The sequence below is a fragment of the Phaseolus vulgaris genome, chromosome 8 (assembly GCF_000499845.2).
Source record: "Phaseolus vulgaris cultivar G19833 chromosome 8, P. vulgaris v2.0, whole genome shotgun sequence".
Lineage (NCBI taxonomy): Eukaryota > Viridiplantae > Streptophyta > Magnoliopsida > Fabales > Fabaceae > Phaseolus > Phaseolus vulgaris.
Window position 1 is genome coordinate 29,471,411 of NC_023752.2, and position 72,089 is coordinate 29,543,499.

Genomic DNA, 72,089 nt, shown 5'->3' on the forward strand with positions numbered 1-72,089 from the left:
TTAATTAATAATACCCTTAAAAGTTTGCATTAAACTTCAGAACATATAAATATTAAAATAAAATTTAAATAATTATCATACTTAATAATACTAAGTAAAATTAATTTAATAATGTTGTTAATAGTAATAATAATAATAATAATTATTATTATTATTATAATAATCATTCCTAAATAGCTTGATAGGTAGTTTTATTAAAGGTTACAAAATATTCCATTTACTCGTCATTCATTTACAAGTAACTTCATCTATTATAAAAAAATAATTGATATCAAATTCATCATAGATGATCACTAAAAATAAATTATTAGATAGAGATTAATTTTAAAAATCAAAAATATTTTTTTATAATTAATTAGATATTAATTTAAAAATTATTTATTAATAATAGAAATTATTTTAGATATTATTATTTTTTAAGCCTCTTCATTTAGTTAACATATGACTAATTATTTTTTATTTCTAAAATTAGTTTTCTTATTTTTCTGTAGTGGATCAATAATTTTTCTATTATTTTTCAAAACTCAATACATCATTTTACCAATACTTTATGAATAGAATGTAATGTAATCAATTTTTTAAAATTAAATATTTCTTAACTTTATTATTTTTAAAATATAAAATTATATTTTTTTAAATTTTATTTTTATAGATGGGTTGGAAATCTATTCGTGAATTATCTGTGTAAGGATAATTTAGTTGAATTTCATGAAATGGATAAGGATTGATAAGATTTTTAATGGATCAAAATGAATTAAATATTTTATCTAGTCCATTATAATTTAAAATAAAATTTATTTGATTTATCCAGAGTTTTCACTACTGATTTATAATTATGGGATATGAAGGCAAATTTAAAAAGTCATTTATATATACTTTATATTTAAGAAGATGTAAATAAAGAAAAATATTTTAATTAGTAATTCATAAACAATTCAATTGCAATTAAACACAAGCATACAAAAATCATATAAATCACAGATGAATTTATGCATTAAAGGATACTCAACAAATGGATATCAATTGATATCTTTCGAAAACTCATATTAATTATGTGTTATTAGATACTAACATTTAATTCAATTCAAGACATGTAAGGATTGAGAAAATTAGTCTTAGAGTAGAAGTGGTAAAATTAAAATGACACCTGAATATTTTATTATTAAATTTAAAAGAGCATATAAATAGAAATTTTGTTATTCAGGTTTCATTTTAAAAAGAATCACCATCTCTCTAGAAAGTTCTTTTTCCTTTCTTCTCCCTTCTCTCTAAGATTTTGACTTCCTCGCTCATCAGTTCGACGCTCAGAGTCCACCATCAGACTCCTGGCAGTGAATACTACAAGACTACCCGATCAAAATCTCTGATAGAGTAAGTTCATTTTTGCTCTTCTCTTTAAGTTAAATTTTGAACTTGTTAGGTTGTTTTGTCCTTGCTATGCATGTGACCATTTTAGCTTCAGGGTTAATCTCTGTTAGCTCAGGGTAGTGATATAGTTAGATTTTTTATTAGGACTATGTGATGCGGGTTAAGTTACCTTTGAGTTCTTGGTGGTTTTGGAGCTCTTAGTGAATATCTACTAAATTTTAGGTAAGGGAAGTTAGCCTTAATTTCTAATAGAACAATAGGCTAGAAGATCTGAATGTGAGGGTGACGTGGTCACCAGTCTCAAACTTTCTTCCAGGATTGTTTGTTTTAAGTATATTAAAAATTGATTGAGATTTGAATGTAAAATTTGATATATGGTTGTTGTTATACAATTATAATGTTGTTAAATATTGGTTGTTTGATGTTGATTTAGAGTAATTTCAGCTATAGCAGAGACTTGGTTATTTTGGGTGCTCTCTTGTGTCATTTAGATCAAACTAAACTATTTTTGTTTAATCCAAACTTACTGGGTGCTTTCTAGTGTCATTTAGATCAAACTACACTTTTGTTCAATCCAAATTTACTAGGTACTCTCTGGTGTCATTTAGATCAAACTAAACTATTTTCGTTCAATCCAAATTTACTGGGTGCTCTCTGGTGTCATTTAGATCAAACTAAACTATTTTCATTCAATCCAAATTTAATGGGTACTCTCTGATGTAATTTAGATCAAACTAAACTATTTTCGTTCAATCCAAATTTACTAGGTACTCTCTGGTGTAATTTAGATCAAACTTAACTATTTTCGTTCAATCCAAATTTATTGGGTGCTCTCTGGTGTCATTTAGATCAAACTAAACTATTTTTGTTCAATCCAAATTTACTAGGTGCTCTCTGGTGTCATTTAGATCAAACTAAACTATTTTCATTCAATCCAATTTTCTGGGTGCTCTCTTGTGTAATTTCGATCAATCCAAAAGTACTGGATGCACTTTGGTGTCATTTAGCTCACACTAATTTATTTTCGATCAATCCAGTTATGTATACACATATAGACATTACTATTATTATTATTATTTTTAGCATAGTTTATTTTGGATTATTATTGTTAAATAACTTTTTGGATATATTTGGATTGTTAGAAAGTTTAAATTATATGTTATGATTGAATGGTGTATTGATGTGTTAAATGAAGTTTGCAATGATGTGAAAGTAAGATCAAGACATAGTATTTTCAAGAAAGGAAATACTGTGTTGAGATTGTTATTAGGGTGTATTGATCTGTCAGGCCCGTAATGAGACATCCTGACTCTACTGATATAATGGAATCACATAGATGAAGTTATTCAGTTGGTGAGAGTCAATGGAGGTTCATATGACTTTGTCTGGGGTTTGAAATATAATATGGTCTTTCAGGTCATATGAATTTACCCTCTAATACGAGATGATGAGATATTGAGATGTTTATGCGCATGGTTGTGTGGATTCACAGTGAGTAGTATGACAGGTGCAAGTCTCAAGATTCTAATTTCAATACACAAGTCTTCCAGAAGTAGAGTCAAGTGTCTATATCATATGAGTCAGTGGAAGTCTGACATGTGAACGATGAATATTGAATTTTAATAGACACTTAATGATGTGAAAATTTGTATGAGGCTTGACAATTTATGTTTATTAATTTCAAATTGAGATTTTATAGAATTTTGTTTTATATAGCTAGCTTACCCTGTTATTTGTTTGTGTTGTTTCTTTATCTGTGATGATCGTGTATTTACACGGGAGCAAATGATGTTATAGGTGATAGAGCTCCTTAGTAAGAAGCTGGATGAGGAAAATATTTTATTTCCTTTTGAACATTTGTTTTAATGTTTTTGTAAATATTTAAAGTCTTATGAAGCGATATGTGTTTTGAAACATTTTAAGAAAGAATTGTGGATATTTTTTTTGTATTATGTTTATATATTCATTTTAATATTTTATATAAATTATATTTATTTTTTTAGATGTGGGAAAATATAGGGATGTTACAAGACATACATTAACAAATGAACCAAAGAGTAATGGATCTAGATAAGTCCATTACAACCCAAGTCACACATATCCACATGTCACAGTGTAAAAGATCTCCCTCAACTTCTCACCACTTGATACCTTAGTTTACGTGACTTATACTATCAATGAAGCAAAGATATATTTGTTATAGCATAGGTGTATTTCGTAACATCCCTATTTTATTACATCTAATAACCATAATCTATATGTAATATCAAAATAAATATATAAACATATACAAATACATACATATATATATACACAACTCTTTCATGCAATATTTCAAAATATATCCCCCTTCGTAGGGATTTTAAATATTTACATAAGATTAAAACAAAATATTCAAAATAAAAAAAAAAACATTTCCATCCTTCAGTGGCTCATTGAGGAACTCTATCACCTGTATTATCATCTGCTCTCGTGTAAATACACGATCATCACAGATTAAAGAAAATCAAACACAATGCAAACAACAGGGTAAGCTAGCCATTTTTAAAACTTCTAATATAAATATAACTTTAATTATCAACATAAAGCCATCAATTCTAATACATTTTCATAAAGTCATCAAATGTTTATCATAAATCATAATTAATCTTTCTCATATTAGACTTCTACTAACTCACAACACATAGACACTTGACTCTACATCTAGAAGACTCGTGTATTGAAATTAGCATATTGAGACATGCACCTGTCATACTACTCAATATGAATCCACACAGTCATGCACATAATCATCTCATAATCTCATATGACAGGATAAATTCATGTGACCTAAAAGACCAAATTATATTCAAACCGCAAAAAAAGTCATATGAACCTCATTCGACTCTCACCAACTGAATAATTTCAACTATGGCATTTCATTATATCAATAAAGCCATGATCGTCTCATTAACGGGATACTTACAAATCAATACACCTTAATAACAATCTCAATAGGTATTTCCTTTCCTTATGTTTTAATCACACTTCACCTCATTGCATACTTCAATTAATACATCAATACAACATTCAATTACATTATATTTTAAACTTTCTAAACAATCCAAATATATCTCAAAATTTACTTAAACACATAACTAAGGTCCTTTAATCAAAATTTTAAATAAACTTTATAATTTTCACTTAAAAACAATAAGCAATAATAAACTAGGCTTTCAAAAGCAAAAATAAAAATTTTAAGTTTTTTTTTTAAAAAAACTTGTTTGAGCGAAAAAAATTTGCTTGAACGAAAATGAACCAGCGAGCACTCCAAAATTTCCCAATTTTCGATTGAACGAAATCCCATCTTGTTTTAGTGAAAATGGACCATAAAGTATCTCAGAAATTACCCTACTTTTGCTTGAATGAGATCCCATCTCGTTTGAGAGAAAATGGACCCGAGAGCACCTCATATTTCATTCAAATTGTTCTTTTTATCAAATATAATAATCAAAGTAACAAATTCCCTGCTAGAGTTGGATAATTACTCTAAATCAAAATCAAACAACAAATACTTTGCAACGTTATACAACAAATACTTTACAACGTTATCCTTTAAGTGATTCATCAAACTATTTAAATACATTCATTTAATTATTCAAATAAAAATATATATTTAATTTTATAACCTCTGCCATATTGATACGACCCAAGTCCACAAGAAGATGACCAAGGATGCCAACTATGAAGGGCATCTCGACAATCAAGGGAAGACCTCATCAGTAGGAGGAATGGACTAGGACCAGAGCACTTAAAGTTCTTCCTGCTAGTCTTTTTAATATTTAGAAAAATGTTGTAAATAAGTTGGGCTCACATGAGGAGTCCAAATAGTAGAATAAGCAGGAGTAGGTTCATATAGCATAATTAGGAGTTAAAGACATAAGAATGGGCCCACAAGAAGTCCATTAGGGTAGAAAGGAAACCCTAGTTTTTAGAATGTGTGGGATGGTGCGATTTTGAACAAAGTCAGGACCTAAAACCACACCACTTCTTCCTTTCCCATTCTACCCTCTTTTCTTCTTTTCCAAGGCTCCTAAATCTATAAATAGAAAGACCTATCTCATGTATTCACAAGTTGAATGAAGAGTAAAGTTACTATACAAAAATTGTGTTAGAGTGTGTGAGCATTGTCTCCCTAAACCTATGTCTTATTTTGTAAGAAATTGAGAGCTCTCAAGTGGAGGCATTCACATTTATCTTAGAGCAAATCACCAATACAAGTGTCGTGTTTCATCTTCTCAATTTCATCTCCTAAGTTTCCTTATCTTTCATCTTTTACTTCCATTATCATTCCATGATATTCATCAACATGTTCTTATTTGGTTTCCTTTAATTCCATTCGATCATTTTCAATGTTTTTGCTCTCCTAGTGTTTGTTAAATTTTCGCACCATATTTGTCATCATTCTCACCATTGAATTGTGTTTTCCCTTTTGGCCTTATGGAAATGAACCTTCACATCTACTTAACACTTCTTAAGTTAATGTCCAGTGGGAATTTGATGACTTTTTACGGCAAGTGCACCGCTTTATTAGAAGTAATAATTGTCCCTAAGGACGGATATCGATCACAGAAGGAACAGTGAATTATCAAGTACTATAATCTCTAAATATAGAACAAAACAATTAAAAGTGTATTGAAAGTGGTTGTGTTGGCAATGATCAATAAGAAAACAAACAAAGAATTAGTTGTTTCAATTGGAAAAATAGGGATTAGGTTTCATCTCTCTCACTCTCATGTATTTTGATTAGCATGTCAATATTAAGTTCTTTGATTGAAATTGATGCCCGTATAAAAATCATCTATATCGATTTCTCGCATATAAAATCCTCAAGAATGTCCCCTAACTATCAATCCCTCGCATAATTATAAGAACAACTTAGAACGAAGCTCAGACGTTTAATAGCAATTAACATTTCAAGTCTATTCCTAGCACTCAAATATGTTAAGTATTGTTGTTTAGGTCCGAACCCTAAAAATACCTCCCGGTCAGATTTAAGATTCTCAATTTGTCACGGAAAATTAAAAGTAAAACAAAAATACCAATAATCAATCAAGAATTGAATATTAATGTATAAAATATCACCTCAATACATAATAGTTTGAGCAGATTACTCCCAATCCCAAATGGTAGAATTAGCCATGCATACTTCTATCACCTTCCATTCTCCCAATTGGGTTACAATTCACTCTAAGGTGTTTTCCTCTCAATCTGGCACACTACAGTTGAGCCTCTAGCCCTCTATTTATCCTAGTTTTCTAGGGTTAGGTTGCTTCCTATGTCACGCTAATGGGCTAAATGATAAAACATAAAAAAGGCCCAATCTTTCTTTGCATCTTTTTCCATTCTAGGACCTTCTATCTTTATATTTTTAGCTCAAATCATTCATCTTAAATCCAAATCTCCAATCTTCCTTAGAAATCTGCAATTAACACCAAATTTGGGAATAAAATACTCTTATTCAAATAAAGATCATAAAAATATAAAAAGGTATAAATTCATAAATTAGGGATTATTTTATATGTAAATTAGCAATAAATCCTCATAAGGGCCTATATTTTAATATGAAATATTACTGAAATTAGGCACTTATCAGAATTTTCCTTAGGCTTTTCACTCTTAATTGCTTAATAATCTCAATCTTAAATCTAAAGTGTCACCTAAATGATCAATCCTAAAATCAACTCACATCAAGTGGTATCAGAGCTTAGGTTCTTATGCTTAATTAGCTTGAGTTGATTCGACACTTTACAATTTCTTTACATTCTAGCACCTTTATTTATGGTCTTTAAATTCAAGTACCTTTACTTTCTGGTCTTTAAATTCAAGTACCTTTACTTTCTTGTCTTTAAATTGAAGTACCTTTACATTCTTGTCTTTATTTTCTTGCATTTTATTTTCCAGCCCTTTAATTCTTGCAAAAAAAAATTCGGCCATTTTTATATTCATTGCATTTCTTCGTTTTGAATATTTTTTTGTTATGTCTTTTATTGATCTTGCCTTTTACTTTGAGTCTTATGTTCATTAGTGTTCTAGGTGTCCTTTTTTGCTTCTACTTACTTGCTTTTAATTGTGAATTTTGCAAAGTAATTAGAAACTTTTTTTTAGTAGAAGTAGATTTAAAGTTCCAAACACATGATTTCAAGTGATCAATTATATTGAATCCAACCAAATTTTTTTGTGGAAATTGAAAGTTCTTGACATGTGCATGATTCAACCTATGTTCATTCTTTGCCATAAGTCACATTAGTATAAAAAAAAAACAACAACCAAAACTGACGTTAAAACAAAACAACAAAGCAATTTCAAAGGCATTTTTGGTTATCATTTCTCAACGAAAATCATTTTCCAAAACATAGATTCAACTGGTTTGGCAAATTGTTTTAACATTTGTGGAATTTTTTATCCTTTTTTGCTTTAGCATTTTTCTAATAACAAAAGTTTCATAGTTAAAAGTTTAGTGAGTTTCTTAGAGTCTTCTTTTGTGCTTTTTCTTGCTTGTCATCTTTTTCAAAGTTTTGTCATATTTCTTACTTCCAAGGTTTAGCCTTTTCTTGTTTTAAGCTTTTCTTGTTTGTCTTTTCTTCTTTCCTAAAGTTTTGTGGTGAATTACCTAGAGAAAGTGTTGAGGTTTTGACCTATTTCACTTGAGAGTGTTCATACCACAAGAAAGACTTTGGTTAAGGGAATAAAATTTTTCTTTGAGTGGTTGAGTACTTTATTTCATTTTGCCACAAGCTTTCTCTTATTTCTAACTTCTTTTATTTAATTTGTTTGTTCCTTGTGTTTCTTGTTTGTTATGGCTCATATTTCAAGTGGTGCATCTTCCAAACTGCAATCCTATCACAAAGCCCACCTTTTGGAAAAACTTGTGGAGGTCAAGAAACGAGTTGTCAACAAAGACGAGAAACTAAGCCAACTTGTACAGAGATTGCAAAGACTAGAAGAAGCTCATGTGAGTCAACATCAAGAAGAAGAGGAGGAAAGGATATTGACCAAATTTGATGCACGGCACCATCAACACCAACCACAATCTTGTTTTGATTTTGTAAAATTACCTATTTTAGTGGGTCCAATGACCCTTCTTTGTATTTAGATTGGGAAGCTAAGGTTGAACATCTCTTTAATGTGTATAAGATCACCGAGGACCAAAAGGTTAGGTTAGCTTCCCTAGTGTTTTTCTAGACTATGTCAACCAATGGTGGCAACAAACTGTAATGGACATTGGGCTAAACAAGAGGCCAATTGTGGTCTCTTGGTATGATTTGAAAGTATGTATGTGTGTGCGGTTTGTTCCTCCTCCTTATAGGAAGGAACTCTTGTTGAAGCTCCAACGGCTTCATCAAGGACATAGGACGGTAGATGAATACTTTAAAGACTTAGAAACAACTTTGACTAAACTTAATATGCATGATAATGAATAATCAAAGATAGCTAGGTTTATAAGTGCTTTAAGGAGAGAAATTCAAGATATTGTAGAATTATATGAGTACTCTTCTTTCAAGAAAGTAGTTCGCCTAGCCATCAAGGTAGAATCACAATTTTTGAAGAAAACAACTTTCCAAAATACTCATAATGATGGTTTATACACATCTTCAAGGAAGGATGCAAACAAAAAATTTCCACAAACTTCTCCTTCCAATTTTTCAAAAGAAACCACTTCTCACCAAAACGTTTCTAAACACAATCCTCCTACCTCTACCCCTAAGTCACCCACCAAAACTTCAAGCACCAAATGTTTTAAATGTTTAAGTTTTGGGCACATAGTTGCACATTGTCCAAATAAAAGAACCATAATGTTACAAGCGGTAAATCAAGACCACAATCAAACAAAAACCAAAAGTGACAATGAAAGAAAAAAAGAAGGACAAGATAAAACGGGTCTCATCCTTTCACCTCAAAGGTCATTTCTTCATTTTCTTTTTCATTCCCAACTAATTCTAAATATTTGACATCTTTGATAAAGAAGTTTAGGGATATCTTCAAAAACCTTCCAAAGGTTCTATCCTTCTAAGAGGATTTTCACAAGCACATCATCCCTTCCCTAAACATTCTCTACAAACATGGTCTGTATCTAGAATTCACCCATGTGAACTTCCCAAGCTTCTTGAACATAAGTTTCTTGTTGTGTCTTTAGTCATTTGTGGGTTTGTATCATGCTCCCCAGGTGCGAAAGAATCCGTCCTCAAATTTAGTAGTTATGCAAATAACATAGTAAGTTTGTTTACATGAGTTGGATATGGTAGGTGGGAAGCAAACTTATGTTCATTAAGCGTAGGGAGATAACATGTTTGAATTCTAGCTATAGGACATGATTGGAAAGAAGATTTGGGGATGAAATGATTTTTGAAAAATTATCTTAGAAAGTTCACATGATAACCTTTAGGAGGTTTTGGAATATCATCCATAAACTTCTTAATCAAATATGTCAAGTATTTAGAATGTTTAGGTAATGAAAAAGACAAGGAAAAAAAATCCTTTTAGGTGAAGGGATGAGATCCATGTTATCTTGTCCTTCTTTTTCTCTTTCATTGTCATTTTTTGTTTTGGTTTTAATGTGGTCTTGTTTTACCTTTTGAAACATTATGGTTCTTTTATGTGGGAAATTGGCAGCTATATGCCCAAAACTTAAACATTTAAAACATTTTGTTCTTGATGTTTTGGTGGGTGACTTAGGTGTAGAGGTAGAAGGATTAGGTTGAGAAACTTTGTGATGAGAAGTGGTTTCTTTTGAAAAATTGGAAGGAGAAGTTTGTGTAGAAAGTTTGTTTGTATGCTTCCATGAAGATTTGTAGAAGCCATCATTATGAATATTTTTAAAAGGTGTTTTCAAAAGTTATAATTCCACCTTGATGGCTAGGTGAACCACTTTCTTTAAAGAAGAGTACTCATATAATTTCATAATATCTTGAATTTCTCTCCTCAAACCACTTACAAACCTAGCTATCTTTGACTCTTCATTATCATGCATATTCATTTTAGTCAAAGTGGTTTCTAAGTTTTTAAAATATTCATCTACCATCCTAGGTCCTTGATGAAGCCGTTGGAGTTTCAACAAGTGTTCCTTCCTATAAGGAGGAGGAACAAATCGCGCGCGCATACATGCTTTCAAATCATACCAAGAGACCATGATTGGCCTCTTGTTTAGCCCAATATCCATTACAGTTCGTTGCCACCCTTGGTTGACATAGTCTAAAAAAACTAGGGAAGCTAACCTAACCTTTTGGTCCTCGGTGACCTTATACACATGAAAAAGATGTTCAACCTTAGCTTCCCATTCTAAATACAAAGAAGGGTCATTGGACCCATTAAAACTAGGTAATTTTACAAAAGCAAAACAAGATTGTGGTTGGTGTTGATGGTGTCGTGCATCAAATTTCGTCAATCTCCTTTCCTCCACTTCTTCTTGATTTTGCCTCGCATGAGCTTCTTCTAGTCTTTACAATCTTTTTGCAAGTTGGCTTAGTTTCTCGTCTTTGTGGACAAGTCGCTTCTTGACCTCCACAAGTTCTCCCAAAATGTGGGCTTTGTTATAGGCTTGCGATTTTGAAGATTCACCTAAAGATAATTGACTCGTAATTTTGTTGCACAAATTAACAAACAAAGAGTGAAAAGAAGTAGGAAAAAATTTAAAGCTTGCGGCAATTTGAATAAAAGCACTCAACTACTAAAAGAAAATTTTCTTCCCTTAACCAAGGTCTATCTTGTGGTTTGAAAAAATCTCAAGTGAATAATGCCAAAGCCTCAACACTTGCTCAAGGTAATTCACCACAAAACTTGAGGAAAGAAAGAAAAGTCAAACAAGAAAAACTTTAAACTATAAAATGTTGAATCAAGTGTGTTCAAGCTTTGAAGAATACAATTCTTAAGCGCTTGATGGAAGGTTGGAGGTGCTTGATGTTGCTGAGGTGCTTTAGAATAGGATTTGGGGTAGATTATATTTGTAATCCACTCTTTGTTGAATCTAAAGCTTAAGTGTTTTCAAATCTATTAAGTTTAAAGTGTTTTTCAAAGCTAAGTGAAAAACAACTTGTTGTTTTGTCGAAACAACTGATTGTTTTATACTTAAGTGTTTTTGAAAACTGTTTTGGATGGTTAACTTGCTGTCAAACCAAAACAACCGACTGATTCGCTATTTCAACCGATTGTTTGTTTGGAATCCTAACAGAAACATATTTTTTTGTTAAAAGAGTTTTAATTGATTTCATAACTGAATACGCTCCTGCTTTAAATGCTTTGACCAAGATTTGAATACTATAAATATTTTGTTAATTTTTTATAACATACAACAAGAAAGAAAAACAAATTTGAGTTTTTCAAAGAGTTTTCAAGCATTTGGTTTACACTTGAGCTTTGGTTATTCAAGAGAGAAGTGAAATAGGATTACTTTGTATTGATTTTAGTTGATTCTGTAACAGTGTAATTCGTTCTGTAATTTGTGTACATTCTGGTGTTGTAAAGCCAAGAAGGGTTGTGTGCTTTTGAGGTTGTCAAGATCAACATTCTTGGTGAGTGTGTGTTGAGCCAAAGGAAGTGTGTGTCCTGAGGGGATCAAGGTCACTTCTTTGGTGGTGTGTGTATGTAATCTGGATTTGATTACCTAGTGGATTCCCCAGTGGTTTCTGGGAAACTGGATGTAGCTCTTGGGTTAAGAGTGAACCAGTATAAACTGTTTGTGCTTTTCTCTCTTCCTTAAACTCTTTAATTTCAGTTGTTATTTTTACTAGTATAAACAACCGATTGTTTTTTTGGTTCTTTTCTGTTTTGAGCTTTGTTCTTGGCAAACTGAATTCCTAAATCTGGTTTCTTGCAAAGAATTTCATTCTATCTTAAAAAGTTTGTGAAAACCCCCTTTAAACCATTCACCCAGTCTAGTTTAAAGCCATACATTCTAACAATTGGTATTAGAGCTTGGTACTTGAAAAATACTCAAGTTTGATCCTAAAACCTTTTTTCAAATGGCTAAAAAACTACCTTTTGGAGAGGGTGCATCAATCAACAGACCACCTCTTTTCTGTGGTTTGAATTACCAATTCTAAAAAGTTAGGATGAAAATCTTTGTTGAATCTCTTGACAAGGGAATTTGGGATGCAATTGAAAATGGTCCATTTATTCCAAAAATTGAAAAAGATGGATCTTCCATTGAAAAACCTTGGTCTCAATGAACTGATTCTGAAAACAAGAAGGCCAAATTTGATTGTATTGCTAAGAACATCATAACATCTGCCTTGAATTTGGATGAATTTTTCAGGATTTCTCAATACTCTTCGGCCAAGGAGATGTGGGATACTTTGGAGGTGACTCATGAAGGAACCAATGATGTGAAGAGAGCTAGAAAGCATACTCTAATTCAGGAATATGAAATGTTTAGAATGCTTAAAGGTGAGTCAATCGCTGAAGTACAAAAAAGGTTCACCCATATCATCAACCACCTTATGAGCCTTGGGAAAACCTTGGATAAAGAACAGCTAAATATCAAGATCCTCAAGTGTCTTGATAGATCATGGCAACCAAAGATGACAACAATTTCTGAGTCAAAAGATTTGACATCCTTCACAACGGCTTCTTTATTTGGTAAGCTTAGAGAACATGAGTTAGAAATGAATCGACTCAATGTTCAAGAGAGTGAAGACAAGCATGTGAGAAGCATTGCCTTGAAAGCTGTCAAGCACAAAAGTAAGCAAGAATCAAGTGATGAAAGTGAAGAAGAAAACCTTAGTTTGTTGTCCAAGAAGTTTAGTACATTTTTTAAGAGAAATCGCAAAAAAAGAAGCCAACAAAGAAAGGTATGGCAACAAGAAAACTAGTGATTTCAATTCTAACAACTATACTTGCTTTAGTTGTGGTGAACAAGGGAACATTAAAGCATATTGCCCAAACAAAGAAAGCAATGAAAAGAAATCAAGCCACAAGGAGAAAAAGGGAAAGTCAAGAAGAGCATACATAGCTTGGGATGAGAATGAAGTTTCCTCATCAAGCTCATCATCAAGTGAAGAAGAAAAAGTAAACATATGCTTGATTGCAGAAGGAGATGATGAGTCATGTAGCTCAAGTGATGTAAGTTCATGTGCTTCCTTAAATGCTGAAAATTATAGTAAATTGCTTGAAGCTTTTCAAGAAACACAAGAAGAAGCTAACTGATTGGTTCTCTCAAACAACCGTTTGAAAGGGCTTAACAACTGGCTTGAAAAGAGGGTTAAGACACTTGAAGAAAAGCTGGAAAAATCAAAAATTGATTTTGAAAATCTGGAAAATCATTGCAAGAACTCTTCTCATATGTGTGACTCTCTTGTTTGTAAAAATAGTGAAAATCTTGAAAAGAAAGTGCATTATCTTATTAGTACTGTGGATAAGCTTTAAAAAGGAAAATCCAACTTTGAGAATGTCTTGGCATCTCAAAATTGTGTTTTTAGAAGAGCTAGATTAGGTTTTAATCCACAAAACAAGCAAGATAATTTTTCAAAGAAATTTTCAAAACTGCCAGTAAAACAACCGATTGTTAAGTCGAAACAATTGGTTGTTACATGCTTTTATTGCATGAAGAGTGGTCATTCTGTCAGATTCTGCAAAATAAGAAAATATTTTGTTCCCAGAGGCTTTATGAAATGGATTCCCAAAGGTTGTTAGGTTTCAAATGATAAAAATAAATCAAATGGACCCACATTTGAAAGGGGACCAAACCTTGTTGCTTGAATTCATTTTTAAGCAGGGAATCTAGAAGAACATGAGGCTATGAGTCATCTGATCAGGTTCTTGGAAGGAAAAGATTAAAATTGGAACTGAATCAATGTTATGAACCAGTCCAAGTCTTTTCAAAAGTCAAAAGAAGCTTCTTGATCACAAACAAATGACTCATTGAAGGGACTTCATAAAAGGATAAGACCTTCCTTAATTATGCCCTTGATTTTAATTACTATCTCATATTTAAATTCTCTTTCTTTGAGTATTTACATTTGTTTTTGAATCCTTCTCAGTCAATATTTGAAAAATCTCTATTTGTCTACTTGTTGCAGAAAAACAACCGATTGTTTCCTCTCTGGCAACACTGTGAAAGAATTGATTTAATTTCTTTTTGCTTTTTGTGTGTTGCAGATTTCAATTATGAAAAGATCCTGAATCAATAAAGTTGTATTGAAAGTCTGATTATGTTCTGGAGGAAGTTACAACATGTCATAAAGGAATATATTCCATAATCTTGAAAATTCAAGAGCCTTTATGACTATTTAAAGATCACATGTGATGACCATGTGGTTTTTTGCTTTTTCTGACGTTATATGTGCAGGTCTTGGTCAAGTCTTTTCTCTTTGAAGACTGAAACCCACTCACATCAATTGATTACAGTAAGGTTCAGCATTTCTATAAATTCTGGTGCAGTTGTTTTCTCTCACAAAAACAATCAATTGAGCCATCTTTTGCAACATCTCTCACTCTCTTTGTGTGAGACCCTTTGCCTCTTTTTCTGTTATCATGGAGTCCAATCCTCCTACATCAAAGAGGATCAAAACAAACGATGTGAGGTCTGAAGGATGGTTTTCAGGGGATAATGAGCTTATTGAGAGATATCATTTTGAAACAAGCACAAAGGTGATCAACAACCCAAAAGTTGTCTCCTTTGATTGGCTGAAAAGTCAAAAGCTTGAAAATGTGAGAAAGCTTTTCAAAGATCAGTTATTGAGAAGATTCTTGGAGATGAAGGGAAACATATACCCTGATTTAATTCGGGTATTCTACACCAACCTTAAGTTTGAAGGAAACAACCTTATTTCTCATGTGAAAGGTGTAGACATGGAGATTACCCATGATGTGTGGGCTGTAGTAATGGGTTTAAAGTATGCTGGTCTAAGGATTAACAAAGGGAAGCTTGGAATAGTGGAAGATTTCAACAAAGTCCAATACTACAAGAGTTGCTTGAAGAATCAACAAGCCCAAGTGAGAACTTGCTCTGTTGGAGGCTTGAAGTTAGATGAAAGGGTGTTTGCTTTTATTGTTACTTGGATTCTAACTCCAAGGGAGAGCAACCATTATGTCTTAACAGAAGAAGATCTTATATACATCTATTGCATCATGAAGAAGATCAAGATCAACTAGATTCATATCATCAAAGAACATATGCAAAAGTCAATGAGGTTAAGTGACTACCACTATCCCTATTCATATCATCAAATTCTTGCTCTATTTTGAAGTGAATCTTGAATATGATACCTCTGAGTTGGTTAAATCAACACAAGAAATGAATAATGGTTCTCTAAGCAAGATGGGATTCACCAAAATAAGTGGAAGATGGGTGAGCAAAGATGGTGATCATGGTGGTTCATCAAGTGCTGCAGTTGCTGATTTTGATGAAGAAGATCAAGCTGCTGATATGGATATCCACAATGAAGAGCATCATGCAACTAACTTTGAAGCTGGAACAAGTGCAGGACATCAAGGAGATGAAATTCCTTCTATGTCTTCTTTTGAAATATACATGGTGAATAGGCTTGATGACTTTGCTGAAAATCAAAGAAATCTCCATGATCTTTGTGTGACCAATTTCCATAGGATTGACAAAAGATTCCAGAGCATGGATACTCGCTTTATGACCCTGGATGACCAGATTGAAGCTGTTCATAACCAAATCTTTGAACTTCAGTAAAGCAAGGATGATTGAAGAAAAACAACCGGTTGAATACTCGAAACAACCGATTGTTTTTGCTCTATATCAGTTTAAGTGCCTTTGCTTTTAAATTCTGTTTTAATTGGAACAATTTATGGTTTATCTCTTCTTATAGTCTATTTATGAAGACAAATAGGGGGAGATTTTTATGATGTGTTGTCTTTATTTCTACAAACTCTCTTTTAGTTTAAGTGATTACTGTTCTGCTGCTTTACTGCTGATTTGCTGTTATTTCTGCTAAGTTTTGATTGTTGTTTTGGTTAAAGCAAAACATAAGTTTTGTTTTACTGCTCTAACATAGATATTGTACAGCCTAAACTTGGTTTTGCAGGAACTGCTTCAGATTCAATCAAGTCCAACACAAGCAACCAGGGATTTGTCTTCATCAAATAGGGGGAGATTGTTGAATCAGGTGTGTTCAAGCTTTGAAGAATCCAAATCCTAAGTGTTTGATGGAAGGCCGAAGGTGTTTGATGTTGCTGAGGTGCTTTATAATAGGATTTGGCGTAGATTATATTTGTAATCCACTTTTTGTTGAATCTAAAGCTTAAGTGTTTTTAAATCTTTTCAGTTTAAAGTGTTTTTCAAAACTAAGTGAAAAACAACTTGTTGTTTTGTCGAAACAACCGATTGTTTTATACTTAGGTGTTTTTGAAAAAGTTTGAAAATTGTTTTGGATGGTTGACTTGCTGTCAAACCAAAACAACCGATTGATTCGCTATTTCAACCGATTGTTTGTTTGGAATCCTAACAAAAACAGTTTTGTTTGTTAAAAGAGCTTTAATTGATTTCATAACTGAAATACGCTCCTGCTTTAAATGCTTTGACCAAGATTTGAATACTATAAATAGTTTGTTAATGTTTTATAACATACTGTTCCTCCCGGTTGACCAGATTGTGGTTGGTGCGTAGTTGCGACTCGCGTATCAAAGACTCCCTCGTTCTTGATTCCAGATCTTCACCCTACACCGCCGTGAGTACCTGAAACAGAGAAGAACAAAGGGCGCCCTAGCGGCCGTTTGCACTCCGACGCTCAAGTCAGTAGGCAGAAAACACTATGCACCTCCGTATCGGAACACCACAATTGTGGTGCTCTAAAGGCGCGTAACTGTATTCTAACAAACTTCTCTCTGATGCTCAAATCACTCGTGCGTACAGTGTGTAAGCTCACAAATGACTCAAGTGTGTGTAAAAATGTCAGAACGTACCTCACTAAGCTTTCAGGAAAACTTATATACCTTGGGTTTCAGTGTTACTGCCACGTGTCACTTATGACTTAAGCACAATTCCACGTGGAAGGCCTCACAACGCTGTAACCCAACTTAGGGAAATCCCAGCGCGTAAGTCTTCCCTCTTCGAAGTGCATCCGACGCAGGGGATGACTACCTGGGTGCCAACTCATGCGCCTCAGCCTCTAGCCACTCACCCTGGGAGTATCTCAGCCTTCCTCTCGTACCATGCACGTAGATTATCCATGGGACGTGGCCCTCTCCCGGGTCGTGTCCCTCCCAGGGGTCTCCAAAGGTGGCGTGGGTACTTCGCGAGTCAGGTCACTCCCTGCTGGTACTGGAAATATGGCCTTGAAGCCACCTTTCTATTCTCTTTATTACTGTTTTGAGGTACCGGGGCCCGAGGCCTCACGCCCGTACCGTGGCCTCTTACCATGTCGCCCCCTCCACGGTCTTCCCTACCCGTGGGTATCGGAGGTGGCGCCATCTGAGCCAAAGCACGCTCTTAGGACAATGAGTCACGCCTTTAAGGTGGGAGACGCTTAAACATGGCGACGCCCACACCTATCGACGCCCACACCTGGCGACACTGACTTTCCTCCTTGAAGCCCCTTGGTGGGTCCCACCGAATGTTTGACTTTGGTCAACGCCCGAGGACGGGTCGGTACACATACAACAAGAAAGAAAAACATATTTGAGTTTTTCAAAGAGTTTTCAAGCATTTGAGTTTTCACTTGAGCTTTGGTTATTCAAGAGAGAAGTGGAATAGGATTACTCTGTATTGATTTCAGTTGATTCTGTAACAGTGTAATTCGTTCTGTAATTTGTGTACATTTTGGTGTTGTAAAGCCAAGAAGGGTTGTGTGCTCTTGAGGTTGTCAAGATCAACATTCTTGGTGAGTGTGTGCTGAGCCAAAGGAAGTGTGTGTCTTGAGGGGATCAAGGTCACTTCTTTGGTGGTGTGTGTATGTAATCTGGATTTGATTACCTAGTGGATTCCCCAGTGGTTTCTGGGAAACTGGATGTAGCTCTTGGGTTAAAAGTGAACCAGTATAAACTGTTTGTACTTTTCTCTCTTCCTTAAACTCTTTAATTTTAGTTGTTATTTTTACTGGTATAAACAACCCATTGTTTCTGCGAAACAACCGATTGTTTTTGCGAAACAACCGATTGTTTTTCTGGTGCTTTTCTGTTTTGAGCTTTGTTCTTGGCAAACTGAATTCGTAAATCTGGTTTCTTGCAAATAATTTAATTCTATCTTAAAAAGTTTGCAAAAACCCCCTTTAAACCATTCACCCCCCTCTAGTTTAAATCCATACATTCTAACAGAAAAGGCTAAATCAAATTGGAATTAAGAGATATGACATAAGTTTGAAAAAGTTGACAAGCAAGAAAAAGCACAAATGAAGACTCTAAGAAACTCCCTAAACTTTTAACTATGAAACTTTTCTTTTTAGAAAAAATGCTAAAGCAAAAGGATAAAAATTACACAAAGTTGAAAACAATTTGCCAAACAATTTGAATCCATATTTTGGAAAAATAGTTTTTTACAAAGTGATAGCTAAAGGTGCTTTTGGAAAATGTGCTTTGTTGTTTTATGTTTTGACGTTACTATTTTTCTTGTTTTTTTTTATATATACTAATGTGACATATGGAAAAGAATGAACATAGTTTGCATCATGCAAATTTTCAAGAACTTTCAATTTTCACAAAAAGTTTGGTTGGATTCAATATAATTGAACAATTGAAATCATGTGTTTGGAACTTTAAATCTACTTCTACTAAAACAAGTTTCAAATTAATTTGTAAACTTCACAATTAAAAGCAAGTAAGAAGAATCAAAACAAGGACACCTAGAACACTAATGAACATTATGATGAGTTTATTAGTGTCAAAGTTCAAGAGGGGGGGTGAATTGAGCTTTTAAAAATTTCAATTAGATTAAGTCTTTTCTCAAAACAGAGCAAAAGAATCGATTTATTTTGGAATGAACATATTTATTTTTCTGCTTACTTCATCAAGACTATATTTCAGTTATTTGATTTCCAGGTATTAAGAGTATTTAACAGTGATCAAAGTATCACATTGATATGCACAGATGAAAAACAGATAGTTGAATCAAGAGACAATTTATGAATGTCGAACCACACACTTGAATGAACCGTGCCAATTGATATACTTGGTTTTTACAAAACAATGTACTTAAATTATATCAAAATTAGTCACCCATATTTCAACAAGATATTTAGATTGCTTTTCCAAAAATCAAGAACAGTAAGAACATACCCAGAATGAACAACATCAATTTTAATTGAACAGCTTTTTTTTGTTAGATCAACACATGAAACAGTAAATGAGTGCAGAAATTAAGGGAGATTGCACACCACAAGATTATACTGGTTCACTCAAATGAGTTGCATCCATTCTCACCTTTCTCAAGGTGAAATCCACTAAAACATAGTACAAAACAATTATACAATCTAATGTTCTTGAACCCTACAAGAACATGGCATACCTAGCTTAAAAACACTATTTCAGCACACCCAACACTTCAAGAAACACTATCAAGAAGTGTCTTACAACCACAATTACAAAGAATAGAATGATGAAATTGAATACACTTCGAAGGAGAATACAGAATGCAAAAAAGATCAGTAGAACAACTTGCAAAACCAGTGAAAACACCTCCAACCAAACTTAGGACTCACAAGAACAAGCACACATTTTTCTTTTGAAAAACTCTTCTAAGAACACGTGCAAATTCTTTTTGAATTCTCTGAAAACTCTTAATCTCTGTTTCAAACTCTTTCTCAACACATGTTTTAGTGAGATATGACTCTCTTTATATACAGAATGATTTATAACATATTTTCAAAAAACAGTTTAAAAAGTTGTTATAAAAAGAACATATTGAAATTATAATGAATATATTTATTTTCAAAAGGGCAAAGAGATATTTTAAATTGTTGCAACTCAATCGTTTTGATAGCATAAAAAGGCTAAGCCAAGTTACCTGGTGCAAAAAACAGAGTTATCAAAAACTTTTAAAAACAAGGCACCTGTTAAAAAATAATCTATTCATTTGAGAAACAACATATTCATTTTCTGTGCAGTAAAGCATATTTTGGGGAAAACATGAGAAAAACATTTAGAAAACGTAGTGCTTGATCTTATCACCTTGATAAGGGTTAAGAGGTGGCTCACGATGCAAAATACTCACTTTAAACACACTCTAACCCATATAGAAGACTACCCAAGTACAAATACCATCTTCAAAGCAAGACACACACTTTCCTACATCAAACACATTGACTTGAAGGAGCCACATCCATCTTCAACACATAAGACTCAAAGTAAAAGGCAAGATCAATAAAAGACATAACAAGAAAATGCTATGAATATAAAGAAAGGCCAAAAATAATTATTCAAGAAATAAGGTGTTGGAAAATAAAAAGCAAGAAAATAATGACAAGAATTTAAAGGTACTTGAATTTAAAGACAAGAAAGTAAAGGTACTTGAATTTAAAGACAAGAATTAAAGGTGCTATAATGTAAAGAAATTGTAAAGTTCCAAATCAACTCAAGCAAATTAAGCATAAGAACCTAAGCTCTGATAACCTATTGTAATATACTCAAAACAAACAATCCTACAATAAATTTTGAGACTGATGACCACGTCATCCCCACATCCAGATCTTCTAGCCTAGGGTTCTATTGGAAATTTAAAACTAGCTTCCCTTACCTGAGTTTGAGCATGTGCTCACTAAGGGTTCCAAACCTATCAAAAGCTCAAGGGGAGCTTAACCTGCACCACGAAGTCCTAATAAAAAATCTAACTATATCACAAGGACCCTGAGCTAGCAGAGACTAATTCTAAATATAAAACATCACATGCTAGCTTAAAATAAAGGCAAACCTTGTTAGAATTAATGGCTTAAACAAAAGGGGGGCGAATTGTTTGTCACAAGACTTTCGAAAATATTGGATAAGAATGAAGTTTTAACAACAATAATAGAAGAAGTAATCAAGGAAGCCAATCAAACAATGTAATTGAAATTGTTTGCATAATTTCAATCGGTTGAAACTTCGTTTTAACCAGTTGTTCATGGCAGCAGCAAAAACAAAATCAAATCAAACATTTTATAAGAAGTGAGAAAGAGAGAGAGAGAGAGAGAGATTACACAACCAATTTATACTGGTTCACTCAACCCTAATCTACATCCAGTTACCAGAACAACCACTGGGTTTTCACTAGTAATCAATCATAGATTACAGTACACAAAGCCACAAAGAGGTGATCTTGATACCACAAGAACCACTCACCCTCTTTGCCTTTGCACAACCTTAGTCAGAACACCCTCTGACCTTACAGGTTTACACACTTCACAATTAAAGAAAAAGAAACTTTTACAAGAATCAGAAGGAACAGATTACACCTAGAATTACAGGAATCACAGAGCTCCTAAGATCAGACCTTGAACCAATGCACAACTACTTAGCAATCTTGCAAAACTTTGATTTGAATCTCTTCTCAAAAATAGTCTCAATCTGACTTTCTGTTGTTGTCTTGTTGTTTTTGAATTCCAAAGAGAAACCATATTTATAGCTCTTAAAACTAGTCATTCTAGGCAGTCAATCATGAGCCAAAACAATTTTAATTCAACTAAAAAATATTTTAACAAGTTTTTTGAAAAGTTGTTATGAAATGTGACAATCAACCGGTTGAAATGTCGTTTTAACCGGTTGAATTGGTTAGACAGTTAGTTAACCAAGTCAAAATCTGTTTTGAAAACCTTCAATCAAGCTAAGTGACAAACAACCGATTATATCGTGGTTTCAATAGGTTATTTTTCTCTTTGCTTAGAAAAAACATTTTTCTCTTTTAAAATAGATTGAACCAGCTTATGCAAAGGACTAGGAATGATCTTTACAAGAATTCTAAACACCCTAGACTAAGCTTTTAACCAAAAGCAGCACAACATCAACCTTCAACACAGATTTAGATCATCAAACCTTCCATGATCTACAAACCTAACCAGATCAAACTAATTCAAATGAAAAGGAGCTAAAATGAACTTACTTTATCTAAGATTTTGATCGGACAGTCTTGTAGAGTTCACTGCCAGGAGTTCAATGGTGGACTCTGATCATTAATTTGATGAGCTAGGAGGTTAGAATCTTAGAGAAAAGGCAGAGAAAAGGAAAAATTAGTTTTTTTAGAAAGATTATGGTTCTTTTAAAATGAAACCTGAATAACTGAAATTCTATTTATATACTCTTTTCACTTTAATAATAAAATATTCAGGTGTCATTTATACTCTAAGACTATTTTTCTTGATCCTTACATCTTTATTTAATACATAACTCAAACAATGATTCACACAAGTATTCAAAAAATATATAAATCACACATGGATATATACGTAAAGGATATTCAACAAATGGAATATCAATTGCCTTCCAAAACACTCGTATTAAATAAGTCCTATCAAAAACATTTCATCCAATCCAATACTTAATTTAATAAGCAAACCTTACAGTAATAGAATAGGTAAATTCATTACAACTTAAATAGCATATCTACACATGTCACGATGTGCAAGAACTTCACCCTTTAACTTCTCACCACCTGATATCTTAGTTTGTAACTTAGAATCAATAAAGTAAAGGGGGTCTATGTTATAACATAGATGAATTTACTTTATACACAACTGAAACAGTGATTGACATATCATCCAAGATTTATGAACCCAAAATCATACAATTCTTATTATTATCAACTACCATCATTATACAACATTAAAAAAACACAACTCAATTAAATATAGAAATTAATATTTATTTTACATTTATATTAAAAATTAACATCCAATCCATTAAAAGAAAAAAAAGAAAAAAATTAAGTTGAGAAAAAATATTTTCACTTGTGCGAAAATTTCTTCATTTGAGCAAAAATCTAGTAGAAAGCAAGGGTTCAGTTGTGACTATATTTTTGCTTGACCGAAAATCCTTTGCTTAAGCAAAAATAATGTTGAGATTAAAGTTTGGATCTTTATTCTATTTTTTCTTAAGAAAAAATCATCCGTTTGAGCAAAAATTTCAAACAATCAACCTCATCCAGCTAAACCATATATATTTTCAAAGCTTTTATCCAAAACCAGTTTAACAAATATAATTTTCAAACACATTCAAAATGATCATTACAATCCATAATTTAATCAAACATCATTTTTTATCTATTTCAATTCAACCTTGATCATTCAAACTCATAAATTAATATATGAATGATTATAGAAAACTAACTTTACTCGTCTATACATTAAAAACTCAGTTTAAGAAAATCTATAATTTAACATGCATAATATAGCCATTGTATCAATTTCTCAACAAGAGTATCATATTCAAAACAGTCTAAAACAATAATTTATTAATTAAACTCAAATAATATTCTTATCGCTTTCAACCAAAAATACAATTCCTTCATAGAAATCAAGATATTATGACCAATTCACACTTACATCTAGATCATCTATCTTAAGGTTCTATAAAAAAAAATATAAATAGTTTTCCTTAACTATAATTCATTGCTTAAAGTAACTCACTGCTGAAGCAATCAAAATCTAGAGACATAAAGCAAAGTATGTAAATATAACAAAATTTCAATATAAGCTTAACCAAGTTGAGATGATCACTTTTCTTAACTAACCCCACCAAGATTGATGGCAAATCCAAAATAAAAGGAAGAAAATATAGAATCTTCATATTAAACATAAATAAACTTACTCTGTTTAAAAATCTAATCAGTTAAATGTGACTCTAGCTCCCAAACTACTACAAAGCGTAATCAGGAGGTTTTGGAAGAGATAAGGTTTGAAGAAATGAAATTAGAAAGAATACAAATAGAAAATTTTCTTTTAGAAAAAGATGGGAAATGAAGGAGATTTTAGAATTCTAAATATTACTTACATTTTAAAGTTATAATCATATATTTTTTAGTTACTTTTATACCAAAATTAGGTATACTTATACATATATGATCGGTGAATGTTGAGTAATGGAACAAACTCAACTTGGAAATTGTACTTATTTCTTTATAAAAAGGCTAAACAATATTCATTTAGAATGGACAAGTATCTTTATTAACTTTATATAAAATAAAGACACTCATATAATTTTCAAATAAATATTTACTTTGTTGGGATTTTAAAAAGTAATATTTATTTCTTTATATTTTAATTGTTTTAAAATAAATAACATTTAATTCTTATATTATTAATAAAGTAACCATCATATTTTATTTTATTTATATTAAAATATAAAACATAAAGAAGATAAGTGTTATGGTTTAAGAGTATAGGAACCTTAAGCTAGAGTATATTTTTGTCCCCTTATCCTTTGCTATCGTCATTTTTCATCATTTTTCTTCTTTCTCTGTTTATATTATAACGCCCTTAAGACCATGTTTTCAGTCCCTATTTATTGTATTTATCATCTTTTTAATAATTTGATCCACATTTGAATGTCTTAATGGTAACGTTGAGATTCTCCTACTAAATGGATTTAATTATTGCATCTTACCTTTATGGGTCAACCCATAACCTACCGAGAATTTTACTGAGCTTGGATGTGATGATCTTCTAGGGACCGATAAATAGTGATTACCCCAAAACATCCTATGGCTAAAAAATACAACAACTTCCTCTAGCTAAAAATACAACGCCTAAAGGATCATCACATATCTCACCTCTTTGCCTGGGAGCATTCCAACGATTAATGCTTCATACTCCGCTTGATTATTTCTCACCTTTAAAGAAAAATAGAGTGTTTGCTCAGTACGCCATCGGGGCTTTCTAAGATTACACCTATACCATTGTCTTTAAATTGGTTGTTCCATCTACAGACATCATCCATTTGGAACCTACTTGCTCAATCGCGTCAGAGGGTGCATTAAGTTATACTATAAAATCGTCCAATACTTGACTCTTGATAGGTCCTTGGGGCTTATATCGCATGTCAAACTCTGATAACTCCACGGACCACTTCATCATTTTTCCTGCCATGTCCGACTTCTTCAACCCTTGTTTGATTTGAAGATCGATCATTATAATGACGATATAACTTTGGAAATAATGTCGAAGTTGTCACACTGTTATAACCACTGCCAATGTTGCATTTTCTATCTTTTGGTAACGACTCTCAACATCCTATAAGACCTTGTTGACAAAATATATCAATTTTTATCTTCCATTGTTGTCCATTACGAGCACCAAGCTAATTGTGTGGTCGATTACTGTGAGATACAACTGAAGAGGCTTGTTCGGTACTGGTTTGTTGAGAACTAGAGGATTGGATAAGAATTCCTTCAGTTTCAAAATATCCATCTCGCATTGCTTGGTCCACACAAAGCAATCATTTTTTCGAAGACCTTGGTAGTATGGGAAACCTTTGTCCCATCAGACAAAGCGGTCATTTGTTCCGTGTGAGTCATTGTACTTCTTTTACATTAGCGGGGGTCCTTATATTGATTATAGTCAACCACTTCTCTAGGTTTACCTTTATTCCTTGCTCGGTAAGTAAAAAATCTAAAAACTCTCTAGCTTTATCCTTGAACACGACATTTCCAGGGTTGAGCTTAAATTGATATTTACCTATAGTATAAAATTCTTCCAAATCTGAGTGATGGCTTTCTAATGCTTTGAAAATGACCACCATGTCCTCAACATAAGCTTGCACATCTCTCTCAATTATGGTTTGTAATATGTTATCCATCAATCATTGGTAGGTGGCGCTAACGTTCTTTAAAACAAAAGGAATTGCCTTGTCGCAATAATTTAAGGCTTCTACCATAAACATTATCTTTTCCTCATCCATCGAATGCATTCTTATTTGATTTTACCCTAAAAAAGCGTTCATGAAGCTAAAAAGCCCACATCCAAACGCATTATCCGCCAAGGCATCAATATTGGGCAAAGGATAAGAATCCATTGGGCAAGCATTACTTAAATGTGTGAAGTCAACACACATTCTCCATTTTTTGTTCGCCTTTTCTACCATCACCACATTGACCAACCATTTCGGGTATTGGATTTCTCGAATATGATCAACCTTTATCAACTTTCGGATTTCCTCCTTTATCAACTTCCGGGTTTCCTCCTAGATCGCTACTCACTTATCCTCATTGAGCTTTTGTCGCCTCTAAATGATAGGTTTTGCTTTTTTGATCGATAGTTAGGCAACAACATAAAAAGTAAGGATCAATTATTGGCATCTTAGCAATTGACCAGGAAAAATAATCTATATTTTGTTCAACACTTTAATTACTTCTTTCTCCACTGGTGTTGTCAAGGTAGCACCTATCTTAATATTTTTTCCATTCCCCGTGTCAACCTCTTTGATATCACCAACTTGTTTTGATCACCTATCATCATAGGTGACTCAGGAATTTGCTTTCAGGTTTTGTATCTCCAATGCAATGGATATAGAATAAGTACCCCACCAGGTACGAAGGTTGTTTCGATAACACTTTCGTGTTATTTTTTGAACGACCCTCATGGTCGTGAATTTTATTTCAAAGATAGGAAACTTCATCTTGAGATGTATTGAGGAGACAACATCCCCAAATTTGTTTAGAGACAATCTTCCCAACAAAATGTTATATGGTGAAGGGGCATTAACCACAATGTACTTAACCACGTCCATTAAAGAAAGTGGTTCGCAACTCCAAGTGACCTTGGACTTCAACCTACTCACACAAGAACCCTACCAAGACTCCATCAAAAGGCTTGAGTTGGTTTCGTGGTATTTAGAGTTCCATGAACATGTTCTAAAACATCACATCAGTTGAGCTTCCCTGATCTATCAAGACCTATTAAATGTTGCATCCTATCATGATGACATAAAGGATGACGAGATCATTTTCATGGGGTACAACTTCCACGTTGACATCCAAAAAGCAAATAGTTGATGTAGGATTGGCCTTCTCAGTTTTAAGGGAAAAAATAGCTCAAGAATATTATTTTCGACTTGAACTAGTCAATCATCCTCCATCAATCCTTTATGATATTGTGTTGAAATCTCCCATTATAGTTTGATGCCCATGTGCTTGATGAAACTTACACTAGGCATTGCAGCGCTGACCTAGAAGTTGATGTAATTTCCTTGGAAAATTCAGTTTACTAGATATTTTGACATCTTCTAAGATTTCTTTCCTATATATTGTTAAAGACATACATATAAGTCTTTACCTTTCCTCTCGTGCCCTTTGAGCCATGTAGATCACATTGCTAATATGCATGCCTACCTTGTTGATGGTTATTTTCTCCTTTTGGCCTTCATTCATGGGGACCATCTTTGTACTTCGGAGGTTGTATATGTTTTTCCTCCGACCTTTTGTGTCGCATAACTTGTTCAACCTCAATATGGGAAGACACTTAGTTTTGGATTCAGGCCATTGATTCGACTTTATTCTGAATGAGAGACTCACTAAAGGGGTTGGTTTGGAGGCATTTGACGAAAGCATCAACAAACAACTTTCCATTCAATTGATGAATACGCATCGAGATGTTGCAAAAGCGATTGAGATAGTTTTTTAGAGGCTCGTTCTCCTATTGCTTAACATTGAAATGTCTACAATTTGAGGGGGTTTAACTTGATTAGTCGTGATCTATTCCACAAACATCTGAGAGAAGGTCTAAAAAGACGTAATGAATCCATCAGGAATCCTGTTAAACCATTGTAGAATGAATGTCGTGAAGGCTCCCACAAACATCTTGCATTGGACAAAATATGATCCTTGAGATTAACATCAGAGCTCAGAAGGCCTTGAGGTGGATTTATGAATCTCTTAACCCAAAGAATGGTGTAACTTTGGGTACCATGAAGTGTTGTGGTACTTTCTCCTCCATGATTGCCTAGGAGAAGTGATGGCAGAGCCCCCAGCCACACACAACCACATAATAAGGAGGATGAAAACCTAAAGGTTGTTTATTGATTTATTTTGGGCTTTTGTTTATTTTTGTAGGCCCAATCAATAGGACAAATCTAGGGTGAAGGAATGTACAAACATATCCAAGAAGACCTCTAACTCATCATAATATAAACTAGATCTTTAGTCAGAAGAACACAAGAAGACTGAGTTTCTACTAACTAGTCAACATTATTTGTGGGTCAAGCTTTAGCTGAAATAAATTGTATAAAGTTGTTTAGGATTTCATGGGCCATGTATTGGGCCTAGTAGCATAAAATATTTGGACCAAGTAGCATAGGTTTTTGGGCTTGAATTTGGGTCAATAGTAAAATAGGTCTAGTTAGGGTTAAATGTGACTAGTTGGGGTAACAATTAGGCTTCTTTGAGCTCAATGTAACCCTAAAATGTCTAGGGTATATTGGAGGACGAAAATTACCTTGACATGGAGCACATGGACGTCCACATGGCAGCCTAGGAGTGGAAAGGATTTAGTATGGAAGGTATGAGCTAAACATGGAAAGCATGACTCCACATGGCACCTTCTCATTGGAGATTTTTATTTTGAATTTTCAAATTTTGGCTCCAAAATGTTCAACCCTTTCTCCTATAAATTGACGTGTTTGGCTCTCATTTTTCTAAGACTAATGAATGAGTGAATTGCTGCCAAAATTGCTAGTCTTCTTACTCTCTTGTCTTCCCTCTCTAAGATAGACACTTTAATCTTCTTCTTCGCCTAACTCAAGTGATATGGCCCAACCAATCACTCTCCTTACCTATCATGCACCTTCAAGGAAACCATAACTTCATTGGAGTAATCCTTGTCTGCCACTTCCATTGAGCTTCCGCAAATTCCATCCAAAATTTCAAGATAGAAATTCGGTCATGAAGGCATCAACAATCATTTCAAGAAAGAAATTTGGGTAACATGAAGTGTAGTGGTACTTGCTCCTCCATGATTGCCTAGGAGAAGGGATGCAGATTTGCCTGGGCGAGGACCAGACACAAATGGATTTTTCTTTATCGGGACATTTTCCTATGCATGACCTGTCATAGTTCTTTATTAGTTTTCAACAACTCCTTATGCGTTTTCATTGCAAGTTCCACTAAGTGGCACGACATTTTTGCTTATTTACATAACCGCTCTTACTTAGCCTAAGCTTCCCCTTGAAAATACTTTTGCTCTACACGAGCCTCCTTGCTTGTCTTCTAGTTTATGGGTTCTCAGGTTGCAGCTCCTACATGGTATCTAGGATTTGTTACAAGGTTGGAGAACGACCATTTTCCTCTAATTGAGTTATTTACCTTTTATTTCTCATGATGTTGTCCTATTTCTGGTAGAGAAGTTTTCCCTTAATGTTATCTTGTGGAGGTAAGAGAAGTTTAACCTAGTCCCACAATCATTTTTCTTCTTTCTCCTTCTATATTATAATGTGCATAAGACCATTGTATTTATTTCTAATTACATCTCTCTAATAACATAATTCATATTTGAATGCCTTATGATAACGTTGAGATTTTCCTATTAAATAGATTTAACTGACACATCACATCTTACCTTTGTGGGTCAATCCACCTAATCAGACATTTTACTTAAATTGAATGTAACAATCCCTTGGAGACTGATACGCAGTTATTATCCCCAAACATCTTCTAGCAAAAAACACCTGAAGGATGACTATTATTGGCAAAATAATCTTGAACATAGAGTGATATGTTTTAAGATTTCCTAACATCATCACAAAGTATCCTTATACCAATAGTTTTATTAACTATGGTCTATCGATTATATTTAATATTTATTTAAAATTTAATAAAAATATAAGTATCATTTCATTAAAAAAAATATTTATAACAATTAATAATAGAGATTGATTTTAATAATCATTTTTTTCTATACACTTTTTTTACTATTTATATAATTGATTACCTTACTCTTATCTTGGTTAATCAATTCTTTAGTTTCTATAATTTATAATAACTATTTATTGTTTTTATTTTATTTTTATTTTAATACTTAATTTTTAATTATTCATTATTTTTATTATTATAAAAATGTGCACACAGAGTAGTAATATGGCATGTCATCCCAATAATGAAGGAAAAGGGTTCTGTTCCAGTAATAAACTATGAACTAGTATAACTAAATTTATTTTTCTGTGTTATTATGTTTGTTTTTACTTTGCCATGAAGTAACATACTTATTCTTAGAAGAATATTCCTTCCTTATAAAGTAAAAACATTTTTTTAGTAACTTTCTAAGTGGGGAGAGGTTAGAATCAACCTAAAAATAACATTGGTAAAGAGCGTGTGCAGAACACGTGGCAATCGTGACCATGAATGAAGTATTCATTCATGCAAAATATTTTGCTAAATACAAAGCGTCACAAGTAAGCAACAACAGTGAACAACTAAATTAATTAAATATAATTAAAATAATGATAAGGGTAGCCATCTTTTGTATTTTTAATTATTTCAGAATATTTTAGGTAAATTATATTTTTAATAGTGTTATTTTTATTTCAGTATGTTGAGATATTATTGATCTTAAAATCTAGTGATTAGGTCAAAATTTTATTACAAAATATATTTTAGTAAATTAAAAAACTTGAAAATTACATATGCATGTATGTCTATGTTACATTTTTCACTATAATAAAATATATATAATCAAACAAATTAATTATCAAAGTAAAAAGTATTATGAAATTTATAAAAATTATATATATATAATACTTATGTTTTATTTATAAAATTATATTCATAATTTTTCAGTAAAATAATGAAGATTTATGGTGAATTTTTTTTACATACCATTAAATTAATTATATTTAAAGAGTAAAAATGATTAAAAAAAAAATATGCACAACACTTTAGAAAGAACAAAAGAACATGTACTCCAAAGAATAATTATAAAATACAGCTCTGTTTATATATAATTATGGATTATCAGCACTATTGGAAACACAGGCAACATGTGTATTTACTTCTTTTTTGCATGAAAATGAATTATATAATTAAAATATTATTAAAATTTATAAAAAAATTATACACAGAAAATAATTAAGAAAATGTGTTTTATTAATTGTTAGTGTTATAATTATATAATAAGAACACTTGTAATTTTTCATCAAAATCAAAAATAAAATTATACAGTAAAATAGTTCTAATTTTGATGGGTAGCTTTTTAAAATAATGAAAACTAAAATTATTGATAAATACAAAGATAAAAAAAAATATACACCAAACAAAAATTATAAAATTCAATTCATAATTATTATAAATAAATTAACTCTTATTATACATGTCTTTTAGACCTACTTGAACGTTTGAAAAAAAAATGATGTTTTAGTTGATGAATATATAAATTGGTAACATTTGGTGTTTTGATTGAAAAATAATAATTTAATTCTTAAACAGTTAAATAAATTGACAACTACGTCCTGCAATATACCTTAATGGCAGCTCTGTGTATAAGTTTTATAGCTTATTATCAAATTAGTTCTTGAAAATATTTCTTTTGAAAGAAAATTTAAGTTAGTGTTAGTGCTTAAAAATATAAGTTAGTATTAAAATGATATTTAAATATTATAATTTGACTATCACAGATATTGAATATTATCATCGTACTAGACTAAATAAAAATTCTATTTATTTAAAAAGTTAAGAATCAATTTTATTTTTTTTGCACTTATAATAATAGTTCTAACATCATGAATACTAGCAAGAGAAATGAGTAAACATACTAAGTTTATTTGAACTTGATGTTGAAATATTTTACTGGAAATTCAATTACAAAGAATTTGATATAAAAAAATCATAAATATTGGAATAAATTATTTATACAACTAATTATAGCACCACTTTTCAAGATATGTATTTTTAACAGGTTACTTATCTAAGTTTGTATTTTTTTTATTTTTTTTTTAAGTTTATTTTATTTTTCCTTTATCTTTTTCTTTTTTGGAACAATCTCTCATAGTTTACACTTCTATATAGACAAAAGATAGAGGAGTGTGGACTAAATATAATTTTGTTTTGAGTAAGTTTGTTTGTTACCTCAAATCTTTAGTTCTTTTCTTTTGGCATTTTACATGCATAGATTTGATGATGTATATGAAATATAATAAGAATCATAATATCTTAGTTATCTTAAGTTTAAGTTTATAATGATGTATTTTGTTTGGGAATCAGACTTTTAAATTAGAATTTCTCTAGTTGTTATTATTACTATTGTTGATTGGGAACATAAGAAGTGAGTTTGAAATTTTGAGACTTTATGATGGAATGGTTGGAGTTAAATGGAAAGATAGTGAGACGTAATTAATTTCGAATACGATTTTAGTTATGATAGTTGGACTGGATCATACTAGTTATAGTTACATATAAGATGCATTGAGAGTACCTTTGAAATGTTTAAAGAATTTAGGTTGTTATGCTTTTTCTATGTTTTTGAATATGGATAGTGGATTTTGGAATGATCATTTTGATTATTGACTAATTATATTTTGTTTATGTTAGTCTACATACGAGTTTGAAAAGTTAGTATAAGGTTTATAATTAATAGTTTTGAGTTATATTTTAATTTTGTGAGACTTTATTCCTTTTGAGCCCGATATTTTTCTCAAGGTAATATCCATTCAAACAAAAAATAGGACAAGACAAATCTATGATTTATTTGGCTCAAGAGAAAGGTTTTTCACTATTTATAAAGAAAATAGGTTGTCAAAGCATTAATAACTCCCTTAAGTAACATGTGAATGAATTAAAATGCATATTTAAGTTCAAATTGATTTGTGTAACATGTGTTTATCTATAAAATGTTTCATGATGTAATATGTAGTTTAATTGAGCTTGCATTTGGATTATTATGAATTTATATTGGATGAATGAAATTGTGTTGTATGAATTCCTTTGAGGTTATTACCCATGATGTCATATTGACCAATTTGTGAATTGTAAGTACTAAATACAATAACTTAAGATTAATATATATCATTTGTTTCACTAATTTTTCTAAATCATGTACATTAAGACATCAGGTGGTGAGAAAGTGACCAAAAGTTTTTTCACACTTGGAACATATTGGTGGATTTACATATATTAAGTGCAAATGATAGTATCTAATAATATTTTCTTGGTTGAATCATAACTACTTCAACAAATCATATAGAATGTTAAACTAATATAGAATTGAATGAGAGCATATTTGAGTCGATAAAAAGTCTTATTCATATAAAACGAGGGAACCTTTAGAGTTCATAGTTGAAAATCATGTTATGAAACCATATATAATTTAAGAGAGGATATGTCCTTTAAAAAGAAAAGTAATTAGGATTAAAGAGTATCAACTTAAATATTTGAGAAAATGATATAAACCTAGTTAAAATGATGGATGTTAAGTCTAGTGTTTTACATATGAATTAGAAGATATGATAAATGAAATATATTATTATCTTTACTTAGGAAAGCAAAATTTTAAGGGCATTTTTTTGTTGTTAGGGAGAATGTAAGACCTTGTCGTTTTCTTATTGCTTTCAAAGTTCTTTCTCAATATATGCTTTTTTTTCCTCTACACTCTCTAATTTTCTAGAATGGTCTATCATCTTATGATCAAATCACACCTTTGTGTAGACGATAAATAATATAGTCGTACTACCAGAACCTAATTTTATTACAAGTAAGTTTTATCGTTCCTTTGTATCTCCAATTTTCTTTTTCTTGACATTTTGCATGCATATATTTGGGAATGCATGTGAAGTCTAAGCAAAATAAATTTATCTTGCTCAATTTAAACTTTTAGTCATGTGCTATATTTGAAAATCAAACTTCTTATAAGCAAGTTAGATCTTCTTAAGTTTTTATAAGTTGGAGCAAAGCCATAAAAAGTACAAGAAATGATATTTTATATCGATGTTGTTGATGTTATATTTTAAAGTGTTTAAATTAGAATGAGTTGTAATTTTTGTTGTTATTAGCTTTAGACATAATAATGGGTCAACATTTTGTTCTACCTGATTTTGAATATGAATTTGGTTGAGATAATTGAATTGAATCCTATTAGCTATAGTTGCAAATTGCCTATAAGATGCATTTGAAATGTTTGAAAAGAATTAGTTGTTTATATATTTTGTTTAATGAGTAATGTAACACCCCGAAAATACATCTAACTATTTAAATACACGTTCTACATATTTTTATACAAACTTAGAGTTTTTTTTTCTAAATATTTCTATTACAAGATTATGACTTATAGAAATACAAATATTTACATATCCATTGCTCAAAATAAAACTCTGAAACCTTTAAGGCTCTCCTGCACATGTATGGTCATTTGCTCGTGTACATAATACAGTCATCGCAGTTCAAACACAACACGAAAAGCAAGGGTAAGCTAGTGAAAATAGAATTTTATAATATACACAATTAAATCGAAAGAGAAAATCAAACTGTAGGAGCAATTTCTTAATTATTCAATCTTCTTCAAATCCCAACAATAAAATAATCACATAGATCTCACATGGATCTACACATCCAAGATATTCAACAAACAACGTCTTCAGGAAGACCCGTATTAAGTAAGTCCTACCAGAGACTAACACCCTATCCAAAGATTACCAGCGAATCCAACATAAAGGATCATGGTAAGTTCAATACAACCCAAGTCGTGCATCTCATATGTCACGGTGTGCATGAACTCCCCCATCAGCTTCTCACCACCTGATATCTTAGTCTATGTGACTTAGATCATCACTAAAGCTCGGAGATCTCTGTTACCACATAGGCATCAATACTTAATACACAACAAACATCATTTCATACATCCCAAATGTATGAATTCAATTTCACATCATTTCATCATACAATATCATTCCAAACACGATCCACAACATTCAAAAGCGTAATTAACATAAAAAAACAACACTTGAATATTAAACTATCAAAATCTAATATTTTTACAAATTTAAATAATATATAAACAAACAATACAATATATAAACACACAACATCCCTACAAGAGAAATTGAAACTTGGCACCACGTCCCTTCTGCATTCAGATCTTCTATCCTAGGGTGCTATTAAAAAATAAATTTAGCTTCCCTTACCTTAATTGTTTGCTTTCCACGCAACTTCTAGAATTTTATTCCCCATAGTCTGGATAAGCTTCAAGATTTACGGGCCTAATGCAAGTTATCCAAACATAACAAAAATTCAGTATATAGTAGAATAAGTTGAGATTATTAAACTTCTCAACTGACTCCACCAAGATTGATGACTAAATCCTAAAGAAAAATATAGAACAAAGTAACTTTAGAGCAAAAATGAACTTACTCTGTTTGAAAATCTGATCGGGTAGAAATGTTCCTTAACTCCTCTGCTACAACGTGGTCCGATCAGATTCTAAAATAGATGAGGTATGAAGAGAAAATTAAGAGATAGGAAGAGAATAGAATATGGAGAGAGAGGGAGAGAAAAGAAAGAAAAATAGAACCAGTGGTGGGGGCAACTTCTCTACACCTTTATTCCTCTCTTTTTTTAACGTTCTTACATTATCTCCAACTACACAAATTTTCGTCCTCGAAAATGAACTTACCAATATAGAGATTATGGTATGATGCTCGTATCTCCTCTTCAATTTTCCAAGTGGAATCTCCAGAGATGAGATCCCACAATACTTTCACCATGGAAATACTTCTTCCACGAAGTTGTTTCACTTGTGAATCTAAAATTCTGATTGGCTTCACTTCAAACAACAATTTTTTCTTTGATCTGGATGGAATCAGACTCTAGAATGTGACTAGGATCAGGTACATACTTTCTTAGCTGGGATACATGGAAAATATTGTGAATGTTAGCTAAAGGAGGAAGCAAAGAAATTTCATAGCCACATGGCCTATTCTTCGGAGAATTCGGTAAGGTCCTATGAACTTAAGAGCCAATTTCTTGGATTTGAATGCTCTTCCTACACTAGTGAATGGTGTAACTCTCAAAAAGACATGCTCACCTACTGAGAATTCTAAAGATCTTCTTCTTTGATCTTGCATAAGACTTTTGCCTGCTGAGAGATGTTTTCAATCTTTCCTGAATCATTTTGACTTTCTCATTGGTTTGTTGTATTAATTCTGGTCCAATTAACACACTCTCACCATCCTGAAACCAGCACAGAGGTGTCCTACACTTTCTTCCATACAATGCCTCGAAAGGAGCCATTCCTATGCTAGCTTGGTAATTGTTATTGTAAGTGAACTCCACCAAAGGTAGAATTTCATCCCAACTGCTCAAATGATCTAACACACAAGTCCTAAGCAAGTGAGAAGGATGGGTAGAAATGATAATCTTAAGTTGTAGGTTTGTTTTATGAAATATGCTAAATTTTAGTTATCTACAATTTTCCATCAAATGATTTTTTTTTAATTCAAGCAAACATCATGCAAGAAAACTATTTTTTCTTTAATTTAGTTTTATGTTGAAGTGATTTTTTTCCTTGAAAGAAAACATGTTTGAACAAATTTTTTATTTCTTTCATTAAAGTGAAAATCCTTCTTTTATTTAAATAAAATAGGTAGTGTAAATCCTTCTCTTATTTAAATAAAATAGGTTGCTCAAGTAGTGTATGAGTTAATTAAAATGTATATTTAAATCTTTTATATGTATATAAATGTTTAATGATGTAACATTTAATTTAATTTAGTTTTGTTTCATTTGAGTAATAATGTATTTGTATTGAATGGAAGGAATTGTATTGTATGGAATAATTCTAAGGTTACATATTTTTAGACAATATATTTACTAATTTGAATATTATAAGTATTAAGTACAAGGACTATAATTAAGAGATATACATGTATCCTTACTTCATTAGTTATCTAAATAATGTAGATTATTATATAATAACTAGTTGAGGGAAAATTCTTAACCACTTGAAACAAATTGGTGGATATACAAATGTTGATGTAAAAAACTTATCTTGATGTATAGAAATGAGATTCGCTTGTAAACTATTTTATTGAGTGAGATGTTACTATCTTGTAGGACATATTTAATACAAGTTTTATACAAAATATTTGTTTGATATTTACTATCTCATATCAGAATTAGATATGTTTATAAATCTAACATGTTTAAAAATAAATTAGATAAAGTTGGTTAGTACAAGAGGTTTTGAAGTTAAATCTTATTTCACTTGATGTGTATATATTGAATTAATAGAATTGAGGTTGAAATGTATTAATATGATAAACATTTATTCTAAATAGCTTACAAGAGTGAGAAATTTTATGGATCTAAATAATAATACTGAAGTATCTAAACATTTAGGCTATGTTTGCTTCCATGAATGTACTGTTCACAAGGAAAGAAGTGAGAAGATATCAATGGTTTGGATCTAGGATTTTGCAGGGAAGAGGAGGAGAGTATATACCTGTGAACAGTAAAATCATCTCCCTCAAAATGAAGAGATGTTTTGATATATAAACATTAATCCAACTTTCTTTCAAATTAAATTTTTATTGTAAACAATTCTTATTATAAAAGTAAGTTTAAGATCTAGGTCTTAGAAAATATTTTCAATAAAGTAGATCGTCGTGACATACAATTTAATATATGAGTTTTAGATGATTTCTGAAAAAATATTTGTCTATTTTTAAAACATCAACAATCAAATAAAATACTAATATTAACATTTGGATCTTATAAGACATTCTATTAGAATAAAAATTATAACGAAATTAAAAAATAATATGGATAAAAATGTTATTAAAATTGTTCCATATAATAATATTACTAACACTTCCTTATTAAAACCTCAATTTAATAATGAATATTAAGAAAATAATTAGGTTGGGTTAAGAAGACGTAAACGTATGATAACGTGTTTTAGAATCTTGCAAAGAGTTGAAAAGCACGTCTCGTTATTATTTTATATATTATAAATTAAAATATGTATTTAGAGAATAAATTTTTATAATCTTTAATAAATTTAGTATTTACTGAAAATTAATTTTAGTTTGCAAATTTCTCTATTATTCTTATTTCCTGAATTTTTACATGTATTTTAATGAGTTCCACTAATTTTATTTAATATCTGGTGACAATTATAAAGTTTTTGCAAGTCTTTCTATTATTATCAATCTTTAAAAATTTAAAATTTGTAATAAATTAAAAAAGATATTTCTTTTTAAATAAAAAATGAACATTATTTTATTAAAAAACACAAATACTTGCTAAGCAAATGTATATTTAAGATATGAATATCATTTAGTATAATCTTAAGGACGAAAGTCCTCTTCTCCTAATTTAAATTATATATCACAGACTCTTATAATACTAGATATTTTTTAATTATAGTTTTAACCCTTCTTTACTTTATTAAGTGTATAAGTGTATTTGTTTCTTAACCGTATATCCTTTTTAATTTTTTATTTTTTATTGAAGGAATTATTAACAGTTAGAAATAATCTTATACCACAATTTATCTTTTTTAATAAATAAAGTTATAATTTATATATTAAAATATATTGTTTTATTATAAACTTCAATTATAATATAATTTATATATAAAGTGATACTTATTAGAAATTCTAATCATATAACCAAATATTTATGTTATACAAATAAACAAAATAAATTTTGAAAACGATTTTTTAAATATCAATTTAATTGTAAAACACTGCAATATTTGATTAGAAAAGTTTAAACTTTAGACATGTGTTAATTGTTTAGAGAGATTTAGACACGTGTTAATGGTAACATAATATAATAAGTTTTAGAGTAATTATATTCGCATGAGATATTTTTAAGATGTTAAATATTAGTTACAACTTTCCATATAAAAACTATACAACGTAATGTGTTTTAAACCACTGGTAAGAACGAATAAAGATAAACAAGAGAGTAAAAGTATTGTATGTAATTTTAAAAAATCATACAAAGTCTTAACTTAATTTACTCTAAATTCTTTGGAGAAGAATCTAAAATAAAATATACAAACGAAAATATCAATATCACTTACATTTCTTAAAAAAAACTTACAGTTACGATTATAAGTTAAATGGATAGATTTTTAAAATCAATGAAAAAATAAAAATAAAATAATTATGGTAATTTATGCATCTTATCTGACTATTAATTTCATAATCTGATATGTTAAAATCATTTGAATAATAATAGTTTAGAAGATTAGAGCAACAAAATATGATTTGGAAAAATCCTAATAACTGTTGGATAATACAGCAGAAATTTAAAGAAGTAAGATAAGGATAATTTCTAAAAAAATAAGAAAAAGATAATAAAAGAAAAAATTAACATTACCTGTTATAGTTTATTTGTATTATCGGGTGTAAGAGTATTTATATATTAATTTAGAATAAATATAAAAATAAAAAATGTGGTAAATAGGTGTTAGTTTGTTACAGTATAATATTAAAAATGTTGTGTAAAGGTGGAGTCTGGTTATGATTTATTTATTTATTTGATTTTGAGAAAGTGAAGGGAGAAAGAAATTAGAAGGAGAGGAGGGTATCTATGATGTATCTCACCAAAAGCGCGAGCGAGGCGTTTCTGAAGTGATCTCCTAAAAAACCTACCCTTTCTTTTGACCACTCTCTTAAGCCTCACTCTTAGGACGAGCTTTTTCGTTTTTGTTACCACGCTTTCGCTCACTACTCTCTCTCTTCTCTCTTCTCTCTCTCTCTCTCTTCTCTCTTCTCTTTCTCTCTCTCTCTCTTCCCAAATCGCTCTTTCCCTTCTTCTATCCATCGGTCTCAGATACACACACCACTGCCAAGAACCATCCACCGAATAATAACAACACAAAGGGAAAAAGGAAAACATAAAGAAACCCTAATTGCACACTCTTCAGGTGCCACACTCTCTCACCCACTAACCTCACTTTTTTTTTTCATCTTGTTCCTCGTACGGCCTGCCTTTGATTGCGTGCGATGATGACGTGGATCTGCTTGTTTCGTTGCAGGGGAAATTGAGGAGGAAAATTTCTATCTTTTCCTCTCCTTTTGTGTTTTTGTAATTTTTTTTCAAGAAACTTTGATTTTGAGGACTTAAGGGTTGGGATTTATGTCCTTCAATCAATCAAAGTCCGAGAAGAGCGACTCTGTGTACCGAAAATCCGGGCGATCCGCCAGCTTCAATCAACAGCGAGGCTCCTCCGGCGGTGCGTACGGTAGGGGCGGAGGCGGCGGTGGCGGCGCCGGGCCTTCTCCGTCGCTCTCCTCAAACCGGAGGTGAGTTTGGTAGGGTTTGTAATTTTGTGGGTTTGATTTTATTTTTCTTTGTTTTTTGAACTTTTGTGTGTTTTCATGAATAAAAGGTGTTGGGATTGTGATTTTTATTTAACCTTTTTTTTGTATTTCGTGTTGGGTTGGGTTGTTTTCAGTGTGAGGTGGTGTTGATTGAAACTGGGGTTGTTGCGCGGTGACCTAGGGTTATATGATTTGCTTGCGTTTTCTCTTTAACCCTTATAAGTGGCGTGCTTTTGTTCTTTATTTTGTTTCTGTTCTGTTATTGATTTATTGTTGCCTGTGTTAGTTTTAACAAGAAGTCTAATAACAATGCACAAGGTGGCCAATCTAGGGTAAACCCTGCAGTGGTGAATTCGGCTGAGTCTAATAGTACTTATGCAGCCCGGACCGTACCAAACGGTTCCCACGTACAGCCGCAGATTCATGGTAAGTTTAATATAAATATGTCTTTTCAAAATTGTTTCTTCGCTTAATTTGTTTTTGAGTGCGGTATTATGTTGTTGAGGGGAATTATATGCACATTCCAATTTGTAATGTAAGCGGATTTTATGTATTTATTTGAGCTCTTGATATTGTTTTTATGGACACCATTCACTTGTTATGTTTTATTATAGGAGTATCTGATGCGCCAGTTTCGAATGCAACTGCCAAGCCATTTGAATCGTCAGCTGTGCAAAGGAGCACCAGAGCTGTTCCAAAAGCTCCTACCTCTCAACCTCTCTCTATGAGTTCTGATCCAGCAGCTCCTACAACTCCTGCTAAGGGTATGTCGCCCTTGTAAATTTTTTGATGCTGTCCATTAAGTACCGAAAATTAAAAGAAGATTTATTCTCAATTGTAGTTTGGGGTCATAGTAAAGTGACATGTTTGAAATAACTTTTTATCCATTACATCTGATTTGTGAGAGTGATCTGAATGTTGTTGCCCCAGCAGATGCATCTAAGGCATTTCCTTTCCAATTTGGATCCATCAGTCCTGGCTTTATGAATGGGATGGCTGTAAGTTTTATATCTAATAAATGCTTACTGTCCTCCTGGTGTAAACTTTTGTGCAGTATCAAAGCTCCTGTAGGCATAGGGGGTTAATCATGTTTTGCTATTACATGCAGATTCCTGCTCGCACAAGCTCAGCTCCTCCTAATATAGATGAGCAGAAGCGCGATCAGGTTTGCAGTTTATTCTCTGCTCACTTCCACCTCCTTGTTATATGTACAACAATATAGATGTAAATTTGCTGGCTAATACTTTAGAAGGAATGAGGGTGTAATTGATGGCACTGATGTCAACTCCTTCTGTCTTAGAAAGTTCATTAGGAATTCCTTTTTCAAAAATTAAAATCTGACAAGTGGGTGCACGCATCTATGTTTTAGTACTCAGTCTGCTCAAGTTGTCTTCTTCTCCTGTTTGCATACTAATTCAAGCATTTGTTTGGTGTATAATTTCATAACATGCAGGCTCGACATGATTCTTTTAGACCTGCATCCTCAGTGCCAACTCCTCCTGTTCCAAAGCAGCAGGCAGTGAAGAAGGAGGCAGGTGTTACTGACCAATCTAATACTGGGGAGACTCATACTGCGCCTAGGGCAAAAAAGGATACTCAAGTGTCACCGTTACCCCCAGCAAGCCAGGTGCAGAAGCCTTCTGTCATTCCTTTAACTGGAATTTCAATGCCAATGCCATACCACCAGTCACAGGCATCTGTACACTTTGGTGGTCCCAATCCACAGATTCAATCTCAAGGTATGTCATCAGCACCGCTTCAGATGCCATTGCCAATGCCTTTGCCAATTGGAAGTGCCACACAAGTGCAACAACCGGTTTTTGTTCCAAACCTTCAACCTCATCCCATCCATCCTCAGGGAATCATGCATCAGGGCCAAAGCATGGGTTTCACTCCTCAAATTGGCCCTCAGTTGTCCCATCAGTTAGGCAACATGGGTATTGGAATTAGCCCACAATATCCACCTCAGCAAGGAGGGAAGTTTGGTGGTCCTCGTAAAACTACTCCTGTCAAGATAACTCATCCTGAGACACATGAAGAGCTAAGACTTGATAAAAGAGCAGATGCATATTCAGATGGTGGGTCATCTGGTGTGAGGCCTCATTCTGGTATGGCTTCTCAATCTCAGCCTGCCCAGCAATTTGCAGCTTCTCATCCTATTAATTACTATTCATCGAGCTCATATAGTACCAATTCTCTCTTTTATCCAACTGCTAATAGCCAGATAACACCTAATTCCCAGCCACCCAGATTTAATTATGCTGTGAGCCATGGTCCGCAGAATGTTAGTTTTGTAAATTCATCATCTCATAGTTCCCTGCCTGTTAATAAAGCTGGCACTCCTATTACTGGAAATGCTGAACTACCCAATCCAGAGTTTTCCCGTGATGTGCATAATGCAATCTTATCTGCTCCATCAGGAGTAACCTCTGTGTCAATTAAGCCAAGTGGAGGATCTGGTGTTGCAGATTCGTTTGCCAATTCCAGTACCCAAAAGAGTGTGTCTCCTAGTTCTTCATCAACACCTGGTGATACTTTCTCTTCTGCACCACTAAAAGGGTCTGAAATAGCTGAAATATCTTCCCAGCAGTCTAAGTTATCCACTGATTCATCAATTTTGAGCTCATTTCCAAATCTATCTTCTGCAAGGCCTGCATCAGCTTCCTTGTTGCTTTCTACATCTGCTGCTAGTGAAGATTCTGTTTCAGTTATACCTAATAATGAAGGCATAAAGAAGGAATCTGTTAGTAGGTCAAATTCTTTGAAGGATAATCAGAAGAAAATACAGAAGAAAGGGCAATCACAGCATCTGGTACGTAAGTTAATATTTGTTAAAACATTTTTTTCCTCATTTGTTTTGATTTCCTTCAAGAGAGAACATTCCTTTACCTTTTTCTTTCTCACAAGGTTGCTGTGCAATCTCCTGGTGTGGTTAATGTGCCTTCCCAAACTGTTGATGGTGGTATCCCTGATGAAGTTTCTGAAACTGTGGGAACTAAAACAAACCATTCTGCAGTAATTCCCAGGGAAAATCTCTCAGCTGCAGCTTCAGACGTAGTATCAGCTACTAGTGGCAGCATGCCTTATGCTGTTGAAATGAAAACTAACGATTCTACACAAGTGTTAGCTCGTGCTTCAGCAGAAGGACATTTTATACGGGTGGATGATTTTAACAATCTTAAGAGTGCTGAGATAGAGGAACTGTTACAACAGGATAAACTATTGCAGCCAAATATTATGGAAGTGGTGGATAAAACAGAAAAGTTGTCTCTTGAAGGATGTAAACAAGATGTCAGTGTTGGTGGAACAGAATTAAAACAAACTAAGCAGGGTGATGTAAAGCTAAACACTGAGGATGTAGCCTTGAGGTCTGTGCAGCCCGGGCAGGATGGATCTACAAGTTCTAGTGCAGGATGTGAGGGGATGGCTGATGATACTGCTTTGGATGCAAAAGATGTTTCCTTGATCAGAAATGACGGTGTAATTAGTAATGAAGCTGTTTCTACAAATTCTGGCACATCTGATCAGCAGTCTGCTGATATTATAGAAACATCTTCAAAACATTTGAAGGATGGTTCGGACAGTACTGGCAGTGGTGCAGTGTCTCTTCCAGCATTAGGTACCAAGGACAAACTGGTTTCAGAGCCTAGTAAGGTGAAACCTACATCAAAGGGTAAGAAGAAAAGAAAAGAGATTCTTCTGAAGGCCGATGCTGCTGGGTCATCTGATCTTTATAATGCATACACGGGACCTGAGGAGAAGAAAGAATCTGTGATAAGTGCAGAAAAAACAGAAAGTGATTCTGCTTCTGGAAATTTAGAGCAGTTGCCTACTGATGCTGCACTGTCAGATGCTGTAGCAAACAAGCAATCTAAGCAGAGTAAAGCTGAACTTGAAGATTGGGAGGAAGCTGCTGACATGTCTACGCCAAAACTAGAAGTTTCAGATGAAACTGAACAGAGGGAAGGAAGTGCAGTTACCGGCAAAAAGTACTCCAGAGATTTCCTTTTGAAATTTTCAGAGCAATGCTCTGATCTTCCTGAAGGGTTTGAAATCACAGCAGACATAGCTGAGGTTTTGATTAATCCTAATTTTAGTTCTCATGTAATTGAACGTGATTCACCTTCTACTGGAAGAATTATTGATAGGTCAGGCAGCATGTCTCGTCGTGGTAGTGGTATTATTGAGGACGACAAATGGAATAAAGTTTCCAATGCATATCATTCTGGTATGCGTTTGGATGGTGTTGGTGGTAATGCAGGATTTCGTCCTGGCCAAGGAGGTAATTTTGGTGTTTTAAGGAATCCACGAACACAGACACCTGTGCAATATGCTGGAGGAATTCTTTCTGGTCCAATGCAATCCATGGTAAATCAGGGAGGAATGCAAAGAAATAGCCCTGATGGAGAAAGGTGGCAGCGTGCTACAAACTTCCAGCATAGGGGTTTAATTCCATCTCCTCAAACTCCTTTACAGATGATGCACAAAGCTGAGAGGAAGTATGAGGTGGGTAAAGTGACCGATGAGGAAGAGGCGAAGCAGAGGCAGTTGAAGGGCATATTAAACAAATTAACTCCTCAGAATTTTGAGAAGCTTTTTGATCAGGTTAGAGCAGTTAATATTGACAATGTAGTTACTCTCAATGGTGTCATCTCACAAATCTTTGAGAAGGCCTTGATGGAGCCTACCTTCTGTGAAATGTATGCCAATTTCTGTTTTCATCTGGCTGCTGCATTGCCTGATCTCAGTCAAGACAATGAAAAGATAACTTTTAAGAGATTATTATTAAACAAGTGCCAGGAAGAATTTGAAAGGGGTGAAAGAGAGCAAGAAGAAGCTAATAAGGCTGATGAAGGTGAGGTCAAGCTGTCTAAAGAGGAAAGAGAAGACAAACGAACCAAGGCAAGGAGACGGATGTTGGGAAATATCAGATTGATTGGAGAACTATATAAGAAGAAAATGTTGACAGAGAGGATTATGCATGAATGCATCAAGAAGTTATTGGGTCAGTATCAGGATCCAGATGAAGAAGATATTGAAGCTTTGTGCAAGCTGATGAGTACTATTGGGGAGATGATTGATCATCCCAAAGCCAAAGAACATATGGATGCATATTTTGAAATGATGAGATCATTGTCAAACAACATGAATTTATCTTCTAGGGTGAGGTTCATGCTGAAGGATGTAATTGATTTGAGAAGGAATAAATGGCAACAAAGAAGAAAAGTTGAAGGTCCAAAGAAGATTGAGGAGGTGCACAGAGATGCTTCACAAGAGAGGATGGCCCAAGCTGGTAGATTGGGTCGTGGTCCAGGCAACAATCCATCTAGAAGGATGCCTATGGATTTTGGTCCAAGAGGGTCATCTATGTTATCTCCTAATGCTCAGATGGGTGGAGTGCGTGGATTGCCTAATCAAGTTCGTGGATATGGTTCCCAGGATGCTCGTAGTGAGGAAAGGCAAACTTACGAGACTAGGACATTGTCAGTTCCCTTACCTCAAAGACCTTTAGGTGATGAATCAATAACCTTGGGACCAATGGGTGGTCTTGCCAGAGGAATGTCCATTAGAGGTCCACCTGCAGTTTCAAGTTCAACTGGTCTTAATGGTTATAATAATTTGTCTGAGCGCACTTCATACAGCTCTAGGGATGATCCTGCATCAAGATATGCTCCAGATAGATTTTCTGGTTCTACTTATGATCAATCTAGTGTTCAAGACCATAATGTGAATTATGCGAACAGGGACTTTAGAAATGCAAATAAGATTATTGAAAAACCTGTTGTAACTTCACCACCTGCCAGAACACAAGGGACAGCAGTCTCCCAAAATATTACCCAAGATCGGTTACAGGACATGTCCATGTTAGCAATCAGAGAATACTACAGGTACTGTTTTCTCTTTATGGTGTCTTTAATCCATTTGTTTCAGCCTGTTAGGCCAATTGTGCTTTTTCTTTGAGAAACACAAGTTACAATTTAGTATTTATTAGTTTTTAATTATAACCCCCATATAAGAAATTTGGTTGGTTCTCACTTAAAAGCACCCTGTTTCACTTTTAAGACAGAATATTCCCCTTGGGTGAAGGATTTTATTTGTTTGGTTAGTATTGTGTCTTGTATTGTTTTGTGTCAGTAAATGTATTGCTTTCAAAGGATACTGAAAAACTGTATTGTGATATTGATATTATTTGTACATTTTTGAACAATGTTATTTATGGCAAGTTCACTGTACAGGCTACTGTGGGTTCTAGCATTAGTAATTGTGAAGATAAAATGTTTATGCATTTGATGTATACATCAATTTTTAATAATGACTTTATGTTCTATTTTTTTCTCATTTTTTGACCTGATTATTTTTTTAATTCTATAATTTGATAGAATAATGCCATGTGAAGATCTTAACATCCTTTACTTTTGTATGCACGTGGTGGTGCAAAGTGATGACCAAACAATGGGGTTTAGTTTTCACTCCTAAATTATGGCTTTTTTTTTAGTTTTTTGAACCCTGACTTTTACAGTTGTGATTGTAATTTTTTATGGTTGTGGACTTGCAGTATGTTAAATGGATTCTGTTTGCCGTATTAGGAAAATGTTCTGACTATTTGATTTGATCACTGTTTGGTCTATAATTATGGCAAGTTCACTGTACAGGCTACTGTGGGTTCTAGCATTAGTAATTGTGAAGAAAAAATGTTTATGCATTTGATGTATACATCAATTTTTAATAGTTGACTTTATGTTCTATTTTTTTCTCATATTTTGACCTGGTTATTTTTTTAATTCTATAATTTCATAGAATAATGCCATGTGAAGATCTTAACTTCCTTTCTTTACTTTTGTATGCACGTGGTGGTGCAAAGTGATGACCAAACAATGGGGTTTAGTTTTCACTTTAAATTATGTTTTTTTGTTTTAGTTTTTTGAACCCTGATTGTAATTTTTTATGGTTGTGGACTTGCAGTATGTTAAATGGATTCTGTTTGCCGTATTAGCAAAATGTTCTGACTATTTGATTTCATCACTGTTTGGTCTATAATTATTTTTTCCAACTGTGTAATTTATAAAAAAAAGGGCATGTGAAGATCTTAACATCCCTTCATCACTTTATTCACATGGGGCAAAGTGATGACCATACCATGGGGTTGAATTTTGTTTCTCCCTGCTTTTATTTGATTGTATCACTGTTTGGTCTATAATTACTTTTTCCAACTGTGTAATTTATAAAAAAATGGCATGTGAAGATCTTAACATCCCTTCATCACTTTATCCACATCGGGCAAAGTGATGACCATACAATAGGGGGTTTAATTTTGTTTCTCCCTGCTTTTATTTCTATTCCTGTGCGGATTCAAACTGTATTTGTTGCTACTGCTACTATCACTTTAAAATTCTTTTTTGCTGCAACATCAGGTTAATGTTGAAACTGTTTCAAGATATAGATTCACCCGTTAAGCTTGTGATCGTAGTAATTAGAAACTTATGATTCACAATTCTAATCCTCGTGAGATGTTGTATCAAATGACTTCTGCATAGTAAGTTACATGAATGGATTTGTGCAATTTATATCCCTGACACAAATCACACCATTTAATCATTGTCATTTTTTTTCCTTGTGAAAAAAATGGAAAAGTTAGATAAAGTTTAAATTCTTAAACTAAAAGATATTTAAGCAACATTTAAGTTATTCTAATTGATTATTCCACTTAACTCATTCAATGCACGTACTATATTATGCTATTTCGTTGTTTTGTTCCATGTGTAAAAAATAACGTCTTAACTAACTCAGATGTAACTAATTAGTATGTTTTTATAAGACTTGTGGTTTAGCTGTTGTATTTATTTCTAGGACATTTAACACCACAATATATATCATCTATATGATATGATATATTGGAAGTAATTTTTCATTGTCGTTTGAATTTTACGTTTCAATACAAATTATATTTCATGATTAAAAATTAGCTTAATGATTAACTATTGAATCTTCATTTAAATAAGCTTTTTTAAGCATTTTGTCAAGGGATCTTGATTTCTAATATTTGTAGTGTTATAGTGAAGATATATTTTCTAGTTATTTTGTCTTGCTTCGTATTCTTCTAACTGTTTGGTTATTCAATCCAGTGCCAGAGATTTGAGTGAAGTTGTTCTATGTATCAAAGATCTGAACTCTCCAAGCTTTCATGCTTCCATGGTTTCTCTCTGGGTCACAGACTCCTTTGAGAGGAAGGACACAGAGAGAGATCTTTTGGCCCAGCTGCTTGTCAAGCTTGTGAAATCTCAGGATGGACCCTTGGGTCAAGCCCAGCTCATCAAAGGGTGAGATGTTTTTGATAGTATGATGACTAATTGTAAGAATCTATCGTTCTGTAAATAAAATGAATTGTTACTCATTAACATTTTGTGTTGGCTAGGTTTGAATCTGTTCTTAGTACTTTGGAAGATGCGGTTAATGATGCCCCCAAAGCAGCAGAGTTTCTTGGCCGTGTTTTTGCCAAAGCTATAACAGAGCATGTAGTCTCTTTGAACGAGATTGGACAGTTAATACATGAGGGTGGAGAGGAACCGGGAAGCCTATTAAAAGTTGGGCTTGCAGCTGATGTTCTCGGAAGCACCTTGGAGGTAATAAAAATGGAGGAGGGAGATGCTGTTTTGAGTGAGATCTGTGCGAGCTCCAACTTGCGGTTGGAGACCTTCCGGCCGCCGGAACCTCGCACATCAAGGAAGTTAGAGAAATTTATTTAGGGGATAGAGGAAAATATTTATTTATGTCTAGTGCTAATAGGATACTCAAATTTTCAGAAATGGTTCTCCATGGAGGTGGGTGGGGAGATTTTATGTTCGGATTTCTGTCTAAATATTATTTTTCTGCCATATCTTCACTGCAATTATAAAATGCTTCAGTTAAGCGTCTGGAAATTTTAGTCATGAGTTGAGGGGTTTGGTTTAGTCTTGTATCACTCAACTGTCCATGAAAATATACTGCCATATTGATCTGCATCACGTGCATCTGTATAGGTAGACTCCTAGTTTAGTAAAACTGTGATGTAAATGGGACATCTGATAAAGTATAACGCCACATGCTTAATTGCTTTCAAATATTAACTCGCCATTTTTCCTATTCTAGTTTCGGTATTGCTCTGTTAACCAAGTTGAAAATTACAAACATAGGATTCGAGACTTTTAGAGCATGCCGAAAGATTTTGCATTCAAATTTAATGGTGTAATGTAAGTCATGCGTGTTATTTTGAAACTAATGTTTACTTAAATTCACCAAACTTTTATGAATCTGTTGTAGTTGCAGTTTGCACATGCATTTTCTCGTATTATTTTTATTTAGGCAAAATCTTCCGTAACATTTATGTATGTTTTGTTATAAGTTATTTTGACTCTAGCATTTTCAAGTGAAATTTAAATTTTAAATTTTTTATTACATATTATCTTCCGTCTCTCAGCCACTTGAAATGCTTTTTCCTAATTTCGTCTATTTTTCTATTAAATAATTCTTAGATATTTAATTTATTAAATTTTATTTATTGTGAGATTTTAATTTTAATTTTTTAAAATTGTTTATTTTAGAAAATGTTAATTGTTTTTAATTTCATTTACATGAAATAGAAGAAAGTTTCTGAATTAATAAACAGTATAAGATTTGTGTAGAAAAATTTCTCCATAAACAAAATTAGAATAGATTTTCTTTAGTTAAAATTAATTTATGCAAATGCTAGTAAAAATTTCTCTAAATTCAGATTTTGAGCTTGTGTATAAGAGAATTTTAGTTAATTAAGAATTTTTTTTTTTGTTTTTATGGAGAAATTTGTCAAAATAATTTAATAATGAAATAATTGTATATAAATGTTAAAAAAGTAGAATAGGATTATTAAACCTTTTCATTTTTTTTAAAGCGAAATAAGATTAATAAACCTTGTACTAAAAAAATTAGATATTATATTATTATTTTCCATAAAAAATATTTATTTTACTAAAAGTTAGATTATTATTATTATAAATCCAAACTCATTTGTTATTATTTTATATCTTGTATTATTTTATCATCTAATATTTATATTTATATGTAATAAACTATTACTATCATAAAATTATTAAATAAAAATTAATTTTAAATACATAAAATAATTAATTACTATATTAATTAAATTAAATATTTTATAAATAAAAAATTATTAATATTTAAAGTAATTTTTATTATTAATACAAAATTATAAACTAGTGTTTAAATTAATATCTAATTGTTACCAATATTTTAAAAACTACTAATTTAAAAATTAATTTAAATTTTTTATTAATAATAAAAATCATTTTAAATATTAATAATATTTTAATTTATAAAAAATAATTTAATTTATAAAAAATAATTTAATTTAATAAATATAATAATTAATTATTTTTTATTTTAAAAGTAATTTCTACTTAATAATTTTTGAATACATTTTATTTCATATACTTGATCATTCACTCTTATTATTCCATATGGAACAAGGGGAAACCTATATTTACATTTCCTAGAAGTTTCACTAGGGGTCATACTTTGTTTGGTTTGCCTTATAACAACAAGACTGTTTCTTCCTGCACCTCCATATCTTCTTCTGGCACCTCCATACCCAACATGAAAATACAATTTTATCCTTCTTGTGCCACCCCCATAGAATAGCTTCTGGATTATGTAATCCGGAAACGCATTTGAAAAAAGACTTCCGGATTACATAATCCAGAAGTTAAAAAAGACTTCCAGATTATGTAATCCGGAAAGTAATCATGCATATGAAAAAAGACTTCCGGATTATATAATCCGGAAGCTAATTACAAATTTGAAAAATGACTTCCGGATTATGTAATCCGGAATATTACAGAGGGGCATTTTTGGAATTATGAAAATATATGGAGGTGAGAGAAGAAGGTATGGAATTATGAAAATATCCGGAAACGCATTTGAAAAAAGACTTCCGGATTACATAATCCAGAAGTTAAAAAAGACTTCCAGATTATGTAATCCAGAAAGTAATCATGCATATGAAAAAAGACTTCCGGATTATATAATCCGGAAGCTAATTACAAATTTGAAAAATGACTTCCAGATTATGTAATCCGGAATATTACAGAGGGGCATTTTTGGAATTATGAAAATATATGGAGGTGAGAGAAGAAGGTATGGAGTGCAGGAAGAAGCAGCCTAACAACAAAGGTTGAAGGAGGATTTACAAAAAAAATAAAAATTCCTCCAAGCAGACAAGGTCTGACTCAAAGACGACTCACTATCTAAGGGAATATGGTTGTGAGGAGATGAAGGGGAAGAGGCCATGAGAACGCACCTAACACGCAAAACCAAAAATCTTGCGCAAGAACAAACCCTTTGTCAGAAAGATGGCCACGAGAGGAATGCAACGAAGGAGAAGCGCCAACGACGAGAGAAAAAGTGGAAACCGTAAGAGTGCCAAAAATGTACCCAAAAGATGTCAACAGATGATTCCGGAAGAAATAATTAGGGAAAATTAAAGTGACGTGACAATAATTGTTATAACAGAAGAATTTTTTAATACATATTCGTTATTATTTCAAAAAATAAGTAATTTAGATGGGAATAGTCTACTCGACATGTTAAAGAGAACCACCTCTCCCGATATTACCATGCTCATCGAGGCACGAATCCGGAAACTCAATAGCCTGTTAATCCTTTGGTTTCTCATCACCGGATCTCAGCTTTCGAACTAGGAGACTTGTGACCTACCTGTCACAAGATCGAGAATGTCAAAGAGCTTAGGTGATTGTATACATCTCCAAACGAGTCTTCATTGTCATCAATGACAATTATAAATAAAATGACCTATTCAACGAGTCTTTACTAATGAAGTGACTATTTATGAAGCCATAAATGACAATCATACGACCAATCCAAGGGCCGCCACCTAAGAGATCTATAAATACCTACTCTTTAGGAAGTACATTCATTCTATTATATACTCTTAACTCTGATACTCTTAAGCACTTATCATCATCTTTGTGTTCCTACTGACTTAAGCATGAAAGTGTCTTTTTCAAGTGGACCTCCCCTTTTTGTAGGAGATCGACTGAAAACTTATTCCAGAAGGAATATTCAGTCCTCGTATACCCTCCGAGTTCACTTCCGGTAGGAACACCATCTTCATGAAGATAATAAGGTATGTTTTATCATATCAAGATATTAAGATTGTGAAAATTAAAATGCATTTAAGGTTTAAGGTTAAATGTTTAGTTTCTCTCTTTATGGAATTTCAAGACATGAGAAATACTTCAAACATTTTTCAATAATAACTAGTTTTATCAATTCATCATAAATACATTTAGTTAGATATGTGTTTTGTTACCGTACTATACTGTGAAATTAAGCTTTAGACCTGGTACTTGTAGTAAGGAAACTATTGAAATATATCCTTATCAATTATTTTTTTTAACTTTAACAAATGAATTTTCAGGTGGACTATATTATAATATTATAATATTCACGTCAGCAATGAGTCAATATGAAATATTTTAACATCACTGAAAATCCATCTGCCACATAAAAAAATGGTAAGGACTCATTCCAATAGTTTCGTTACTGCAAATATCCAAGAGGTCTAAAATTTGGACTAAGGACGAAAATCAATTGGATGTTTTTTTCCTGCATTCCCGTCAAAGTTCTTATTGCATCCTAGGTAAAGTGACCAAAATGCTCAATCTAATTCGGCCTCATTCCGAAAAACTCTTTTAGGAATACACTCTGGAAAAGTTATTATGGAAACACATTCTAGAATGTACATGTTCTAAAAATCTTATTCCATAAAACGTTTTCCAATATACAATTATAAATTCAAGAAAGGAGTGTTCAGAAAGATTTTGGAAATGCTAATCTGAAAGTCATTTAAAAAAAAAATTAAAATGGTCCTTTTAGATATTGATGGAGTGCATAGAGAAACACTCAAACCAACCAATTTCATGTAAGTACAAGACAAAAAATATATTTACCCATAAACTAAAAGTTTCAAAAGAAAAAACAAAAGTAATGCACTGTTGTTAATAAATATTCCAGACTCTCCCTTCTTAATATGTAATACCTTACATCTTGAGTATACATGAGAGAAAATAAATTATTGCTTTAAATCATATTCATTTTTAAGACATTAGATCTAGTCTAAGTGAGCTTCAAACTTTTCTTTGCTTCGGTGAGTAACTTTAAAGAGACTTCACTAAAATGAACACTTTGAGTTATTGTTTAAGAAAACAATTGAAAAAATACCTGGAAAAGCTAGTAGGACTTAGAAAACAATAGTGGCAACCCTATGGCTGCTTCTTCCTGCACCTCCATACCTTCTTGTGCCACCCCCATAAATTTTTCTTATTCCAAAAATACCCTTTTCAATATTCCGGATTACATAATCTGGAAGTCTTTTTCTAGATTCAGAATTAGCTTCCGGATTATGTAATCCGGAAGTCTTTTGTGATTAGCTTCCGGATTATGTAATTTGGAAGTCTTTTTTTCAGATGTGTTATTAGCTTCCGGAGTACATAATCCGGAAGTCTTTTCTAAATATGAAATTGACTTCCGGATTATGTAATCTGGAATTTATCCAGATTACATAATCCATAGACTTATTATTTCAAATCCAAGGGGTGAAAAAAAAGGATAAAATGGTATTTTCATATTTAGTATGGGGTGGCACAAGAAGGTATGGAGGTGTAGGAAGAAAGAGTCCAACCTATTGTGTCAGCGGAAGTGGTTCATGAAGAGCTTAATACAATTGTAACAACCCAGTTTTAGAAGTATAACTACATCTATATACGTGTATAGAGGTTTATTTGAATTAATATAGCAATGTATTAAATTTTTGCATGTTGTCTTCGCAATTCCTCTTTATTAGTAAATTAAATATTTGAAAAGATTAAACTAAAATTTAATAAAAAATTAATTTAAATATGAACCGTATGATATTTATTAAGACACGTGAGACCCAAGTATGGGCATGGCCTTTCGGAAACTATTTTTGCTTTTTTTTTCTCTCTCTCTTTCTTTTCTCCAACAACTCTTGTCCTTCCAAGAGCTTTGCCATTTTCTTTGTTCTTTCTCTCTCAAGTTTCATTCAAGGCATATAAGCTCCAAGTGGTGAATTTTTCTCTCTTTTTCTTTTCCTTCTTTTTTGTTTTCCTTTGCTTAGGGTTATAGTTCCATCCAAGGTTAGGGTTAGAGTAACATTGTTAGAGGGATGTTTGTTCTTCTTCACTATGCTATTTTGTGATAGTTAGTAATCTTGCTTCTCTTTTGTTGAATTTCTTATGCCTTCTTTTTAGTGTGATCATCTTCTGCTTCTTGATTTGTGATCGTTTCATTTGAGACTCCATTGAGGTTGGAGAAGTTTTCTTCTTGTTGAAGTTCTTGGTGTTACAATATTAGATGAATCCACTCTTAAAAATGTTTTGAAGATTAAAGACTTGATTTTATATAGAGTGTGTTGTGTCTTTTTTATTTGTATAACTTTCTTTTTTTGTGATTAGTTCGGTTTTTATAAGTGTTTAAGAAAGTTGATTTAAATCTTAGTTAAAACTTATTTTGGGAAAAGTATAATTTTAATTGGTTAAAAGAGTTTAATCTATTAAAATGTTTCTACATGAAGTCATAAAGATTGTAGTGAATATTTTAATCTATTACATTGTCGATTTAATTGATTGATATTACTTAAAATAAAAATCATAAGTAGTTATAGAAGGATGTTTGAATATATTAAAATGAGTTTCTAATGGATTGAATTTTTGTGTGTTTTAAGTAAAATCTTTATCAATCTATTCTAACATATTGAAATAACAATTTAATTCATTTTTTTCTCTAATAAGTGGAATAAATAGATTAAAACACAATTTTAATCCGTTAAAATTGATAGAATAAATTCTATGTAATTCTTACTCTCAAATATTTTTCAACATGTTTTTTGAAGATTGAGATTTTAAAATACCTTCACATATGAGAGAGTTATTCTTTTGAATCTAAAAGTGTTTTCTTGAAGTAAGAGGATTTTATCTAAGAATATTTTTTAAATAGATCAATCTTTTTGATTAAGAGGATTTTACCTAAGTTTTATTTATCCAGCTTGATCCTGCTATAAATTAGGTACACAAAGTTTTCAAAGAACCTTTAGACACACAAAGTTATTTTATATTTAAAAAAGCAACCAGTTTGATTAAAATATCTTTTGTGTGAATCCCTTGAACACTGATGAAAAATAAGAGAGGAATGATCATAAATAGGATACAATTGTCTTATATGATCAAAGTTCAATTTTTTTGTTTAAATAGAGTTAAACAAGGTACATCTTCTTAAAAAGACCATTTGATACTATGTTTATTTTATCTTGTATACGTTTGATAACTTAAGGAAATTGTTTAATGAATTCTATCCCCTATCTTGATTCTTTTTTTATGAAATTCTTAAGGAGAAAATGAGAGGATAAAAGAGAAATCTTATTATTCCCACTTGTTAGTAACATTCATTTACTTATAACTTCCTACGATGTTTTTTTATTCTTAATGTTTTATGATTTTACTAAAAAAAAAACATTTTAGATGTTAACATGTCTCTTGTTAAGTTTGTATTTTCCTTTTAAATATTTAAGAGATTCATGATCAAATGTATCATAATTTTCTAAGACTAAAGATAGTGTTGCCAATTCTACAAAGTCATAAAAAGAGCATAGAGTTCTTTATTAAGTTGAGTAAATAATGTAAACACAATTAAGATTTTCACTAAAGTAAGTTAAGGTATTTCCTTCTTGAACTAAGACCACCCTAATTCCACATTTGAAGCATCACACTTAATTTCAAAATGACTTAAAAAAATTGAGAATGTTAATATCAGTGCATTGATAAAGTGTTATTTGAGATCTCTTAAAGCCTTTTCTTGATATTTTCCCAACTAAGCACCACATCCTTCTTAACTATTGCATTCAATAGCACTAAAGTCTTTTGAAAAACACCTATAGAAAACTAGTCAACCCATGAAAACTTCTAACTTCACTAATATTTCTAGGAGTTGGCCAATTCCTTATTGCTTTTATCTTTTCCTCATCCACATGTACAACTTTAGAACTTATTATGCATAGGAAAACTACTTCATACATTCCAATTTTTTTTTCCTTATTAGCATATAAAGTTTGTTTCCAAAGGGTTTCAAGCACCAATATAATATGATCAATGTGTTCATCATGGTCAAGCTATAAATCAAAATAAACAATAAAATTTATGATAAAAGGACGAAGCACATGATGTATTTGTCTCATAAAGGTGCTTGGAGCATTGATAAGGACAAATGGCACAAACAACCAATCATATGGTCAAAACTTGTTCTTGATAGTGATTTTTCATTCATCACCTTCTTTTATTCTAATTTGATTGTATATGCTTTTCAAGTGAATTTTGGAAAATATGAGATCTATGCAAGTCATTAAGTTTTGATATTGGTTGTTTATACTTAATAGTTATATAATTGATTTTACGACAATCTGTGCACATGTGCCAACTTCTATGCTTTTCAAGGATAAGGATAATTATCATAACACTATGATTCATGCTATTTGCATCTAACCCTTTTCTATTAAATCTTGTTAATCTAATTTTATAGTGATCCTCATTAACTTCCCTAGGGGATAAAGATTTCAAAGTATCTGGGGGCCTTTATGTTCAAAAGAAAGTTTGTTCATAACACCACCAAGTAAAAAAAATGTATAAAATTGTCATGATCTATCAAGCAACATATGTGTAGCTTTCATAGGCACAACATCACATAATACCTCATCTTTGTATTTTCCTATTGCAAAGTTTATGATGACTTGTCTATTTTAAAAAAAAAATCACTATCCTCACTTGAATATTATAACTTGTATGGTTTCGCATGAGGAATAATAGATAAAATCTATTGATTTCCCCATTAGGCAACATAGTTTTCCATGGCATATAATATGAAAAATGTTTTGTCCTTGCGTATCATCAAAATCTTTTTGAACTTGCCCTAACAAATGTCTAACAATGAGAAAATCATGCTCATATGGTATTCCAACCTCACTATCACTAGAGGAAGGAGACGAAGACGATGAACTAGAAGGGGAGGGAAGACTAGAATTAAAATCACTGTTTTCTTATTTGGACACTCAAAAGCTTAATGACCATGAGTAAAAAATCTAAAACATTTTAAAGAACTTGAGTGTTGAGAAGTAAAAGAAAGTAAAAATGTGGAAGGTTTATGGTCCTTAGATTTATTATAGTGAGTGGCATCTTTATAGAATTTTGAAGAATTTTTATCATACTTATTATGGTTTATATCCTTCCAATTGGAGTTGTAGTAAGAGTTTCCATGAACACGTTTAATTTTTTCTTTTTTTTTAAGTTGACTCTCAACTTTGATAGATTGATGAATTAACTTCTCTAAGGAAACATACTTTTATGTCTCTCTTACATCTCGAATTTCTCTATTAAGTCCACTCATGAGTCTAGTCAATTTAACATCTAAATTTTCATCATTTAAGTTGGATTTCATCATAATTTCTTTTAAGTTTTTAAAATATTCATCCAAGCTTCTTAGTTCTTATTTCATCATTTAAGTTGGATTTCATCATAATTTCTTTTAAGTTTTTAAAATATTCATCGAAGATTCTTAGTTCTTATTTCATCATTTAAGTTGGATTTCATCATAATTGCTTTTAAGTTTTTAAAATATTCATCCACACTTCTTAGTTCTTATTGAATTCGTTGGAGCTTCAAAATGAGTTCATTCTTGTAATAAGAAGGAACAAATCTAACATGCAAGGAACTTTCTAAATCATCCCAAGAGATCACAGGAGGTCTCTTGTTTTGCCCAATGTTCCATATTTTTTTTCTCTGCCATATATTGGCATACTCGTAAAATTCCAGAGAAGCTATTTGAATTTATTGGTCCTCATCTATACTAAATACATTAAAAAACTTTGCCACTTTTACTTTTCACTCTAGATATGATTTCTTATCACTAGTGCCATAGGGTTTTGGAAACTTTAAATGTTACTTCTGTTCCTTGTAGCCCAAGGAGTCATGCCTCTTATGTTGAATTTTCCAATCCCTTTCATTGATGCTTCCATAATAAAGAGGGTGTTATGGATGACCTCCTTTTTGCTCATTCATTTTGCCTTCTTTTTTTGTTCCATTGCTTTATCTTCCATGGCTCTTTGTTTTTTAGATTTTCAATTTCTACTTTATACATTGCGGGTTGAGGAGAAAGTGAAAGAGATGATGATATTGACATTATACCTATTTTTTTTCAAAGAAAATAAACTAACCAAATAAAATTGAATCAAGTTAGCAAAAACAAATCAACGTTCTCACAAGAAATTTATTTAGTTTTACAATTGACTAAAGTTATTAGTAGCTTATTTACTTTTACAATTGACTAAAGTTATTAGTAGCTTAAAGATCTATTTCTTGAATCAATGTGACAAATGAAATAGGTGTTGACATAAAAGTTTAAAGATTTGATGCTTTGAACCACAATAAGCAATGTTGGTGATGGTACAAGTATAAAAAATGTTCATGTTGTGTTTGATCTTGAGTTTGTGTTGTAATTTGTGATTTTAATCCACCTTGTCAGTGCTTCCTTTAACTTGATTTGATAATTTCCTAAGTTAAAAATCCTTTAAAGTGTTTTTTTGAGTTCTTTAAGATTTTTAGTCATCCTTTAATATATTAAAATATGTTTTAATTTGTTAAAATATTTTTAAATTTGTTAGGAAAACAAATTGATTAAAATGATGATCTAATTAATTAAAATTACTTAAAATTCAAATATTTTTAAACTCTATTTTAATTTATTTAAAGTGTTAGGTATCAAAATCTTTATTCTCTCGCATGTCAAAAATAAATTACATGATTAAAATTATTGTTTCCGAAAACAGATTGTCATATATGCACTCATAGGCTTATATTGGACAAATGTAGAAAGATCACAATCATTCTCCTCTATTACTATTAATATTTTCAAGATGGTAAAGATTGACGAAAAGATATAGGACTTCAAATATAATTTTATTTATTTTTGTGTTTGAATTAAATAGAAATTTTATACCTCAAAGTTATATTTCGTGTATAAACGGAGATACTTAGCATGATTTTTTACGAGTCCTTTAAAAATTATGTATTTTATTTAAGAATTGGTGTATGTACATAATCACCATGATTCTTTATAAAATACACTTATATTTTAAACTTGCTTTACTACCTTCTTAAATACATAAACATTTTGCTCAATAATTTTTTTTATATATTTTTAGAACAATAAATAAAGCAGTGCTTGAGGGGATTTTTAAAATTGACAAAATAGATCAATAGTAATTTAATAGATTGATTGACATTTTCAAATACGCAATAGTATTTATCTTAAATTTAAACTATACATATTTGCAAATTAAATTTTAATTATTGATTAGGATGAAATAAATTAACATAAAAATAATAATGATATCAATTAAAAATTTACAAATATTACCTAGTTAAGCTTTTTTAGTATGTACTTTGAAATTTTAAAAAATAAAAAATATATAAATTAAACCTAGCCTAACTTACTTTTGATAAGTCAAACGGAAACATGATAAACCTCTACTTTTAGTATATAATCTTATTTTTTAGAAATTTAAAAAAAAAAAAATTTCCATCACAAATTCTTTGGAACAAATAGTATAGAATTTTCATATTTATATATTTTCTTGTTGGAGTGATAGAGAAGAAGTTTCCATAATATTAGTTAACATTCATATTTAAAATATCTTTTTGTTGTTGATTTTAGTAAAAATATTATACTATATTAAAATTTGCAGAACTCTGTTACAGTGTGAAGTCGAAGTTCAGTTAGGTTGCCCCAACGGTGATGGCGTCGAAAGGTTCAACACCTCCATATCCCAGTGCTGCTAGAATCTCCGATTCTCAGTGTTTTCCGCAATACACCGCTTCTCTCAAATGTCAGTTACTCTTGTTGCTCTCCTCCTTCATCCGTTTTTTTTTTTAACTTTTATTTTTCAAATTGAACAGGCTACGGTTTCTCATGATTGATATTCTAATTGAATTTGAATGGCCCAAGAATTTTTTAGCTTTCTGATATATGTGGGTATTTTCCATACCTCAGAAATGTATGTTTTTTAAATAATTTAGGTTTTACCGTTTTGGTAATTTCTGTTGGGAATTAGTGGATTGAGTCAAGTGGAATTCAAGTAGTTATCTTTTCAAAGATGAGAGAAAGAAAAAGAAGAAAAATAAAATTGAAGGATTTAAAGCTTCTGGGTAAGAACATTTAGTTTAGTTGACATGGAGATGAAATAGAAAATTAAATATTGTTGAAAATAAACTTAATCTCCATCAACATAATTTATCATCCTCTTAACTATTCCTCTGTGTAATGTGACAGACTTTAGAGGCTTCATTTTTTCTATGCTAAATATATTGGATGAACCATGCCGCACTTTATAGAATTTGTTTGCTAAACTATATTGGTTTTTGTTCTTTTATAACATTATTCGAGATCAAGGATTTTGGGCCTTCCTAATATATTAGGTTGTGTTCTTGAGCTTTCATATCATACTCTTTATTCAAATGAATGCCTTCTTTTGATTGGTGGCTGAATTAAGCATAAATGTTGAGTAAATGTTTGACCAGAGCAAGTGTTGTTTGTTGGTATACCTATGGAGTGACAGTTCATAGTTATATGGTTATTTTGAATGTTGCACATTTCCTTTATGGGATCATAACTAATACTGACCTTGAGCTATTCAGCCAATTATCACTGTATCTTACATTGTTTTTTAAACGTTTTCAGGTTTAGAAGAATTTAACTCTGATAAGAGTAAATGTCAAGAACATTTTGATGTTTACAAGGAGTGCAAGAAAAAAGAGGTAACAAAAATTTTAGCATCTTCGTTTATTGTACTGTTTTACATTTTGAATATTTTGGAAGTGGTTATATGGATTCTAGGAGGATTAAGTGTTTTTAGATGAACTGTGTATCTCTGCCTGAAATGAGATGCTGGTTAACAAAACAAGAAGTCTGTCATTTTTGGTTTTCTGTCTGCACAGAATTGTTCAGTTCTTGAGCATAACCACTCCTTCCTTTGTCCATGTTCTCTCTTTCTCCACACTTCTTTCAGAATGTTTACTGGGCTTAATAAATATTTGTCGGTTCCCTCAGAAACACAGGGAAAAAATATTAGTTTCTATGGAAAACGTATTAGTTTCCATGGAAAAAATATTAGCTTCCGTGGTGTCTTAGCTTTAGAGCAACCTGGCTGAGCTAGCCACGTAAAGTTCAATCAGTCAATCTTTACATCAAATGGTCAATTTGCAGTAGAGCCTTGTCAGATCAAATAATGAAACTAATGACATTGCATATATATAATACAAAAAGAGGTTTTGAAAACATCATGTTATTCAATGTTTGTGATTTACAAATCACATGTAATAGCTTTTTACCAAATATTATCATTTGAATCATAATAACCTCCTCTAGCTGTGCAAAATTTTATGATGTGATAATTGTTATCTGGTTGGGTTGGGTCATTATTGTTTTTACTGATTCATTGTTTTAATGTGATTTTTGGGGCTGGTTTACTATGATTAATCTTTAGTGGGAGTAGATTGTAACATGGTGTTTTAGTGAAAATAATGCATTGGTGGCTAAATCTGTTACTTTAGAGTGTACTTCTCTATGGTACTAGGTAATCTGTAATAAACATGATTTTAATTACAATTAGTAGGAAAATTACATCATAAGGTTTTTGCTTCTTTTAAACCAAATCTTGTGGGGTTTGGGAATCTGCAGTAAACATTTGATCAAAATGAGTGGGAAACTTACCTCTTAAGGCTATGCTTCTTTTAAACCACAGTCATGTAGGGTTTGAATGATGGTTTTAGATGTACTTCTAACTGCATCGTCCACTCCACTGAAGAAATAGTACAACCAACACTGGTGTAAACATAATCCATTGCTACCTAAATAGGCAGCTCAGAACGAGATGGAATATACAAGGTTTGTTTTATGTTTGGGCATTTTAAAATAATACTGAACAGGACATAAAGTTAAAAAAGTACCATTTTGATTTCACTAAAAATGGGCAGTGTTAGCATAACAGTAAAGTTTCTTCTTTGTGACCTAGAGGTCAGAGGTTAAAATCCTATTAACAGCTTCTCTACATACGGGGGTTAAGGCTATGTACATTTTCCTTTCCCAAACACCACTTGAAGGGAGCCTCATGCTCTGCAGTTACCCTTTTGGTCCCAATAAAAAAGGTGGAATCAAAGAGAACTGGTTGTTTGTCTGCGTCCCAATTGTTACCTAAGTTTTCCTATTTTTCATGTGTACTCTCCCGTCTTTTTTAAGGTACGCTCTTCACATTGTACACTATTTGTACTTGCTAAAGCATCAAGAGTTGTTCTCGATTTCCGTAGCCTGTCATTATAAAATAATTTTATGTTTTTCACTTAATTGACCATTGAAGTCATTATCATGTAACTTTCTTGGTTATTTTCTAATCAATCTCCATAGCAAACAACCTTTTCTGGATTAGCTCTTTGATTAGTATGTTCTACGATCAATTGACAAACTACAAATGGTTAGTGTGTATGATGGAGATAGAGCTTTTTATTTCAACAACTAAGTACTAGAAAGGCTACAATAGAGTACTACAACATTTGAGTGAATGACATTAATTTGTATTAGAAGCTTTCATGGAGGAGAGAGGGGGAGGGTGATCTTGGTGATAGTTACTACTGATAAGATTATTTGCTTTCCTTCTTTCTTCTTTTATAATTGCAGAAATAAGGATCGTATCTTTATAATTACAGATAATAGGATCTTATCTATATAATACTTTTGTCATAAAATATATCAAGATCATGTTTATGTTATTCTACGATCATATCATTTTTATCAGATGATACCAAATCTCCTATATTTTATTGTATTGATTTGTTTCTCTCAATATAAATAAATCACTCGAGCTGTTATAGAAACGCACGGTTTCAGCTCAATGTTTCTCTTTATCTTTACAGTTTGACACTTTTAATCCCCCTACTCAAATCCCCTTCTTAGTTTGCCCCTAAATTTCAAAATTGAGTTAGAGCTCGATATACCTTCCTTGGGAACCATTGCATCTCTTCTTCTTCTTCTTCTTCTTCTTCTGCAAACACTATTTATTACTCATCTTATAGGGAAAATTCTTGATATTGTTGCAATTTCAATGTCAAAATATTCATTTCAAAGTTGAACCAGTTTCTATTCATGTTGATGCCATAATCCATTACTGTTACATTGTTATTGATAATATCAGATAAATCTTATTAAACCTATAATGTAGATGGTCACTTTTCTTCATTTTATATAATATTCAGTTTATGAAGGTTATAGACAGTGAAGTAATGAGAGAGGTTGGAAAGTGTATTATAGGAAGAAATTTAAGAATAAAAGTAGTTAGTTGTTGGGGTTGAGACTTTTTGAAAGTCTATATATTCTTATCCTGAGGGGTGTTAAGATAAGGAGAATAGTTGTTGTGACAGGGAATGCCCTATGAGAAAGGAAGACATTTCCTTTGTAAGCGGATGCTTGTGTAGATAATCGTTGAATAAGACAGATTAAGGGACTCTCCCTGTGTTTTCTCTATTTCGTTTTATCATCTCTTCAGGAGGCGCATATCAGAAGGTCTCTTTACAGCAGTAAATTTTTTTTGCCATGTGTAAATTTGATTGGTTTTCTTTTGTTCTTACGCCTTAGAAAATGTTGGTCAATGCCAATCACAAAAGCCTTATGAGAGGACAGATAACAATGAAGGACATTCCAACTAGGAATGATCATGAGGTCACCTGACCAACCTAACCCGAACTAAAATTATTTAATTAAGTTGGGTTAATGGGGTGAATCAATTTCAAAATGTATGAAGTAGAAGTAATCGGTTGTGTTTGGAAAATTGGCACCCAGCCAACCACGTTAAAATAACAAAAGCACTTGATAGATATCTAATTATCTTTAATCTTCAACTTTATTTCTCTAATCTTTTCAAGATCCAACTTTTGATATAAGATACCAGTGTTCTTTCAACTTTTATGATTGTCAAAATTGTTTCCTATTCTTTGTGGTTTTCTTCTTCCAGATTTCCTTTTTATTTATTGTTTGAATATTTACTCCAATGACAACTCAAATTGATTATTATGGGATCAGGTTATCATCTATTATCTGAACCCGATCAATTTTGTCAGTTTGTGTTCAAGATTGTCGTGAACTCGACCCGATCTAATCAATGATCCCTCCTATCCACAGTCTCATAATGATTCTTATTAGTTAAGAAACCATATTACTGTCATTTTGGATTCTTTATCATTATCTCCTGTGTTGTGTTCTCATTCTACACATGTTTTATGATAGAATATTATGGTATCAGTTGGTCGATATAGCCAATTTCACCTAGTGAGAAAAGGTTTGTTAGCTGTTTTATTCTTATTATGAATTTCAGATTGCATGCATGTTTCCATTTGGTTACACGAGATATAAAAATAAATGTTTGACACAAGGCATCGCATAAATTAAGTTGTCGTAAATCTCTCTTAAGGATGCAATGAATTTCGTTCTGTATTTGTTCAGCTTTGCATTGTTGCATTTGTTGTGATATAATCGTATTAACTGCACTTATAACCATGAATACATTGGAACTATGGTCAAGTCTTCCGCTCTGTTTTCTTTGACATACATGCACTGACTAACTCAGATCAAATATTGTTTCTAAAATTAATTTTCATTGTATTAACCATTGCGTGATAATGCCACTTGAAATGTTTTTGACCAGTTCCTTCACCTTGTTTTAACAGAGGGAAGCACGATTGGAACGAAATAAAAATCGGTCCTTCTTTTCATGAAACCCTGGCCAGGATTTTACTGATTGTATCATAGAAAACAAAGTCAAGACTTCACCAGGATCACTGGTTCACCTATTATAGCACTGAGGTTATGAAACTTTCTGAAGCTGCTACGAGATGATGTTCCAATAAATGTGTACAATGGTATTCTACACTAGGCCCTTTTTGTCTCAATTCTTAGTTAGGTTCCTTTTTCTTTCTTTTTACTGCACTTGTTTCACAGGGCCACTAGAGCAAAATGCATTGAAATGTGTTAAAGTTTGTTAAATTATAGCAAGAAAATTTAGGTTAATTGGTGAGCACCAATGTTGGCACGACTTCAGTATGACAGGGCAAAAGTCGTGCCAAGTTGGCACGACTTCAGTATGACATGACAGAGTCGTGTTTAATTGGGACGATTTGTGCATATGAAGTCGTGCAGAATTGGCACGACTTGCCTATATTTGTAATTTTTTTTAAACAGACTCCATTTTGGTAAATAGCAAAAAAAATAACCTCATCATGGTCAAAAACCCTCTTTTTTGGATGATAATATTAACATTATTTGGTAAGGCATGCATTAATTAGAAATATTTATTATGGGTATATAAATAATGTATATTCACTACAATAGTCATGTCCATTAATTATAGGAACAATTAATCAGTCTTTTGGTGATCCATATATGCCTTCTAATAATAAACTTCAATTAACTTATAATTTTTTTTAAAGATAATTGAAATAAAATTTGATCACTTTGATGATTACCAATCTTTCAAAATTAATATAATCCGTGTGAAATATATATACATATACAATATACATATTGTAAAATGGTGGGTATCATCATTTCAATCCAATTACATTAAAAATTGGAACAACACAGCGGAAGCATAGTAACATGGTGACCTTGTGCCCACTCTGCATAAATGTAGGCTTTATAATTTGGCATCGGAAAAAGAATTATGGTTCTGACATAATAAACAAAAAGGTAGGCTAAACAATCCGATCATGGCCCGCTCATTTTAATTAGGAAAAAGTGTTCACGACTTACTCCTCCTCCATCTCTAGGAAGCCTTGATTTGTCAATGTCATGGTCATATAGTGGATTATACGAACCTTGAGTGCTTAAATCGCTCGAAGCACCGTCTACATAGACAATGCCAAATATTTATAGGAAGAATTGAGAGAAAGATTCTCCAAGAGTAACCATTTTCGCATATTCGATATTCTACAGGAAGTGAATTCAATCAAACAGGGTGAAAGAAGCATAACGGAATACTACATTGAATCCAAGATCTTGTGGGATCTAGATTCTCTGCGGCCCATACCTGTTTGCACATGCAACAACAAATGTTCCTGCAAACTTTCCAGAGCCATTCTTGAATGGAGAGAATCAGAAAGAGTCATGTGTTTTCTGAAGGGTCTTGGTGAAGTGTATAACAATGTAAAGACGCAGATTCTTCTTCTTGAACCACTTCCTAACATCAATCGTGTTTTCTCTTTAATTTTACATCAAGAAAGGCAAGGAAAACAATTCCATGAAGCATCAGTTTTAGAAACAAAGGTTTTGATCAATAACACAAGCCAACAAACACAAACGTCCAATTATCAAAATGGTGGTAATACTGGATGGAAGAATTATGAAAGAGGAAGAGGTAAAAACTATGGTAAGCAATGTTCATATTGCAATAAAATGAATCATACATCAGATGAATGTTATTCCAAGCATAGATATCCATCGTAGATGAAACAACAGAGGAACATTTATGTTGCCAACGTAGTGGAAAGGGTGGAAGAAGTTGCTGAAAAAAAATCACCTCAAGATAAGTATACTAACGATCAAATAGTGAATTCGTTGAGCACTGAGCAATTGCGAAAAATAGGTGATATATTGCAATTCTCCAACGAAAAAGAAAAATCAAATGGAAATGAGAAATCCTCTATTCAAACTTTTGAGAAAGGTAATGAATCCTCTGTTCAAACTTATGAGAAAGGTAAAGTATGCACAAATTTTTGGATCTTGGACATTGGTGCCACAGACCATGTTTCATGTGATCTTACTCTTTTCCTAAGTCATCACGAGATAAAGCCAATAAGATCACGATTACCTAATAATACTCATGTTATAGCAAGATGTGCAAGAATTGTTCTTTTGTTAAGAGAATTCATGATACACAATGTTTTGTATATACTAGAATTTACTCTGAACATTCTTTCTATACATAGTTTTGCATCTTCTTTAAACTACAAGCTCACTTTCTCTCGTGATTTATTTGATATACAGGAAATGAGTACATCCAAATGATTGGACAAGCTAGGATTCATAATGGTTTGTACCAGATTCAATGTGCAACAAAGGAAAGTTTTGTTTTGTCCATGTAGACCGAGAACCTGTTTGAACACATTAATAACATTGACGTATGGCACTGTAGACTTGGGCATCCGTCAAGCAAAAATCTTGAATGTTTGAGTAAGAAATTTGATGATATACATTTTGATAAAAACAATGTTTGTATCCCTTGTCATTTGGCTAAACAACACATACTTCCTTTTCCTTTAAGCAATAGTATTTGTAAAGAAGCTTTCAATATCATTCATTTTGACATTTGGGGTCCCTTTAGTGTTCAATTTATACACGATCATAGGTACTTTCTTACTGTGGTGGATGATTTTACAAGATTCACTTAGACACATCTTATGAAAAATAAATCTAAAACCAGAAATTTGTTAATGAATTTTGTTGCTTTTGTTCAAAAATCAATTTAGTAAAAATATCAAAGTTATAAGATCTGATAATGGGCTAGAGTTTCACTGGAAAGAGTTCTATGATAAGCATGACATTATACATCAAACCACATGCATAAAAACTCCACAACAAAACTCCGTGGTTGAGAGGAAACATCAACATATTCTAAATGTAACAAGAAATCTTATATTCCAATAAAAAATACCTAAAGTATTTTGGAATTATGCTATTTCTCATTCTGTGTATCTTATTAACAAATTACCTTCCCCTATTATTCAAAATAAAAGTCCATGCTGTATAAAATTGTGCCTAATTTTGATAATTCACGCATCTTTGGTTGTCTATGCTTTGCATCTACTCTTGAAAATAATAGAAATAAATTGGATCCTAAAGCTAAGAAATGCATCTTTTTAGGTTTCAAAAATGGAACCAAGGGTTATGTGGTTATTGACACTAATACTAGAGAAATATTTGTTTATAGAAATGTTGCATTTCAAGAGCATATTTTCTGCAAAATTCTTGATAATGACTCGCAAAACAACTTTGAGAGTGATCAAAGCTTCTTTGATCACATGCTCGACAATGACTATGTGAGGAATAACGAAGCCGCTCTCAGTAATGAAACTATCACAGAAGTTGCTGAAAATCCTGAAGTTGTTGATCTTGACCTTAGAGATCCACAAGAACTCGCAGGATGCCTCCCTACTTGGAAAACTATCATCACCAACTCACAGTATCTTCACAAAAAAGGTTAGATATCCTCTAAACTCAGTTTTGTCCTATAAAAGGTTGTTAAAGGCTCAACTTAATTATACTCTTTCTCTCTCTCTTTTCAAAATGAACCGAGGACATATGAGGAAGCTGTGAAGTCACATAAATGGAAAGAAGCCATGAATGATGAAATCAAGGCGCTAGAAAGAAACCACACATGGTATATTGTTGATCTCCCTGTAGGAAAGAAACCCACTGGGTGTATAAAATCAAAAGAAAAGCTGATGGAAGCATAGAGAGATACAAAGCCCAACTGGTTGCAAAAGGGTATACACAACATGAGGGTATCAACTTTCTTGACACCTATTCACCTGTTGCCAACCTGACTACCATACGTGTTATCCTTGCGCTGGCTGCTATCAAGGACTGGTTCTTGGAACAACTTGATGTAGATAATGCTTTCCTACATGGAGATTTAAATGAAGAAGTCTATATGGAGGTCCCACCTGGAGTTGACACAAAGAGGGCTAATCAGATGTGTCGTTTGGATAAATCGTTGTATGGTCTAAAAAGGCAAGTCGACAGTGGTATGAGAAACTAACTTCACATCTGTTCACAATTGGCTTTATTCAATCTAAAGCTTACCATTATTTGTTTATTAGAAAAACTAAAAAAAATAAAATCATTTCTCTTCTTATTTATGTTGGCGATATGGTTTTAGCTGGAAACAACATTAATGACATTACCACCGTAAAAGAATCTTTAAATACATCCTTTTGTATTAAAAACCTAGGAAAGTTGAAGTATTTTCTGGGATTAGAGATTGCTCGTTCACGGGAAGGATTCCACATTTGTCAGAGGAAATACGCTCTCGACATTTTGAAAAATATTGGCATGCTTGGAGCTAAACCAGTCGCGACACCCATGCAAAAACAAAGCGATAGGCTCTTCAACCAAGAAGATGAAATACATGATATCACTACCTATAGAAGGACAATTGGACGTTTGCCATATCTAGTTAACACACGACCAAATATATGTTTTGTCGTGCAGTTCCTTAGTCAGTATATTCAGAGGCCATCTATGTATCATTGTCAAGCCATGCAAAGAGTTCTTCGATACATCAAAACATCTCCTGCTTAAGGTATTTTTTTTCCCAAGTCCTCTACTCTACATTTGAAGGCTTTCAGTGACTAGACTGGACCTCATGCTTCATGACTAGATAATCCACGACTGGGTTTTGCATATTTCTGGGAGAATCGTTGATCTCTTGGAAGACTAAGAAACAGAGCACTGTTTCCAAATCTTCTTCAGAGGTAGAGTATCGTGCTCTTGCTTCTACATCATGTGAAATACAATGGATTTCCTATTTGTTAGAAGATCATGAAATTACCACTACAAGTTTTGCTACTCTATACTGTGATAACCAGTCAACAAGACATTGCACACAATAACAGTTTTCACGAACAGAAACACATTGATATTGACTGCCACATGGTTTGTGAAAGATTGCAACAAGGTCTCTTCCATCTTCTGCCCATTAGAACTTTTGGACAACTAGCAGATTTATTTACCGAGGCTCTCGAGAAAGAAACTTTTAACAAATTTATTTCCAAGGTTGGAGTTTCTTCTATTCACACCCCAATTTGAGGGAGAATTTTGGATTTACCTTTGTGGGGGGCTTTGGACCGTTTTCTTTCTTAACCCAATTATTGGGTTTGTACTCTTATTTAAATATTACTTTTCTTTCCTGTAAAATGTACTTTTACACATACATAAAATTCAGTTTTTCCAGAAGATAGCACCGTGTTTTCGTTCTAGTGCAGTTTCTTTTCTTCTCAGCTAATTCATTCATCATGAATTCTTTAACATCATATAAACATTTCAATCATATTATTATTATTATTACAATAATTATGATTATTATAATTATTCTTATTATTAATAGAAATAATATATTATTAATAATAACAATTAATAATACTAATAATGCCACGACCTCGTGCATTCTACATAAATATAGGTTCGGTAATTTGGCATTATGAAAATAATTTTATGATTTTGAAGCCTTCCCACAAGAAAAAAAAAAAGTAGGTTAAACAATCCGATCATGGCCCACATTTTAATTAAAAAAAGGTGTTGTTCCTGCTAGGGAGATGAGACCTAGAGAACTATTGAAGTTTTCTTCTCTTTCCTTCGGTCGGTCAGGTGACTGGGTGATGAGTTGGGATTCTTCTCGTCCTCCTGCTTCTCCTTCGGCACCCAGTCTCGGGTGAACACCAGATGGTGGGGGTACCTGCGAAGGCACTCCGACGCTCAAGTCAGTAAAGTGGGTGGTCAGCTCTCAAGCAGGTGAATAGTAATAAATGACATACCTTACTCATTGGGATGCGTGCTATTTATATTATTCTAATGGGCCTACCTTGTTGGGCCCGTTTATCGAAATGGATACCTGCTTAGGGTTGTATTACCTAATTCTTAATGATGGATTAACTTCATTGATATTGGTTTGAGCGTTAACGGTAATAGGGGTCGGCTGTCGGCCAAGTTCCCCTGGTATGGGTCGGCCATCGGCCAAATTCCCAGGGTCTCGGCCGTCTCGGCCAAGTGGGTCATCGGCCTCGTCATCTCGGCCAAATCTCTCAAATTTTCGCCAAGTTCTCCTGGTTTCGGTCAGGTCAACCTGGCCTTGGACAGCTAGGTGGGTCTCGGCCTCGCCCATACCGGTACAGGTGTTAACGAATTTCTCCTTGTAAGTAGAGACCTAACTGTTTGTTTGAAATAAAGTAATTCAATTTGTGACGGCCAAAAGATTAGAAGTAGAGAAATTATGACTTTGATGTTTGAATATAAAAGGTGGGAAATTTCAGAAGTAATGCAATTCTAAAAAAATCTTCTATTCATAATCTTTAAATTATGGTTCACAAAAAATTAAAAAATTAGATCATAAATTTGAACATTTTAGTTAAGATAACATCCATAAATTAAAAATGTACATTATAAATTTTTTTATAATTTATGATTTTTACACACATTATAATAGTAAGAGAGACATTTACCTTAATCCATAAAATACCCAATCTGAATAAGTATATTCTTCAATCTTTCTCTTTTAATTTGTCTTTTTACAATTTTCTTTCTTCTTATATTTTTTATGGTCAATGGTGATCAACCTTCGTTGTTAAGAGATAACCAATGTTTATTTT

General features: G+C 32.2%; 2 protein-coding genes across 5 annotated transcripts; both read left to right on the plus strand.

The window, feature by feature from the left end:
- Nucleotides 1–39,708: 39,708 nt before the first annotated feature.
- On the plus strand, nucleotides 39,709–49,430 carry LOC137825993 (eukaryotic translation initiation factor 4G-like). 4 transcript variants are annotated; one of them, XM_068631823.1, is made up of 10 exons: nucleotides 39,709–40,115; nucleotides 40,227–40,494; nucleotides 40,799–40,938; nucleotides 41,127–41,276; nucleotides 41,443–41,510; nucleotides 41,621–41,677; nucleotides 41,966–43,324; nucleotides 43,420–46,400; nucleotides 48,636–48,830; nucleotides 48,926–49,430. In XM_068631823.1, the coding sequence occupies exons 2-10, from the start codon at nucleotides 40,328–40,330 to the stop codon at nucleotides 49,254–49,256; spliced, it is 5,448 nt and encodes a 1,815-aa protein (XP_068487924.1). In that variant the 5' UTR covers nucleotides 39,709–40,115; nucleotides 40,227–40,327; the 3' UTR covers nucleotides 49,257–49,430. The 4 variants fall into 4 exon arrangements, with proteins under 4 accessions (XP_068487924.1, XP_068487925.1, XP_068487927.1 ...); XM_068631824.1 differs by having other exon boundaries at nucleotides 41,446–41,510; XM_068631826.1 differs by having other exon boundaries at nucleotides 39,786–40,115; nucleotides 40,831–40,938; nucleotides 41,446–41,510.
- A 10,880-nt stretch (nucleotides 49,431–60,310) lies between these two features.
- LOC137826173 (cytochrome c oxidase-assembly factor COX23, mitochondrial) lies at nucleotides 60,311–65,956 on the plus strand. Its single transcript, XM_068632045.1, has 3 exons — nucleotides 60,311–60,511; nucleotides 61,363–61,439; nucleotides 65,397–65,956. Exons 1-3 carry the CDS (start codon nucleotides 60,421–60,423, stop codon nucleotides 65,442–65,444), a joined length of 216 nt encoding a protein of 71 aa, XP_068488146.1. The 5' UTR covers nucleotides 60,311–60,420; the 3' UTR covers nucleotides 65,445–65,956.
- Nucleotides 65,957–72,089: the final 6,133 nt, after the last annotated feature.

Coding starts and splice junctions, on each gene's coding strand:
- LOC137825993 (XM_068631823.1), top strand. CDS start 40,328: ATGTCCTTCAATCAATCAAAGTCCGAGAAGAGCGACTCTGTGTACCGA. Junction 41,277..41,442: donor TCCTACAACTCCTGCTAAGG/GTATGTCGCCCT, acceptor TTGTTGCCCCAG/CAGATGCATCTAAGGCATTT. Junction 41,511..41,620: donor GCTTTATGAATGGGATGGCT/GTAAGTTTTATA, acceptor TATTACATGCAG/ATTCCTGCTCGCACAAGCTC.
- LOC137826173 (XM_068632045.1), top strand. CDS start 60,421: ATGGCGTCGAAAGGTTCAACACCTCCATATCCCAGTGCTGCTAGAATC. Junction 60,512..61,362: donor ATACACCGCTTCTCTCAAAT/GTCAGTTACTCT, acceptor AAACGTTTTCAG/GTTTAGAAGAATTTAACTCT. Junction 61,440..65,396: donor AGGAGTGCAAGAAAAAAGAG/GTAACAAAAATT, acceptor TTGTTTTAACAG/AGGGAAGCACGATTGGAACG.